The 60,948-nt window shown below is 39.6% G+C and overlaps 7 protein-coding genes across 9 annotated transcripts; 4 read left to right on the top strand and 3 right to left on the bottom strand.

Moving 5' to 3' along the window:
* Positions 1-1,107: 1,107 nt before the first annotated feature.
* Positions 1,108-13,409, top strand: thrap3b (thyroid hormone receptor associated protein 3b). 2 transcript variants are annotated; one of them, XM_056399107.1, is made up of 12 exons: positions 1,108-1,508; positions 4,498-4,658; positions 6,628-7,440; positions 8,359-8,964; positions 9,358-9,524; positions 9,707-9,818; positions 9,916-9,991; positions 10,755-10,936; positions 11,117-11,348; positions 11,702-11,851; positions 12,100-12,370; positions 12,499-13,409. In XM_056399107.1, exons 2-11 carry the CDS (start codon positions 4,531-4,533, stop codon positions 12,328-12,330), a joined length of 2,697 nt encoding a protein of 898 aa, XP_056255082.1. In that variant the 5' UTR covers positions 1,108-1,508; positions 4,498-4,530; the 3' UTR covers positions 12,331-12,370; positions 12,499-13,409. The 2 variants fall into 2 exon arrangements, with proteins under 2 accessions (XP_056255082.1, XP_056255081.1); XM_056399106.1 differs by having other exon boundaries at positions 12,100-13,409.
* An 846-nt stretch (positions 13,410-14,255) lies between these two features.
* On the bottom strand, positions 14,256-19,558 carry eva1bb (eva-1 homolog Bb (C. elegans)). The gene is made up of 3 exons (XM_056399108.1): positions 19,250-19,558; positions 17,162-17,288; positions 14,256-16,460 (listed from the first exon to the last, which is right to left on the bottom strand). The coding sequence occupies exons 2-3, from the start codon at positions 17,226-17,228 to the stop codon at positions 16,042-16,044; spliced, it is 486 nt and encodes a 161-aa protein (XP_056255083.1). The 5' UTR covers positions 17,229-17,288; positions 19,250-19,558; the 3' UTR covers positions 14,256-16,041.
* A 1,749-nt stretch (positions 19,559-21,307) lies between these two features.
* On the bottom strand, positions 21,308-24,200 carry lsm10 (LSM10, U7 small nuclear RNA associated). The gene is made up of 2 exons (XM_056400257.1): positions 24,074-24,200; positions 21,308-23,067 (listed from the first exon to the last, which is right to left on the bottom strand). Exon 2 carries the CDS (start codon positions 23,046-23,048, stop codon positions 22,635-22,637), a length of 414 nt encoding a protein of 137 aa, XP_056256232.1. The 5' UTR covers positions 23,049-23,067; positions 24,074-24,200; the 3' UTR covers positions 21,308-22,634.
* Positions 24,201-24,708: 508 nt separating this feature from the next.
* oscp1a (organic solute carrier partner 1a) lies at positions 24,709-30,677 on the bottom strand. Of its 2 annotated transcripts, XM_056399787.1 has the most exons (11): positions 30,566-30,677; positions 30,377-30,406; positions 29,039-29,193; positions 28,542-28,709; positions 28,314-28,394; positions 28,121-28,224; positions 27,023-27,151; positions 26,887-26,935; positions 25,952-26,112; positions 25,810-25,870; positions 24,709-25,245 (listed from the first exon to the last, which is right to left on the bottom strand). In XM_056399787.1, the coding sequence occupies exons 1-11, from the start codon at positions 30,675-30,677 to the stop codon at positions 25,126-25,128; spliced, it is 1,170 nt and encodes a 389-aa protein (XP_056255762.1). In that variant the 3' UTR covers positions 24,709-25,125. The 2 variants fall into 2 exon arrangements, with proteins under 2 accessions (XP_056255762.1, XP_056255763.1); XM_056399788.1 differs by lacking the exon at positions 30,377-30,406.
* A 2,310-nt stretch (positions 30,678-32,987) lies between these two features.
* LOC130184002 (involucrin-like) lies at positions 32,988-35,793 on the top strand. The gene is made up of 3 exons (XM_056399738.1): positions 32,988-33,170; positions 33,387-34,662; positions 34,795-35,793. The coding sequence occupies exons 1-3, from the start codon at positions 33,136-33,138 to the stop codon at positions 35,791-35,793; spliced, it is 2,310 nt and encodes a 769-aa protein (XP_056255713.1). The 5' UTR covers positions 32,988-33,135.
* A 2,632-nt stretch (positions 35,794-38,425) lies between these two features.
* zc3h12ab (zinc finger CCCH-type containing 12Ab) lies at positions 38,426-46,599 on the top strand. The gene is made up of 6 exons (XM_056398462.1): positions 38,426-38,555; positions 39,476-40,008; positions 42,795-42,934; positions 44,234-44,468; positions 44,577-44,677; positions 45,144-46,599. The coding sequence occupies exons 2-6, from the start codon at positions 39,530-39,532 to the stop codon at positions 46,103-46,105; spliced, it is 1,917 nt and encodes a 638-aa protein (XP_056254437.1). The 5' UTR covers positions 38,426-38,555; positions 39,476-39,529; the 3' UTR covers positions 46,106-46,599.
* A 2,914-nt stretch (positions 46,600-49,513) lies between these two features.
* smim13 (small integral membrane protein 13) lies at positions 49,514-53,714 on the top strand. Its single transcript, XM_056400074.1, has 2 exons — positions 49,514-50,004; positions 51,949-53,714. Exons 1-2 carry the CDS (start codon positions 49,929-49,931, stop codon positions 52,140-52,142), a joined length of 270 nt encoding a protein of 89 aa, XP_056256049.1. The 5' UTR covers positions 49,514-49,928; the 3' UTR covers positions 52,143-53,714.
* Positions 53,715-60,948: the final 7,234 nt, after the last annotated feature.

Raw genomic sequence — 60,948 nt, 5'->3', positions numbered from 1 at the left:
TGACTGAACGTCTGTAACTGAGGAAGAAAACAGACGTAAATGTTGATAAAGACACAATGACAATAAATGAATAAAGAGTAAATGTTGTGTGTTCGACAGGAAGATTACGGCTGAACTCCAGTCTAGATGTTCAGGATTACTTTCCTTTCACTAAGGTCAACAGGTGACACCGACGAGGAAGCCAGTGATTCAGTTTGTGCTCTTATTTAAATGATTTGCTTTTCTATATTTTGTTGCATAACATGCCTTGAGAGGCGTCCCTCTAAAATTATTTGAATAGATATTGACATATTATTTATCCTATAGAAATAAATGACTGATCACCTCAAGGTGAAACCATCAGAAGGATTCTTACAACACTCACATGAACAGAGTCTTTGAAATAGATCTGATGTTTATTACTGACTCTCATGCTTCCAATAAAACAGACAGTATGTAACTTTAGTAACTCTCTGTCTCTGTGATAGGAGGCATTATGTGGCTCAGTCTGGTAAAAATAGTCCACAGCTCTACAGTGAAGACTGCTGAAGCTGCTACAAGACAGCGTTCGGGTGAAGTTCAAATAAAGAAACATTTCACAGGCAGCAACAACGGTCAAAGTCCTTTAGTTTCTTTTGTTTGTCAGCAACAGAAGAAACAAGTATTCCTTCCAAATTAAATGCACTGTTACTTTTTACGTCAGGAATCTGAGGTTTTCTGTCATCTGTCATTTATAATAAACTATTGAAGGTCTTAGAACCAGATGTTGACCTTCTACAAGACAAGTGAGCAAGATGGAGGATGGAGGAGGCATTACAGATGATATTCAGTGTTACAAATTTTTATTTCACATCATGTTATAATATGAGGAGTGTGGTGGTAATCCAGCCCTGCTTGGTAAAGTGCTCAAATTATTTTCCCTGCTTTTTAAAATTCTCAAAAAACTCGTTTCAAGACTGTTTGCTGAACGGGTTAAGATTTAATAAAAATGTAACTTGCACACACCTGTGTATTTAACTGTGCCACAGGTGGTACAGAAATGAGACATAGGCTACAGCTCACGTAATGAGCCCTATTACATTTCATCTCTAGTGTAAACAAACCAGCCTTCTCGCCAAGTCACACAAAGTCTCGCGTGATTCGGACGCAGCGATCGACTATAGATAGCATCGTGAGCTAATCGATCGTTAGCTGGTGTCAAATCTCGACGCCCGCCAAAAACAAACATTTAGCACAATTTACAGCCGCAGATAAACAGTCCCTGATATGTTCAGCCGGGCTGACAAAGCAGTCCGAACTCCGGCCTCTTCAGAAGGGCCAGTCCGCTGTGTTTGCCCAGCTCGTTGGTAACCGCGCTGCTGCTAAGAAGCTAGATTGCTAACGTCCGTTGGTTGGTCTCTGCACGGTAAAACCAGGAAGGAGGGACCGGACGACCAGCCAGGCAACCTGGCCTCAAAGGCTGCTCCACTTCTGCAAACATTTACTCGTTAACATCCAGGCTCGTCCGGTCTGCTGAAGACAGTAGAAAGGTAATTGCGACCCGGCGTCATGTCGGAGCTTTGCTCGGTAGTTAAAGTTGGCTGGAGACGGTTAACTATTGAGTAGTTAAGTGTCTTAACGGTTGTGCTTTCAGGAGCAAAGTCAGTGTTGACTTCATTAATGTCACTGCAGCGTGACTTTAAACTAAACTAACTCCAAATATAGTGGACGTTATTTCATCAGTTTATATTTTAACCTGATACTGTGTCTTTACACTCAGCTTCAGATGTCGATCATTAACATTAACTGAAAAACAACAGAAAATGATGAACTGAACGTTGAACCCACTGAGGCTTCTGTTAGTGAACTCTCGTTAGATAAAATTATTTGTGTGGCTTGTATTTTGTTTTGAATACAGTCTAATACATTAGCAACAATTTTGTTAAACAGTTATCTGATATAGAGCTGCAACAATTAATGAAATTGAAATTGATCATGCTGCTATTTTTAAAATCCATCATTTGAAGTTGTTTTTTTTCCCCAGTTTCTTTAGTCTTCCATGATAAACTGAATATCTTTGGACTGTTGATTTGACAAAACAAGAAATCTGAACACATTAGCTTGTGGTTTGTGAAATTACACACTTTACAAAATACAGGACATTTTACATTTTTATTATCTGACATTTCATACAAGATAACTAATCCTTGACTCAGTGGTGCCTGTTGTGCACAGGTCACTTTATATTGTCTATTTGCTTAGAGCTGTAAATGGAAATGATTAACAAAATTAACCAAACAACAGAAAATGACCAAACTGAACATTGGACCCAGTGTGGTTGTGTTCGTGTTCAACCAGGTGAAAATCAATCAATTGAATTTGGGATAATGTGCAATACTTATTCAATGGTTGTATTAATTAGTTATCTGATATTATAGAATTGATTGATGAATATTTGTTTTTTTACCTGCCTCACTTTTTAAATGCCCTTTGGGATTAATAGAGTGAACCTCCTCTCAACCAACCAAACAAATTAAACTTGTCTTCCCTTTAGCAGTTTTAACACTGGAGAATATGATTTGTAGACTTGGGTGTCTCTGTAGCACCACAATGCACAACAATGTTGGGACGTTTTACCTTTTAATAAAGACAATAGCATGTCCTGTAATTTGGATATTTCACTTGGCCACACTGCGATTTTGATTATATTTAGATTAATTGTGCAGCTGTACTAGAGAGTAGAATAGACCTACATAGGCATATTTACATGTCACTGCACGTGGAAGTTCATTAGATGCAGAGCACAGAGACTGTCTTTGCCTCCTTTACAGTCAGAGGCAGCGTTCAGTGATGAAATGGAAAACTTGAAATTATTCACACTCACTTTCACTTCCGTTTTTGGTTTAACGTCACTGAGCTTCAGCAGCGAACAGCAGATACTGTGGTGAGAGTCGACTCACTGTCATTATCACTCAAGTCATGAATAAAGTGCAGGTTCTTTCCCAAACACCAGGGACAATGCTGTGAATACAAACACTTCAAATACCAAACTATTAGTTGGCTTATTATGTATTATAACTATGTGTTTTTAGACTACAAACTATACTGTGCACAGCTCTGAGTATTTAACTCAGTAAAACCTGATGAGAATGCAGTCATGAAACTATTAATGTTGATTTTACATTTAAAATAAAACACATCAATCTCCTGTCTTCATTAGAAACTCACAAAAACTGGTTTTCCCCAACTTTACCTAGGACTGACTGGTCCCTAACAAACAGGTTTTTCTCACCTGAACTGTGTATTGAAGGTCTGATGTTCAGAGGAAGAGCAGTAAGGAGCTTTTGTCCCTTTTGATTGGCTGAAGTGCTTTAGATGTGAACAACCATTGTTTCTCACGTAGAAACTGTTCAAACACCAAATAAATGAGGCATTCCTCAACATTCACTGAAAGACCCTGTTATGCATCTGAATGGGTTCTCAAAGGGAACCTGAAATAAAATTCAAACATGAGACTTTGAACAGTGGGGACAGTAACCTGATGTCATTAGAACCAGAGACGCATTCTCCTTCTCCACGCTGCTGCTGTGTTAGAGATTAGTGCTGCATCTTCACTTCGAAGAGGAAATGGTTTTTTTTTTCAGATATCACTCAAGCATCTCAGCAGAACAGACCAGAAACATTCAGTTTAGTTTGGTAAGATTGTAAAAATAACTGGTTATTTATTTAACATTTTTCCTTATGACAGAAACATGTTGATAAAAGAAAATCACATTTTCTTGACTTCTTTTTTTAAAATTCAAAAGCATGAAATACAATTGTATTGTGATTCATTAATCTTGATTATCTGTCTCAAGGATTTTGGGAACAAGATAGTCATTGGCATTATTTTTAGCTGCAAAAGACTATATGAAATCTTTAATATTAAGGATATTGGAATTTTCTCACTTTGAACAAGACAAACACAATCACACACAGAACTAATGGGGAGCTCTGATCAGACACAACAGAATGACAATGATTATTGAACCTGATTGACTACAATCAGGTTCTTGAACTTGAATACAAAGTTACATAACTTTGTATTGGGGGATGGGGGAGGACTCACGTTGAAGTGTGTCTGATGTTGAGTCTGAACATCATGATGGTCTCCTGTCTGAAATTGCTGTCAGCTCATGTGATTTCATGCTTCTCTAGTTGCTGCAGTTTAATGTTGTGTGTTTGATTCATGTTTCTCTGACAGTTCAAGGTCATGTGAGGCTGTAGGGGCTTTAGGGGCAGTTGATGGCAGGTTTGGTGCAGCTTGGTGCAGAAGTCTTGATGACGGGTAACAAGGTGTCATGTACAGAGTCCAGTCCTGGTCTGTCAGCAGCTCTGTGTAGCTGGACGATCCTGATTAATGTGGAGGATTCGTTTGTTTTTCCTAAACAGTGTGACCTTTGGTTTCTGTTTCAGTCCCTGAACATTGAGTAAATTCATTCTGTGTGCAAGCATCACCAGTATAAGTGCCACTTGTTCACTTGTTTTTCTGTTTTTAAGGAAAAGAACATTGACACTGGCCTGAGTGCAAAGATGTCGAAGGCTCCGGATTCTCATGCTCAGTCCCGCTCTAGATCACGGTCCAGGTCCAGATCCAGATCCTACTCCAGATCTCACTCAAGAAGCCGCTCCCGCTCCAGATCTAGAAAACGTCGCTACAGGTAAATCTGTTGTCAGGTTGCTTTCATCAAACCCTTTTTTATTTACATTATGAACTGAAGAGCAAAGACCTTTATTATAAATGATGTAGTTTATAAACAGTGAGCCTGACTGTATGAAACAAAATCTGCTCTGATATTAGTCCCTGCTTTGAAAAAACATCAGCTAGATAACTTGTTGATATTGTCTGTCTGACTTGAAACTGTACAAAGCAACAAGGAAGGCTTATCTTACCTACACAGTTTCCATCAGGATCCCTTTTAAACCTTTTAGCATATTTGTTTAAGCCAAACTTGAAACATGTCCAACTAGTGCTCCCTGATAATGTCTCACAGTTATTTGTTTTAGTTTAATTATTCATTTGATAGGGACGATGCAATTTAACATAGTTTCAAATGAGGCATGAAACTAATGTGTTGCACAAAGAGTTTATAGCTGTTTCTAATTCTCCACTCCTGTTTCTAGTTCAGCTTTTACATGTATAATGTAATTAAAACGGTCAATAGCAGAAACGACACAATTTATAATATCCTACCATTGGCTAAAAATATACAGATGTTCAATGTAAAACGACAACAACAACAACATCCACAAATAGTCAAGCAAAAACAGTTAACATTAAATCCAATAGATTCAACCTAGAAATGAGTACAGCTCTGTCACCAGGTTTTATTTGGCAAATTAAGGTTTGGAAGAGTCCTATTAAATATTGTAATGTAGTCGTATTCAGAGAGGTGGTTTCTGATGCCCTCCTAATATCTGACATCCAGGTCAGAGTATAATAGCTTTGTTGTGCTTCTATTGCTTGGCTCAGCTCACTCTAGGTTTTCTCTTGATTTGCATAAATGTTTTTCCTTTTGTCCAGTGAAAGGAAAAAGGCTGATGAAAAGCCTCCAGCAATTTGCATCAGCTCACCTTCAGTCTCTTTATTTTAGACTCTCCAGTCATTATTTGTATTTGTGTTAGACTTGTCAACCAATATGGTCAATATAATGTTTAATTTATTTAACGTTATGTGTCTTTCCTTATTTAATCACTGCTGTTGTCGAGGAGGATTGTTTCCCTGAAGTGTTGTTCAATTGCAGGTCATTAAACAGGAAGTCACAATGAGTGTGATGTTTCAATCTCAAAGATTATCACAATAAAAGTTGTTAAAAGTTTCCTTTTCTCCACTGTAGCTGTCAGCAGGGGCCAACGGCTCCATCTGCTGGTCAGATAACAGAATGATCATTCTCTTCACACAGTACAATGTGTAATAATATAATACAATCATTTTGTATAAATAATTTAATATTATTTATAATATTAATATAATAATAATATTATTTTATCTGTTCATTTTCTGGATTAATCAGTTAATTATTTTGACTATAATCTGTGAGAAACTTCAGAACATAAATATTGAATTCACTGTAAAAATGAAAGTAAATAAATAAATTACAATATGTAAAGAAACCACATAATGTGTGTTTTTCTAAATCGTTTCTTTTTGTGAATTTTTGCTTCAATGAATTCTGAGAACTTCTCGTCCTTCAGGAACATGTGATGGTTCAGATGGTTCAGCAGAATTAATGACTGTCAGTGTTTTGTAGAGGAGCTGATCTTCTACTGCAGTTGACTCTGAATCAGTTCATTTTCCTCTTTAATGTAAATTCTGTCTTTGATTCAGTGGAAACTGAAGGAAGGTTCATTCTTTACTTTGGAAAAAGCGACACATCTGGTGTTTCAGTTGTCACATAGATGGTTTTTGTTGTTTATCACATGACCCATGAGTTGAATTTCAGGAGATTTTATGTCAGTTTTGGTCAGGTGTTCACAGACAGGTGATGCTGATTCAGTGTCTTGTCCAGACTCCTTGTGTTTCACTGATGTGAAGTAGAAGTAGGTTTGTACTGTCTGAGCCTGGAGAAAATGAAGAGGCTCGACTAAAAGCTTTGCTAACGTTATTTTCTTATCTTTTTTTCTCTTCAGTTCTCGGTCTCGTTCCCGCTCTCACTCTCCATCCTACAGAAACTATCCCACCAGAGACTACCAGAACAACAGGGGGGGCTTCAGAGGCTACAACCGCGGCTACAGGAGGCCGTACCACTACCGCGGCAGGAACCGGGGTTATTACCAACGTGGTCATTACCAGAACAGAGGAGGAGGCGGTGGCTACAACTATAAAGCCAATTGGCAGGGTGGTGGAGGTGGAGGTGGAGGTGGAGGTGGAGGTGGAGGTGGAGGTTGGCACGATCGCCACTATGACCAGGACCACCACTCACACAGTCCAAGGAGGGGGCGCTCACGCTCCCGCACCCCCAGGAAGCGCTCGGGCAGCCGGAGCCGCTCTCGTTACTCTGATCGCTCGTCATCAGGCAGATCCCGGCGCTCCAGGCGCTCCAGCTACTCCTCTCGATCCCGGTCCTCATCTCCACGCCATCGTAGCAGCAAGGCCAAGCCCGTCTCCAAGGACAAAGACAAGGCGACAGAAAGTCAGGTGGATAAGTCAGGTCAGGCAGCTGAAGGCAGCGCCATCGAAAAGGCATCCGGAGGGAAATGGATCGACTATGACAGCAGCCCCAAACGAGGCAGCCCCAAGAAAGACGACGCTGCCTCCGGCCCTGAGAGCAAAGGGCCGGGAGGAGGCGGTCCTCTGTGGAAAACCATCGGCAGCGCGTCATCCCCTCCGACAAAGAGCCCCACAAAGTCTGGACAAACAGCCTGTTTCAGTGGCTTCGGCTTCTTCTCAAAGGAAGACGCCAAAGCTGGAGATAAGAGTGTGATCTCTGCTGCATTCAAGAAGTATGTCTGTCACTCACTTATTTACATCCAATCACATCGTTTTCATTTTTATTGTCCTAACAAACTATGAACGTTATCTTTCAAACATGTTTAGCCTTTTTCAAAGATCCTTGGAAGAAATCATGTTCAACAGGAATCATAAGACTCCTGAGTTTAAGAGCATTGAACATGTAGCCGGATATTTTCTGTACAGGAAGTTGTATGAAATCCCTCTTACTTAGGACGATGGTGGTTACGTGAGTATAATTACTGCAATGTGAGTCCTGCTGTGTCCTGTTTGCATCAGGGATGGGCTTTTTTCTGATATTTTTAAGTCCAGTCAGTGAAATGAAGGTGGGAATGAAAAGGATAAAGAGGGTAAATCAACATTGTTCAGAACAGTTAGGGTGGTGTGTTTCCATGTCGACTGAAAGGATAATAATTAATGCTGACAATAAATAATCAAGAGCTGGTCAGTCTTTTTTAAAGGGTTAGTTTTTAGAAAGGACAGCGTTTGCTCAATGCCTCTGATTGGTTGACTTTTTATCATGTTTCTGTTAAAAGCTTGTATCGTTTCAGATTTTCAGATACAAACATGTCACTGTTACTGTGTGTAGTGAAAAATGAAAACTCTCAGTACTTGCACTAATGTTTGGAGCAAGGAAAGATGATATTATTATATAATAATATTAATGATTTAGACTTAAAAACATTTCAGTCAGAAGATGTTCCAGTCCAATATAGACAGTAAAGACAGTTGACCAGCCCATCCCTGGTGTGTGTAACACTTCTCACTTTCAGTTTGTCAGTTTATGTTGTACTTGTGTTGTTTCCTCTGTCGTTATTTGTATGAGACTTTAAAGCGTTAATTACTCTAAGTATATTAGTGGTGTTCCTGGCCTGGCAGCTTCTCTAGCTCAGTGTGGTTCTCTGTTCCAGGTTCTTGGCAGAGAATAAAAACAAAAAGCAGGAGAAGGAGAACGGTCGAGATAAGGAGCAGAGCGCTGCAGACAGAGAACCAGACAAAGGAAACAAGTCAGCAGACATGTTCAACATCTCGTCCTCCTCTTTCACGGACTCCAAGGAAGACAAGGCTCATCCCTTCTTTGATGCCGGAGAGGAGGAATTCCTCAAGTCTCACGGGCTGAAAGAACGGGACATCGAGGAGGACGGCGACATCAAACCCACCTTGACAGCTCGGGACCTTTTCGGGAAATGGGGGGACGAGCCGAACTATTCGACGTCCTACCCGTCAGTGAAGGAGAAGAGCCGGAGAGAAGCTGAAGAGGCAGAGCCTGTAGATCACATGGAGGAGGATTTGTACCGAAGCCGCAAGCACAGCTCAAAGAAAGAGGAGAAGTCCAAGAAGAAGGAGAAGAAAGAAAAGTCCAGGAGGAGTCCGACCCCTCCCACCACTTCCAGAGAGAAAGACCGCCCACTGTTTCCTGGAGCTTTCCCTCCTCGTGAAGAGTCGCCCGTACGACGACTGTCGGCTTCAAGGGAAGACTTTGAGCTCAAAATTGGTTCTTTAGATGAAATTCCCAGGTAAGTGTAGAACTGCCATTCATACACTGTACTGACCCCAATACAAGACCACGTCTCCGTCAGCCTCCTCGTTAAACTTCATGTTAATCCTGTATCGGGTAGTCATAAACTTTCTCCTGTCAAACAGCAGATGAACTCATTTTCTCTGGATTCAGACATTTTTCTGTCTCTTTGAGCTTCTCATTGTACCTTTATGTTTCATGACAATTGTTGGTTACTTCGTTGGTCATTGCAGTGAAGACATTGGAATCAGTAACAATAGGAACTGTAGGTTAAACTTCCCTTTTACTAATGATCAGACTTTTGAACCTCAGTCAAGTGTAAAAATGTTTTTTAAATTTTCATGTGCAAATTGAAAATTAACATAAAAGTTCCTCACTGGTGTGTTCTCAGTTCGTCTCTGACTAAAGATCGACTCCTGCCCAGAGATCTGCTGAATACCTCGAAGAAAGATCCAGAGTTTCGTTCCATTTTCCAGCACATTCAGTCTTCACAGCTTCGCCGCAGCCCGTCAGAGCTGTTCGCTCAGCACATAGTCTCAATCGTTCACTACATCAAAGGTACAGTATGATCTGAGCTGGTCCAGACTCCAGGGGACAGACAACAGGACAGTTGTTAATGTTTTATACATATATATATATATATATATATATATATATATATACACACACACATATAAAAGTTAGTCACCATGGTTACCACTCATCTGTGTGAATAAAACTGTTGTGTTGTGACTTTGCAGCTCAACACTTCCGCTCCTCTGACATCACTTTAAGTGAGCGGTTTGCCATGTACCAAAGAAAAGCTGCAGAGGTAGAAATGATGAAGCCAAGGAAGAGCCCAGAAATCCACAGGTACACCAACACCTATCTGATCATGTGTAATTTACTCATCAAAGCATTTTTAATAATAATCAATAAATGACATGAAGTGACGTTTCCCTCCTCTCAGGAGAATCGATGTTTCCCCCAGTGCCTTTAAGAGGCACTCTCACCTGTTTGAGGATGTGGACGAGACGAGCTACAAGGTGACCAGCACTTTTGAAATTTGACGTATTTGGAGCAAATTTGAGTCGATCCAAAGCAGCAGTGTTCAGCTTTGTGCTTTTCTTTCAAAGGATGCATATTTCTAAATCAAAAGAGCCCAATTGTGTTTTGTAAGTGCCAAGCAAGCCCCCCAGCCTATGAGATATGGTTATTGATTGGGTAGATACGAACCCAAGCAAAGGCTAAAAGGAAGTGAATTAAGGTCCTGAGTCCGAGCCTCTCAAGGGACGTTATCAGTGCCTTTACCTTGTAAGTATTTTTCCTAAAAAGACAAAAATCAAGCCACAAAACAGCTGTGAAATTCAGTTACTCTGCTACATGCATGCTGCTGGTTACCACAGATACTGTACAGAAGAGTGTTGTATTTTACTACACATAGTATTTACTGCCAATTAATTACTGATCATAGTAATAGAATATGTAATTCAAGAATTGTCAATATTCACGTTTTATCTTTACTAGAGGGAACACAATACTTTCATATGTTGTACATCTGTGTTTGTTTTGCAGCTTTTTATTATAATTTTTTTATTAGTTGATCAACTATTTAATAACCTCTATGTATATGTATGTGTATATGTATGTCAGTATATATATACATATATATATGTATGTATGACATGTTCAACATAGTATACATGATATATATGAATATGAATCTGTGAGAATGTGTGCACTTGATTTCTTCATTCAGTATTACAGTAGTATTGGTGCTGTGGTAAATAAACACGAATCTCTCTGCAGGATACAAGTAAAAAGTTCAAAGGTGACGTGATGGACCTTCGGCTGGATATTGAAAGACGTAAGAGGTTTGCAGGGAAAGAGCGAGACTACAAGCGTGAAGGCGGCAGGAGCCCAGGAGGCTCCCGAGGGCCGAGCAGGGAGAGGTCCTCTGAGAAATCTGGGAAACACCACAAGAAATCCAAGTACGTCCCATCAGTTCTTCAGTGACTCACCACAGACCTGGAGTCTGTGGGACCTGGACAGAGTCCTGTCTCTTTGAAACCATAGTAACCACTTCCACACGTTGCTCTTCATATCTCTATGTCACTTTCATACCTGTAAAACTCATCTCCATTTTAATGACGGCCATGTTTTTCTCACAGGAAGGGTAAGAAGAAGCGGGATCGCTCCCCATCCTCCTCTTCCTCCTCTTCCTCTCCATCCCCCTATCCACCGCCTTTCAGAGGTAAAGAGTACATGGGGGAGGGGATGGAGCACTCGGAGGAGGGCTACAGTCACTCTCGTTATCCTCCACGGGACTGCAGTGGACCTGGAGACAGAGGCCCTCGAGATTACGAGGGCCATGGCCCGGAGCGAGGCCGAGGACGTGGATTTGTAAGTTCCTGTCTGAGCTTAATTTCTTCTGCTGCTGTTTGCGTTTCTTCTTGTAATTCTCTGTCCTAATGACATCACAGTACACTGAATTCTCTGCTCTGTTCCCTCCTCCTAATGCTAAGGATCATAATGTGGATGATGATAATGATGATGACACTCTCATACATAATCCATGCACTACCTGGTTTTTACTAAGGTAATGTAGTGAAACCAGTGAAACCTCATCACTGAACTAAACCCTGATCCATCAGTTGTGTCGTGGCTCTGGGTTTGTTTGAGTCTGACTTAAACCAGGTTTATCAACATATTCCTCCATCTTATTCTACATCATGTGACTGTTGTTTTGATTTCAGTTCCCCAGAGTCAGAGGAAGAGGCTGGAACAGGGGAAATTATCCAGGCAACAACAGCAATGGAAACCCTGCCAATATGAACCCTCCAGTGCGCCCCCCAGAGGAGGAGTGGGACCCTGAGTACACGCCCAAGAGCAGGAAGTATTACCTGGTGAGACTCTGCAGCTGCTGATTCATTTAATTCATATATAAATGTTTAATGATAACGAAGATGGATCATTTGTTGAAACCCTTTTTCTGAACCAGTTTAGAACATCATATTTATTCAAACATTTTCAAGTTCTTATGTATTATTTATTTAAACACTGTAAATGAGCTTAAAATAATCATCAAGAAGATTCCAACCTTCACTGGGTTTTTCTTCATCTTGACCTTTAACCTTTCTTGTTTCTCTTCCAGCACGACGATCGTGACGGAGAGAAAACCTGGGTCGACAACCGTGGAAGAGGCCGCGGTTCGTTCCCGGCTCGTAGAGGACGCTTCGTTTACAGGAAGGGGGGCAGCAGCCCGAAGTGGACCCATGACATGTTCCAGGGGGGGGAGGAAGGGGAGCTGGGAGATGACCACATAGAAGTCGACCATAAAGACGCCAAGATGGCCGGAGATTCCGCCGCTGGCTTGAAGCAGTAAACTGCTACATCATCCATCAGCATCACATGATGATGAAGAGGTTCTTAATTTTTCTCCATTTCATGTCATTAACGGTTAAAGTGAAGAAAGAACTGCAAGTGACTCAGTTCCTTCTGTCTGTGACAAGTTTAATTTCAGTGTTCTTTATGTGTTGGATTTGTTTTGCAGCTGATGACTCACATGTGGAGAGAGAGATTACTGAGGCATCAAAGTTCTCTGAAAACAAAATAAAAGCGTTTGTGCCTTAGAAAATAAAACTATAGTAGTGTGTACTTGTGTAGCCTGTTTGAAGGTACAGCCCAGCTGGGAGAGGTAGAACTGTTCTTCTGTTTGTTTCTTTGTTTGGGGCTGTGATTAATCTTTGATGTGACTGCATGAAACGTTTGATTCATACCTCGCTCCATGGGACCAATCAGTTGTTGTCAAACGATCAAACATAACAGTTATTATCTGTTGAACCCCTGGACGCTTGATATTTGTCACTTATATTATCCAAGCCTTTTCACTTCACCTGTCTGTCTCATTAGGAAGTGAAGACATTGTGTGTGCTACAGTATATTCTCATTGATTGTGGCTGTTTTCAGTTAAAAACAATTGGCACCAGAATCCCCTGATTTGCTTTAGACAGATAAACGGCTTTTCCTGCCTCTGATCTCAGTGGAGATAAGTGGTTTCCTTTGTTTAGATTTTTAATAAAAAAGACATAATACATGTATAGAATTATACAACCTAAATTATTGTAATCTTAATGTCAGGAGGAGGGAAAATAGAAACTGAATGTGGTTCTTTTTGGACCTGCAGCTTAACCCTGTCATTGAACCTGAACATGAAAAATTTGTGACAAAACAATTTGTCAAGAGGCAAAAGATGTGTATTTTTGAGGAGTTGACACAAACTAGTTTTGTGAATCTCTCTGTGCTGCTTTGTCCCACATTGACTGTACATTCTGCATGTACTAAACACAACTGTAGGACTTCATTTTTTTTTTTTTGATTAATCAGAAGCTGAAAACTTTTTTACTGTTCAAGAGCTTTGAATTACTTGTCTTTTAATTTTCAATAAAATTTTCTTTGATTCAGGGCAATTCTGTAAGTGTGATTTTTGAGATTTATACTTTTTCCATGAGATAAACAAAAAGGAAAAATAAACAGCCAAATGTAGTTTGTGATAATGAGTTTTGTTGTAGCTTTATGTCCCTATTGTTTTCCACATACAGACCTCACTTCTTAATCTGTTGAAGGTTCAGTAAATGAGATTTGCGGTATTTTAACTTTGTGTATTTCTATGTATCTGACGTCATTGTAAATTAAGGAGACAACAGTCAATAATAAATGAGAAAACAGTCCAAACTGTCCTCCATAGAAGAAACCACGTCTTTCTCTGAAAGGCCCCTACAAAGGAAGATCAGATCAGAGAGGGGACATGAGGACCACCGGGTCAAATCTCGATCGGCTGTGGACCGGCTCCCTCAGTGTTATCTGACCTGGACTCAGTACTGGTCTGGATTTACTGAGAGGAGAGACCTACGAGCTGCTGAAGATCAAGGTGGACAGCTGGACTCAACTGTTTCTTCTCCTCCATGTGTAGGTAACTTGATGGTTCATAATGTTACATGTCTGTTTTTGTTAGTGACGGCTACAGTAGCATGCTAACATTAGCTAACTTGCCATATTTTGAATGGATTGGCAAATGTTGCTATTTCTAGCTGGCTAGCTGTTAGCATTGCTTTGGAGCGTATCAGGCAGTGCTAATGTGGACTAATGGCTGTGTCTTGAGTGTGGTTGGCAGTGACATTAATCTACAAAACCTTTAACAAGTTTTTTTCCCTCAGACATGTTTAAACCTTTTCATGTAAAGCTGAACTGAAGTAGCTTTTAGTTTTTAGCCAAAAACCAAACCCTTTACATTTGATGAAGGAGACAAAATACAAAAACGACAATATTGTATTTGTTATTACAGCCAGTAAGTAAATAATGTTTTAAATGTTATACAAGCTACACATGAAGAACATTAATATCTTAATCTTAATATCTTAGCTTAACTTAGCATAAAGACTGGAAACGGGGAAACAGCTAGCCTGGCTCTGCCTGAGGGTTATCTTGTTCATATAATCTGTACAAAACCATGATGCAGTGATACTGCAGAGAAGAATCTGCCATGGAAACTTTGTGGTAAGATTTTTTAAATCATGGAGATTTAATGTTTGTCAAACTTTCCCAGATGCTAGAGAAGTGACTTTTATAAGCATGATGTCACACCAATGTAAAGTCAGTGGAGACACAAGGGGGGGTCAAGTGACTGGATGGTAGAGATGGTTCTGACAGCCTGTTACAACATTTACAACATACCTCATTAGTTCAGCTCCAACACTAACAAATCTCTTATCAAATATTTTATCTCTCCTCTTCTCTCAATCTTTGAACATTGACAATGCTGCCACTAAAACTAGTATTTCTGCTTTCTGGTGGTTAGACATGTTTATGTTAGAGTTAATTCACAGGTAAACCTAATAAGATTTGGTAAGGGAGTAAGGATTCAGATTCAGTAACTTACAGTCAACCCCCCTCCTGGCTCCACACATCCACCTTTGAATTGTTTTTATACTTTGGACAGAGCTGAACTAGCGGTTTCCTCCTGTTTCCAGTCTTTATGCTATGCTAAGCTAACCATTTGCTTCATATTTACCTACAGACATGAGATTGATATTAATATGCTCCTCTAATGTTCTGTAAGAAAGTGAAGGAACGTATATGTCAGCCTATAGAAGTGTATGTATTATTTTCTGTAGCAGACACAAAATATGTTTCTGAAACATGTAATCAACCGAGAATCATATTTACAGGACAAACAGACAAGTCTTTACCAGAGAGTGGGCAGTGTTGTAGCTGGACTGAGAGGGAGCTACTGGGATTTGTGGAAACAGACACAAGCTGATGTAAAGGCTGGAAAAAGACTGGAGGGTTTCTGTGGGAAAGACTAGCCCAGTGATAACAACATTAACTGCTAATTCTGACCATCACTAGTTTAATATTGTTATGAAATGAATCAGTAACAGTTACTTTAACTATGAAAAATTAAACAATTGACAACATAATGATTCTTAGGTGAATGCAACATGATAAATGTCAGTAACCTTAGCTGCTAAATTGTAGATTTGCAGCCGTATTGTAATTGGTAAATTTGTAGCTGTATTCTGATTGCTTTGTTTGAAGCTGTATTCAACTTCTTACATTAAATCACAGGTGATCTGAGGTCATTGAACTTGATCTTCCTGCAAAAAGAATGGTATGTGATCTTTGATTGTGTTTTGAACCTCAGATGAAGAAAGTTGTTCAGTCGTGTTTTTATCACTTGAGAAATATGACTTAGATGAAGTCTTTTATTTCAGCCACAGATCTGGAGAAACACCTGTACACCTCTCTCAGTCAGGAATCAATCCACGGCCTACAGTTAGTTCATTGACTGTTGACTGGTAAATGTAAATGTATTTCAAACCCCATCGGTTTGAAGCCCCATATCTGAGCTGAGATAACCTTTGATGTTAAAAAGCTCCATCCCTCCCACACAAGACATTAAACATTAAACATGAGACATTATGAAACCTTTTTCACATGTGGAGTGTTTCTCCTCATGATGAGTGAACTGATATTCATGTGTTCATCAGTGAACTCTCTCTGTCCTTCAGTCATGAAGAGTCTTTCTCAGTGTCTGTCAGTGGTAATGGACTCGTCCTATTGTCCCCGTCCCTGTGACCAGGATGTCCGGCTGCCCGTTCCTCCAGATCTCCCTGACGATTCGCTCTCTCTCCTCCAGACGTCTCGCCTTCTCCAGCTCGTCAGCTGAAGCGAACACATCAACACTCATCAGAGAACTATTAGACGTCATCGGCCCGACAGTCACTCTGGGGATCTCTGCCTCCTCCCCATCCTCGTCTGCGATGCTCTCCTCCTCCTCCTCCTCCTCTTCCTCTTCCTCGCTGGACTCCTTCAGCTGCCTCCTCTCGGGGGAGGGAGGCAGTCTGCGGTGGCGGTGAGTCCTGCAGGCGATGGCAGCCACCAGGAGGCAGAGTGCCATGAGCAGCCCGAAACAGACGCCCATCATGAAGTAGAGGGCGAAGCTCTCTGGATTGGCTGCATGGACAGAAGACAGTCAACAACAACAACTGGTAGACAACAACAGGTAAACAATAATAGGTAAACAATGACAGGTGAACAATAATATGTAAAAAAAAACAAAAAAAAACAACAGGTAATCAACAACAGGTAAACAACAACAGGTAAACAATAACAGCTGAACAATAATATGTAAAAAACAACAACAGGTAAACAATAACAGGTAAACAACAACAGGTAAACTCACTCAGGTACTGGACTGAAGTACAGTTAAAGGTACTTTTTGCCACTTCCTGTTCTGCTTTGATCACAGTCATAACCCTGATGTCCTCTGAGAATGTCAAATTGTGTTTTCAGTTTTGGACTTTGCATCTATTCTTTAACTTCAGTAAGTGATGTGAATTCTTCTACCACTGGAAGTAAATGACGTTTGATGGGTTTGGCTGAACTCTGTTTATTTTTCTTCTACTGTTTCTGAGCAGCAGATCCTGTTTCCAGTTTATATGCTAAGCTAAATGGTTGCTGCCTTTAGCTTTATAGAGTGGTGTTAGTCTTCTCATCTTTTAACAGTTTTACAGCCTTCAGAGGTAAAACTGTTCACTATTTGGTATTTGAGAAAGAATAATTGATGATTGATAATTTGGTGTATAATAATTTGACCCCATACATTCATCTCACGACTCCTTTAAAGACTCCTGAGCCCCAGGTTGAACCTTTACCTTTGATGTGAGCGTAGGTGGCCATGCTGTTACTGAGCAGCTCCATGTCTTTCTTCACAGGCTCCATCAGGGTCACTGTGGTTCGGATATCGACCAGGAGGTTTTACTCTCTGAGCTCCTGAAGATCCTGTCAATAAAAAAAACACAAGTTTAGTTTAGTTAAGTTCAGACAGTTTAGTTTAGTTTAGTAAATCCACTGTGGAAATCTGAGCTCATCCAAAAACCTGAGCTCCACCCATCATTCCTGTGATTTAAACCAGTGTCAGAGGTCAGAGGTCAACAGAGAGGGACATTGTGGTGAGGACAGCAGTGTGAGGCTCTATGTCTGATAGGATGTTTATGTTTATGACATCATGGCTCTTTTCCGCTCTCAAGGAAATCAGAATATTTTTCCCACAGAAAAAGTGAAATGACAGATTTCACATAGTAAAAGTCATGTGATCAGAAAAATCATAAGGGTTCATCCTCTGGAACAATGAGCATCTGTTCAATACATCATGATCCAACAGTTTGAGATCTCTCAGTCACAACCGATGGAGAATCTCAGACCTGAACCAGGACTGAGAGACTGAGACCTGGACTGGGCTGAGGTCTGGGATCTGGTCTGAAACCCTGTTGGTCACAGATGGTCGCACGGTTACAGTAAAGCCCCCCCCCCCCCCATTACAACAACAATGTGCATGGGAGCCGAATGTTTTTCTTTCTGCTGCTTCTCTCTGGGGAGAATGAACCCTCACTGCTGGGGGGGGGGGGGGGGGGGTCGCTCGGCCCCCCGCCCTGATCTTTATCCTGCTGACTCTTGGCAGACCCCGTTCACTCTTTTTCTTTTTTAAAGGACAGTTACGCTGGTAGTTTCTCTGGTGTCGGACTCCTGGTCCATGGACTTCTGGGAACCGGTCGTTTAACTCACAGAGAAGAAGCATGACTCCATCTGCACCCTCAATTTACTGCCCCCAGACCTGAACCACATAAGTGGGTAATTAAGTTTTCAGTTCAGCTTGTGTAAAGTCAAACAAGTCAACAGACTGTTTTAATTAAAGACTGTTGGTTTTACATGTCCACACATCAGACTGGTTATCAGACTTCATCACCTTCTTATCACGTCTTTTTGTTTGTAATTTATGTTTATAGGAGAAATTAGACGTTATTATTTCTAGGTCAATTACATTTTTTCAGGTATTTTTTATAATGACGTTTATTTTTCTCTTAATTCCAGTCTAATCACCTACATCACTTTCATTCACAGACACTAATTTCTTGAAGTGTCTTGAAGCAGGTTGATTTTTTAAATATCCTCCGTCCTCAGCAGATTCGTCATTTGTTTTAAATAAAACTCTTCAGACTTCATTACAGACAGAACTTGATAACTAGGAGATTTTTTACAGTAGATATAATGTGCAGATGAATATTTATGCAGACACCAATATGTTTTTTAAAAGTCCTCATAGAAACACAGTCACACTACTGTTTTCTTACTTACACAATAACACATATTTATTCATGACACACAGTTTGCACTGACGTTTACTCATAAATACCAGAGGGAGACAAATGTCTGTTTTATGATTTAACGGATTTAACACCAACATTTCCAGACACATCCAATAACTTTTCTAACTACGCATGTGAAGCCCGGCGGCTGAAGCTGTTTATGTGACCCCATAAAACTCAGTCCAGTTCAACCCCCCACACTTCCTGCTCAGATCAGCCTGTTTAAGTCAAAAGATGAAACCTGACACCGGTGAAATAAGACATGTTGTTTTACAGTAGTCGACCCTGCTGACAATGTCTGTCAGTACGACATGAATCTGCAGAGAGAATCAAACATGTGACAGTTTCCTCTGTGGATTGATATTCACAGTTAATGACTCTGAGCTTGTTGTATCTACTGCTGCTATAATCGGGTTTAGAACAAGCTCCACTAATGAGCCAGTTCATTAACTCGCAGTAACTGAAGTAATGTGGTAAAATCTGAATTAGTGAAAATGTCTGAGAGACAGGAAGTCTGCCCTGTGCAATAAAAGCTTGATTTACTTGAGAATTAAACATATTTAACATGAGATCATTTTAAGTCAGAACATCACTCACCTCGGTCCTGGAGCTTCACTAACTCAAACAGAGAACTTAGATCCAGATCTGGACCTGGTCTGTCAGATCCATCTCAGACAGAAAGAGGTTTTGGGTCTCTCAGAGTCTGGAAAAGAGGAGCAGCTCCTCACTATGATCCTCTCATCCTCCACAGGGAGGACGACCAGCCAGAGTCCAGACTGTTGTAAAGGAGGCGTCTCCTTCGCCTCAGAGATAAAGTGAAACTGCCACCAGACTCCAAAATAAAAGTCCCCACTGTTACTGGACTGATTCTGCCCCAGTGCAGGTCTGAGCCTCTGTGACCGGAGGGAGGTGACTCTCCCTGCTGGACTCACCACACTGAGCTCTGTTCACTGTTCAGCAGGAGGGTGGGACAGGAAATAGCTCGTCGGCTGCCATGGGCAGAGGGCCGTGGTGCTTCGGGGGCTTGACGGTTAATTAGACTCTTTGTATTTTAATCTGAGGCGGAGATCAGCAGTAACAGTTAGTGTTAATGACAGTTCGTTAATTAGACAGAGCAGCAGGTGCTGTTGTTCAGTTAAGTCATTAAGAACATTTACTACAGAACTGAACTGCTACAGGTCTCAGGCAAATACTGAACTTTGACTTCATTCACTTTATCTTCAGAAAACTGAAAGTACATTTATTCAACTATTGTACTAAAATTTCCATTTTATCCCACTTAATACCGTTACTCATTCAATATAATGCAATTTTAAAGCTACCACAGTAAATAATACTTCACTTATTAATGATATAATATCTAATAGTAAAACTGGCTCAATTTTCCTGCATTAAGTACTTTTAGTATTTAGCTGCTTTTACTTGAGTAACATTTTCACTGTCGTTGTAATTGAGTATTTTTACAGTGTACTGTTCTGGCTTTTACTTGTTCCACCATCATTTATCTGACAGATATAACTACTATAGATGATAGATTAAGATCACAATGTTAAAGATTAAACAGTTATTTCTTGGACAGTCACGGCAGCAGCCATTTTCTTTTCAGGTTGTCCGTCCATCTCATTCTCTTGGACACGATATCTCAGTAACACCTTGACTGAACTTCTTCAGATTTGGCACAAACATTCACCTGGACTCAGGGATGAACTGATTAGATTTTGGTGGTCAAAGTTCAAGGTCACAATAACCTCACAAAACACTTTTTAGTCATTACTGAAGACACAGCAATTATGACAAAATGTCACACAAGTGGTTCATATTTTCTGACTCTGGATAACCTGGGATGTAACCTGAAACTAGTTTGAGTGGAGGAGGAGGTGATTGTAGTTCACAAGTAAAAGAACAGAAGTAAGTAGATACACGTTATTCAGTAGTTTAAAAGAGGATCTCAGTGTTTGTCTGACTGAGTGTGTGGGACTGACCCAGGCTGTTGTGTATTGTAGAATGGTTTCTGTGGTCCGGCCTCTGTAAAGTGTTATTCTGAGTTGACTGAGTGTTGATGTGGCACTGGCTGGTGTTTTCAGCAGAGCAGTAAACAGTCATTATGTGGGTGGCTGTCAGTCAGTGTCCCTAAAAACAATGATCCAACTGCCAGGAGACATTCCTGTATGAATACTCCTCTTAATTTAATGTAGTTTCACAGTGTAAATGATCCAGCTACTGAGTGCACACCCATCCATCCACAGTGAGGGTCTATCTGCTCCAGCTGCCTGTGTTGTGTCAGGCCTGTCCTCTTCCTGACTCTCTGTAGGAATAACAGATTCCTCACATTCCCAGTCGTATTTGTGTATGAGGAGAACACTGGGGTGAAACACTCTCTTCCCTTCAGTGACGGCTGACTGAAGCTTGCAGCAGGAACGTTTGCGAGGTGGAAGCTGTGGAAACATGACGGCTTGTTTTGATCTGATCATGACTTATGTTTTCCTGCTTATGGACAGTTATTATCTCTGGTTTCACACACACACACACACACACACACACACACACACACACACACACACACACACACACACACACACACACACACACACACACACACAGGCTTTGTGGTGCATGTCAGGATTATTCAACAGGAAAAACACACTGACTGCTAACTGTGACATGTTCCATTTTATTTAAATAAACCAGTTCTGTGATGTAACGGAATTAATGTGATGGAGTCATAAAGTTGTTATAATGGAGTTGTTATAACAGAGTTGTTATAATGGCGTCATTAAAAAGTTATGACGACGGAGCCTTATAATGGAGTCAATATGAAGCTGTTGAAATGGAGTGATTATAAAGTTGTTATAACTGAGTTGTTGTAAAGTTGTTATAATGGAACCTCATGATGTTATAAAGGAGTTGTACAGTAACAGGTTTTTGGCAGGAGAATGAATTTATTTCATTTTTCATCAGCTTTTCTTTGGGCCACATTTTCTTGCAGAAAAACTTTCTTTCTCGGCAAAGTCTGTATGACTTTATTAAATTTGCTGAAGACACAGTCACTGTCAGCTTATGTTGAATGATGCCTCCATCACTACATGACTCAGCCCAAAATCCCTCTGGTAGATAATTACAGAAATTTTAGGTGCTGACAGAAAACTTCTTTTCATTTGAATCTAACATTTATGTTATTTTTAAGAAAGCTCATCAGCATCTCTATGTATTAAGAAAATGTTCTTTTAATGTTTGTGCTCAGCAACTATTGTAACAGTGTTCGCATCTTTTTGAGGAAACTGAATTCATTGTTTTTTAACTCCCAGAAACAGTGTCGTCATCAGTGTGTCCACCAGATGGCGCTGACCAGATTATTTCTCCACTGTGGAACATCTGACTTACTATTCTTCATCAAAAAAGGTTTGTTATTTCTAAAGCTGCAACAATTAGCTGATAAATTGATTAACAGAAAAGTAATCAGCAACTATTTCAATAATCAATTGATAGTTTCTGGTCAAAATGACAAATGGCTTCACAAACATCAGTATCTTTGTGTTTTCCACTGTTAGTTTAGATTAAACAAAATGTTTCTTAAGATCTGCATTTTTCATATTTTCTAGACAAAATATTAATAAATGAATCAAGAAAATAATGTGTAGATTAATTAATAAGGAAAATAACTGTCATATCTTTATTTATTTTTTTAAGAGTATCAGTCCATTTAACGTGTTTGATACTTTAACTCAAACATAAGTTGGGAGCAGTTCAACCAAACTTCTCAGATTGTTTCATTTTAAGGATTTAAGAAACCTGGAGTGAAACTTTCCAATATTTCACAATGAAAAAAGAGACAAAAGTCGGATTGTGTGTTTTTCTGTCCTCAACTCACTTTGTGACCCTCAGACCTTAAAGTGCTGATCTACAGATCTAAGTGGTTTGTCTCTGAGTATTTTTGGACTTAAACAAGCAGCAGAGTTTCGTGTCCTTGAATGAAAGAGAAAAGTCATTTATTTTTCTTGGCAAACTCTTTTCTGCCTCCTCCTTCTCTGGCGAAGTGTCGGGCTCTGTGGATCTTGGCCAGCTGGCTCTCGATGGTCTTCATTATGTCCATGTGGTCTGGGATGTGAACGTAGCGGATGTTCCTGCCGGTGATGAACAGGTCCTGTAGCCGGGTGAGCTGACCCCGCTGGTCCGTGTACAGCACCTCCTGCATCCGTATGTTCATGAAGGCGTCCACGTTGATGACACGTCCCTGTGCCGTGCTCTCATTCCTCAGGTCCACCGTGGTCACCTGTCCCTGCAGACCCTGCAGCAGGACTACCATGCTGTTCTCTGCGATCGTACGCTCACGAAGAGAGTGGAAACCTTCAATTGGCCCTGGGCCTGACGACCGGGACTCAGCTCCCTCTGACTCCATGGATGAAGATTAAGATGACCTCAGGGACACCCGCAGGGAGACAGAAAGTTAGTTTCCACGATAGGATTGACCAGCAAAGAGAACCAGGAACAATAATTATCAAAACACTGAAGTTTTAAAAAATCTTAAATATTTGACACTTTCTAAGTGATATTTCATGCTGCATCTCAGTCTTACAACTGACATCGTACTTTTTTGTAACATAAACTCATCAGGTAAACCGGGCTAAAACTAGAGCAGTCTAATGCTGCAGCTAAAACTGAAACAGTTTCATGCTGAAGCTCTGCAGTGTATCTTGTGTTAAAATTGCTTTATAATGAGATCTGTCTCTAATATTTATTCTGCCTTTGTTGATTTACTGTAAACAGGGTGGACACAATATTAGGCACTTCTGAGTATCAGCAATACAGTAAAACAACAACACAGCACCACATTCTGCCTCCATCACAAAGTCAAACTGATCATCACAACCTTCATGACCTCTGGACTGTTGTATTAGACAGCATTAGCTTTAGCCTGGTGTTCCTAATAAACTGATATGAGTGTGAAGCCTTATGCTAAAGTGCATCTGCATTTATTGTCATCAATCATTAGTCATTATGTCACCACAGAGGTAAGTTCAGGACAGAAAGTTTAGATATAATAATAATAATATTAATGATGATACACATGGACAAACACTGGCTTTAAAATACAGCGGCAGAATCAGTCCTACACGTTTATTACTGATATTTATTATCGATCACTTTGAGGCCTGACGGCCCTGTAACTTCAAACGTGTCTATTTCTTATAAACTGTATTAAAGTCACCGTGTTTGTGACAGAATCAAATCCCTGTTTAAGCCTCATGATAGGAACATCATTTTATTTACGCGGCTTCACCTAAAAATCACGGTTTAATTAAGAGACAGGGGTAGAAGCTGAGTTAGCTTCGCTGTTAGCTTTAGCATCAGGCTAAAGAACTACGTCAGAGCTGCGTTAGAAATAACATTAACCCGTTAAACTCAAGTGTGTGGAACATTTACCTGCGACACTTCAATCTCTGTGTAACGAGTCCCCGCCACGAGGAGATAAACCGTCCGAGGTTTGTCAACAAGTTGGCTTTCCCGCACCAATAGCGTCACCGAGAAAACGGCAGCGTGATGACGCCTGACTGTGCGTCCCACATTACGTCAACACACGGCAAGCAGCGCCCTCTGCAGGCAGGAAACAAACATAGCGTTTACATTTTGTAAGGCTCTATCTATTCTATTCTATTCTATTCTTTATCTTTAAAAAAAAAAATCTTCTTTTTTTGAAATATGTGAATGTAGATGTCAAATATTTGTGTGGATGTTTATATACACACATATATATATATATATATATATATATATATATATATATATATATATATACACACATATGCTGCATATGTCCATTGCACATACAAATAACATATAAAGGCCTAACCCTGTAGTAAAAGTAAAGTAATTTAAAATATATGCTCACTACATTAAAATTCTTAAGAAAAGAAAAATACAACGGATTAATAAAATCATGTTTGTCATACAATATATTTATCACACAGCATCTATATAAATACTATTTACTTTATATTTAATGCATTAAACATGTATTTCAGGAGCTTTTGAGAAAGACACATAAGAAAATAAATAATTGCGGACTCTCGTTTAACCCCACATTGTGTGGGAAAAAAGCAACCATGAAAATATGAATACATGCTTTATTGGAAACATAAAATTAGAATACATGAATGAATATAGTCTGTGTTACGATCTGTAATCAATTCATGAGGTATTTTTGAAGTACTAGTAATTATTTAAAATACAATAGAATAAAATGTTTTTTGTTATAAGACGTTGGATATTTAATTTCCACTGTTAGTTTCCATCAGTGTGAAACAAAACAGTTGGAGAATAAACTGACATACAGATTAAACACAAACTCACAGTGAGGGCTTATGTGAAGTTTCATTTAGGCCATAAAGTTAAAACAATAAATGAAAGCGTCTTAAAGTTCATCACAGACTTCAGTGACCATGATCAACCAATAAAAATGAAGAGACCGAACAGGGTCAGAGATCGTCCATCATGGCCAGCAGGTCGTCTCCTTTGTTCCCGCCTGGACTTTCAGGCTGTTCCTGTTCTGTGAACTCTCCAGCGATTCGAGCCAGTTCAGTTGCAGCCTGTTGATCCTGAACCAAACAGAACCAGATGCTCATAATAAACCCGTTAGTGTGGTGACAGTTATTTAATGATGGCTGATGGCTGGTTAATTGCAGGTGATAAAAATGTAACAGAAAAGTATGAAATATTACAAGATAAGATCAGATATTCCTTCATTAATCTCACACTGGGGAAATTTGCAGTGTCACAGCAGCAAAGTGACAGTACAAGAAAGAAAAACTGCAAAATGTCAGTAACAAATACTTAAAGAAGAAAGATAAATGATAGATAATACTATTATATGTACAATTCAATATTTACAACAAAAAGCGTTGAGTTAATATAACAATGAGTTATATTGCACAGATGGTGTGTGTTACTTATTGCACATTATTGCACATGGTGAGTCTGTCAGTTCCCAGTGTGTGATCTACTGAGTGCAGTGTTTGTCGTACAGTCAAGTATCACATTTGATCTAATGATGTTGATACAAATTCATATAAATGATATCTGTCAGTCTGATAAGGCTTTTGACCTGTCTCCTCTATCAGCTCACACACAGTAGAGAACTAAAGACTGTTGCATCATCCTACCTGCATCGCTTGAATGTTTATCACTCCGAACAAGGACTCATCAGCTCCACAGGAAGTTCCCCTGTTAACCAAAATAAAAGCCACATTTCGGGACATTAATGTTAATTTGAGTGCATGAAAAAGAGCAATGAGAAGCACTCACGCCTCCTCCTCCTCCTGGTCTGTAGTGAACAGGTTGACCCTGAAGCCAATCTCAGCTGTGGGCTGCTTGTCAGCCTTCATGCTCCCCATCAGACGAGCCAGCAGGTTCAGCTCCTCCTTGGCCAGAAGGTTTGGAGAGTCGTCTGTCTGCAGCACAACGGACTGAAAGTTAGGAGGTCTCGACCTAAAATATACTGTTTTATATGAAGCACGATCAAAGGAAAATGTAAGATGCTGCGAAGGTATTGCAAGTGGGCTGTCAAATAATTTGAAAAACATTATCATTTGTGTGAAAAGATGTAATTATAAATTTTATATTATATATATATTTAAATAATGATTTTAAACATTTTACAACTAAATGATCTTTAAAAAAACATTACAATTAAAAAAAAAAAAAAAAAAAAAATGTCATCGTTTATTTTTTTCTCGCATTAAGGCCTGTAACTGTGATAGTGATAGTTTATGTTGTCGCTGGCCAGACCACATCGTATACTTGCTTGCTTTCTCATCTGATCACATCCAGGCAAAAACCGGAGAATCAAAGTGGAGAACTGGTTCGCAACAGGAAGAGTTAAAAGGAAAGAGTCAGAGACAGAGACAGATGGTGAAGTGAAGAGTGATCTCTTCTCTGTCAAACAAAAAAGAAAAGTTTCTCCTGTTTTCAGTTCAGTCCTGAATGTTTGATATTTACCATTAAAATGAAAAGTGCTCTGAGAACATTATTTGGCCTCCGTATTGTTACGGGGTCGGATGTGGGCTTCCAGTATTGTTGAGATTTTCAAGTGGCCATGAGTTGGAAAAGGTTAGAACCATTGGTGTGTACCAATAAGTGACAGCAGCGGCCAACAGCATGACCCTGGGACTCGATAAAATAAATGGAAATCAATGTTTTTCTTAATAATGTGATTGATTGCATCACTTCAGTACCTTGACAGAAGGAGCCCTGGATGTGCGAGTCTCCTCTGGATGGTTCACAGTGTACCTTTAAATTCACGAAACACAACACATGATCTGAATGTACAGAGTTGGTCCATATGTGCCAATGCATGTGTTAAATGGCAGCACACACATGTTCAGGCCCAGTCTGATGACTCTGTCTCCGTGCAGGTCGAAACATCCCTCTCTGATGGGGCTGCTGTAACTTCCTCCAGGGGGAAACTCACTTCGTCTCACTTCTCTGCCTTTACTGTCAAACGTCCTGTGGAAACAGGAAGAAGACGATGATGATGATGATGACACTCTGGAATATAAAGATGTCAGTCAGAGGAAATCTTTCAAATTAAGATGTTAGCTCGTCAGTGGAGCCTTCACAGTTGCATCAGTCCTGTATGGTTAAACTAGTGTGCTACTGATTGTCATGGGACTGAAACTTTCACTTTGTATTCACATTTTTGTCACTTTTTACACACAAGGTAGATTTCCTCTTTTAGGAGCTTTAACCTCTTTTACTTTTTGTCAGCATGGACAGTTTCTCTGTGAATGAGACCAATCAGACCCTAAAGCATGATTGTATAAAAGTAATGTAGATTTATATATAGTTGTGAAACAGTAAAACCCTCTGTCCACACACTTCAATCACCCTGAGGAAATACATAGCCTGCTAGCTAGCTAATATATTAGGTAGTATGCTAATCAAGTTGGCCAATAATAAATATCTATTTATTATCTTATAATAAATAGATATAAATAAATATCTATTTATTATTGGATAAACTGAAGCTTTGACCTGTAGATTGTTCTAGACGAAGAATCAGGAGACCAGTAAAGTTATTACTTTTCACCATCCAGGAATCATCAATGTCTGGACCAAATGTAGTTTGAAAACATCCTGTACATGTCAAATTGGTAAACAGCCGGGTGATCACTGAAGTCATCAAGATTTATTCTCAGGGAAACTTTGAATTAAAATATTAAATTTATATATATATGGCCGAATTGATGACCTGCCAACATTTTCATCCCTCATTAAAACTGAACACTCTTCTTCATATTTTTAGTGTTCAACTACAACATCATGCTCGATTGTTAGCTAGTGAGATTTTGTCAAAGCTTCATGGGAGTTGTAGTTGTTGAAAAGTACTGGTACTTGATGCTAGCTAGAGAATGGGAGATCAAATTACACTCCACACCACACTGAACATCAATATTCACATGTAAAAGAGTCTACCGGATTAACCCTGGAACATCTATCCCACGAGGCACTGGGCCTGAGGTCGACAGGGCGAAACGTCCATTTGGATTCTGGACTTGATTCTTGAGGAAAAGTGACACCTGAAAAGCAAAGATAAAAAAAGTGCTGACTAAAACAAAAGTTCTTCATGAAGTTGTATTGGCTGATGAAAGAATAAGAGATAACTCACCCGAACATGCATGTCCTGGAAAAATATGAGCAGTGTTTGTCTGAGAAGCTGAAATTCACCGTCTGATAACGACGAGTAAATCTAAACCAACAAAAACACAGGATGTTAGACAAATACTAACATCACAGCTGGACTCCAGGTAGTAAAACGATTACTGAGTGAGTTGAACATGTCAGATGCTGTAAACAGGAATATGGTTACGTAAGGTTTATTTCATGACAATTGTACCTCGATGATCTTCCTGTGTGTCTCGTCCACTTGGTTCACAACCACAGGAGTGTCTTTTACAAATTCCCTTATGGTGTCTATGTGGTTGTACGAGATGAGCAGCAAGTCTTTTGGCCGTGGACAAAGGAAGACTTGATATTTGAACGCCATGACCATCAGCTCGTAAAGCTACAGGAGGGAAAATTACAGTTTTTCTTTTGGACCATCCCATTTCCTACCATACCATCACATTAATTTAGCTCCACAAGGATTTTAAAGAGCTGGACTAGATTCAGGTTGAAGTTATAGAAAAAAAGACTTAAGACATAGTTTATTTTAGGTCTTGGCTTCCTGATTAAAATCTCATGATTTGACTTGGTAAAACCTTGGAAAATAAAAAATAAATTAAATGAAATAAGGCAGTGCCAGGCAGGCCTTGTCTGGATATAGACAATGAATATCGAACTATTAGGCCTAAAAAAATAGAGGTTTGTATCCATGTCCATGCTGCTACATACCCTGTCCATGCTGGCGGGGTTCAACCTCATGATGGAGGCGTGTGCTAAGCGTGTTAGCACTGTTTTCAGTGTTCTGTGCGAATACAGCTGCTGAGGTTTGAGAAGTTCATCCATAAAGGTTTTACTAAACATGGTCCCAACGATGTCATTCATGACTATGAATAATAGAGACAGAAACAGAAGGTGGTTAATTCTGACAAGAGTTTACTATTGGAATTGTTAGTCTACTGTATGTGTAATTAAACAACACAGAAGACCTTGTTTTGATGTTAATGCAACTGAAATGCTTTGTCTTTACAGCTAATGGTTTTCATTGGATTCAGCTGCTGTACAGAGACACAGAGCTGAAACTACAGACTGTAACAAATAGATTGCAAAACCTTCATTTTATGATTTTTGATGATGCACACTTGGTCAATCTTTATTCTTTTACTCTTCTATTAATATTTACAGTAAATTGAACTTAATACATTAAAATACGAGATTTAAAGATGCTTACAGCTAAGCTAATTACTGTTGACAGGGTTTATGTCTCCATCCCTGATGAATTTAACTACTGCCTCATTTATTTATGTGAAATACGTGACCAACAAACATTCATCAAAATAATGACTTCATACATTAAAACAGTTACAAAAAAATCAGTAAACACATTTAGTTTTAGCTTTGGCTAGCCATGGCTGTCTGTCTAGCTAGCTAACACTTGATGAAGCAATGTTTAGTTTCTGTTACATGCTATTTTTTGAATTATTATTATTTTACAAATGTTATATATGAAAAAATTATTACAAATAAATAAACAAAAACAATGAAAGTTTGATTTTTAGAGTCCCGCCACACAGCAAGAGCCTGAAGATGTTTTAGTTGCAAGTCGATTTTATATTTCAGTGGAGAAAATTTCTAATAAATGTGTAATTAAACATGTAGACCCACATTATGTGGACGGGGCCTTTGACGCCCCTGGACACTTGCCCACTTTGCCCAGGTGCTAATCCAGTCTTGTATTTCCTTGCCTTATTGTGCCACCACAGTTGTTATATTAGTATGACATAACCGTAAAATGTCAGTTTACCAATACTGCACAGTATCTACCCTGTATTTATCAGTATTTATATAGAATATAATTTATGTCTCATTGTTTGTTATTGTTATTCTCCCTTTCCTCATATTGTGTTCTTACACCGTACCATCTAACATGTGTTTTTATAAAACATAATTACACTGTAAATTGTGGGCTATAATATAAAGTGGTGCTGAGACTACTACCACCTCACAACCTATGCTACATTAGTTATGTAACCAGTATGACCAAAATGAATGACACAGATACATGGATACCTCTCTTTCTGTCATTTTCTGACCACACTCCTGCAGGAAAAGAAAGAAGAGAAAGAAAACTGACTTGTCATTTTTGGTGTTGTGCATGAGAAATATGAGATGATCAGTTTATAAACTGACTGACAGCTACTTGTCCAGGGGGGACACATACACGCCTAGCTCGCCCGTCAGTTCTCTAACTACCTCTACCTTTCTCTGAATTGTCCTCAGACGTGTTCTGTGCTCGCAGGCGTTGGTCCAGTATGTAAAGCATCTCTCCACCGAGATTAATGAAAACCAGGGGCAGAGTTCTCACAGACATCTTCCAAAGACAAACTCAGGATTAGGTCCAAGGCAAAGCTGGTGCAGAGGTAGGTGTCAGAAGGATTTAAGTCCCTTGCAGATCAACAGAACTCTTGTAATTTCAAAGGCATTATCTGATTGTTCCTGTTCTGAATCGCCATTGCTCACAGAAGTGCCCATGTTAAAGTCTTATCTGATCATGCTTCTGCAGATAACCTTTTGCACTAAGATGCAACAGGTGGTCAGGAAGAGGATCAGCAGAGGCCCGACACAAGCTCATTGGCCAGGATCAGGATGACGTGACAGCTCAGCACAACCAACCACAGACTGTAAAGTGAGCATGTTCAATATATGGAAGAAGAAAACGCAAAACTAAGTCTATAGAGATTCATAGGTTATGCCTGTTTACAACCACTCACAGCATTGATATATGAATACACTTACACATTACACCCATATGTGATTGTTTTCATTTCAAAACCATGAGAATGACTCTGCTGCTGCCTCCACTCTTCTGTAAAGATTTTCTACCACAACAGCACTATCAGCCTGATGTTGGGTCCTGGTTTTGGGAGATGAGGCCTGGCTCTTTCCGGTTCATCCCAAAGGTGTTAGATGGGATTGAGGTCAGGGCTTGGTGCAGTTACTTTATGGACCTTGACTTATGCATAGGCTGTTGTCATGTTGAATCAGGGCAAACTGTTGCCACACTGTTGCTGTTTGCTGCAGCGTAAAACAACTGTTTGACATTTTGGGAAATATGTTCATTTGTTTTCTAGCTGAGAGTTAGAGGAGAAGATCAAAAGCATTCTCATAGCAACAATTTAAAGTCACAGTATCAATAAAACAAGGAAGTTCAGAATCTTTTTTTCAAAAATGACAAACAACTTCTTTAAGATTTTATCCATTAAAATTAGCCCCACATCAAAATCACACAAAGGTCTGTGGACGAAGGTGTCCACATATTTTTGATCATAAAGTGCCCCCATTCTTAAAGACAAGCTGGAAGGGATGGGGGTGGATCCCTGCTTCACGTCCTGGATTATAGATCACCTGACAAGACGACCACAGTACATCAGGCTGGGTAAGGGACAGTGGTGAGCAGCACTGGGGCTCCACAGGGAACTGTTCTGGCTCTGTTTCTGTTTACCCTGTATACAGCCGACTTTATTACGACTCCTGCCACATCCAGAAATACTCAGGTGACACATCTATTGTGGCGTGTATCAGGGACGGGCAGGAAGAGGAGTACAGAGATCTGAAGATGGCCTTCAGTGAATGGAGCAATAAAAACTGCCTCCTCCTGAACACCTCCAAGACCAAGTAGATGGTCATGGACTTTCAGAGGTCTCAGCCCACACTTCAGCGAGTCAGCATTTGAGGGAAGGACATTGAGGTGGTGCACACTTATAAATACCTAGGTGTGCACCTGGACAGTAAACTGGACTGGTCCCTGAACACAGATGACATCTACCTGAAGGGGCAGAGCCGGCCCTTTTTCCTCAGGAGGCTCAGGTCCTTTGACTTCTGCAGTGAAATGCCTCACATGTTTTATCAGTCAGTGGTGGCCAGTGTACTCTTTAATGCTGCAGTCTGCTGGGGCAGCAGCATGTCAGACATGAGCACAAGGAGACTGGACAAGCTGGTCAAAAAGGCTGGGTCTGTGCTGCAGGAGTCTGGACTCACTCAGGACTGTTGAGGAGAGACGCATGCAATGTAAGATAGAGGCCATCTTGGAAAATACCAACCATCCTCTCCACAATGTTCTGGCAGGACAGAGAAGCAGCTGCAGCTGCAGCAAACGTCTCATCTCACTGCAGAACAGAGAGGTTCAGGAGATCCTTTGTTCCCGCTGCCATCAGGCTGTACAAAACCTCAGCCAAAGGAAGTGGACTAATCTAATTATTACTGTTTATTTATTATTAACTGTTTTTTATTAATATGATCAACAATGAGCTAAGGGAGACATGAATTTCCCCTATGGGATAAATAAAGTATCCATCTATCTAACTGCCAACACGGATGTTGTGATGTCACTGACTGTCATGTAGTGAATGTAGATGAACTGTGAACAACCTGAAGACACATTTGACTAAGTTACGATATCGTCTATTCATCACTCACCTCTTTTACAATGTCCGACCCACCGTCTCTCTCTCTCTCTTTGTCTCTCTCTCTCTCTCTCTCTCTCTCACTCTCTCTGTCTCTCTCTCTCTGTCTCTCTATCTCTCTCTCTCTTTCTCCTCACTCTAAACGCAAGATTAAAAAGTAGAAATATGAAAATGAGGCTCTATCTTTACGCTCACTGTTACAGCAGCTGACTCACAGGGAGACGTCTGTCTATTTGTCTCGTTCACAGTTTGAAGCTTTTAAAGGTGAAACTTTACAAATCGATCATTGAGACTAAGATGTAAATAATCTAAAAGAGAGTTTGATAAATCCTGATTGAATTCACCGGAGCAGCCATCAGCCTGATTATGGAGATCTATCATTACCTCTGGCTTCTCTCTGTGTAAGTTGAACATAATAATGCTGATTATATTATATTTTTCTCACTATGTTTGTTTATTCTGCATCATCACATCACTTATTATTGTTAGTCAACAAATCCAGGAAATATTTCTTTTTACTTGTTGGTGAACAACAACAATATAAAATTTTTTCTGTTGTTGAATTTTTTTGTTAAAAAATATTTGATTTAGAAGGTATCATTTTTTCCCTCCACCAGAATAACCTGCTGTTCAGGTTCAGGTTTCAATGATAACCCAACCATAGATCCAAGGCTCTATAACCCAGGCTGGATGAAGTCTATACCTGATGAGACTCCACTCTCTGCTATCTCCATACCTGGAACACATGGAAGCTTATCATTATATGGAGGACCACTTGCTAAATGTCAAGTTTGGACCTTGGACAAGCAACTTAAAGTGGGACTCAGGTTTTTTGACGTGCATGCTGGTATTTGGTTGCAGACCCAAGAAGATATTTATATCTGGGATAGTCACTGGATTCTTTCACAACACATTCGATTTGATGAAGCCCTCAGGATCATTTTCAACTTCTTAAATGTCCACAGTAGTGAGACTGTGCTGCTTAAAGTAACACTGCATGGGGTTTTCAAGGGGAAAGTTGTAACATTGATGAAGAAAGTGATTGAAAAGAATAGAAATAAAATATGGACTGGGTTGTCAGTACCAAACATGCAGCAGGCAAGAGGAAAGATTGTTCTTCTCCAGAGTGACACTTTCCGTCCTGGAGCAAAAAATTCATTTTCATTGTTTTTTGAAAATCACCGGCTAATCAATGCAGAAGACAAAATCAGGAAACTGAAGCCACACCTCTGTGATCATCACATTGTGCTGACTGACATTGCAGCATCACGTTTTAAAAGTCCGAAATGGTTGGCTCAAACAATTAATAAACAGCTTTATGACTTTGTGGTGCAACATATGAAAAGCTCCTTAAACCAAGGTTGTTTAGGTGTCTTAAGCATGAATTTTCCCAGCGTTGATCTTATTAAAAAAATTATTCAAATAAAACAATGCGATTGTGGAAAGCCAAAATCTCCAACATCAGAGCTGGGCAAACCTGAAACTGATCCAAACAGTACACCTGGAGGAGTGCCTGCACCAGACTTAACAACACCCTGGCAAGATTCGAAAACAACAGCCGCAGCAGCTCCTGCAGAAGACTCAACAACCTCTGGAACAGAGTCAGAAACAACAGTCGAACCAGGTCTTGCAGAAGACTCAACAACCACTGAACCAGCTCCTGCAGAGGACTCAACAACCTCTGGGCCAGAGTCGGAAACGACTGCAGAACCAGCTCCTACAGAAGACTCAACAACCGCTGAACCACCTCCTGCAGAGGACTCAACAACCTCTGGCCAGAGTCGGAAACGACTGCAGAACCAGCTCCTGCAGAAGACTCAACAACCGCTGAACCACCTCCTGCAGAGGACTCAACAACCTCTGGGCCAGAGTCGGAAACGACTGCAGAACCAGGTCCTGCAGAAGACTCAACAACCACTGAACCACCTCCTGCAGAGGACTCAACAACCTCTGGGCCAGAGTCAGAAACAACTGTAGAACCAGTTCCTGCAGAAGACTCAACAACCACTGAACCACCTCCTGCAGAGGACTCAACAACCTCTGGGCCAGAGTCGGAAACGACTGCAGAATCAGCTCCTGCAGAAGACTCGACAACCGCTGAACCACCTCCTGCAGAGGACTCAACAACCTCTAGGCCAGAGTCGGAAACGACTGCAGAACCAGCTCCTGCAGAAGACTCGACAACCGCTGAACCACCTCCTGCAGAGGACTCAACAACCTCTAGGCCAGAGTCGGAAACGACTGCAGAACCAGCTCCTGCAGAAGACTCGACAACCGCTGAACCACCTCCTGCAGAGGACTCAACAACCTCTAGGCCAGAGTCGGAAACGACTGCAGAACCAGCTCCTGCAGAAGACTCGACAACCGCTGAACCACCTCCTGCAGAGGACTCAACAACCTCTAGGCCAGAGTCGGAAACGACTGCAGAACCAGCTCCTGCAGAAGACTCGACAACCGCTGAACCACCTCCTGCAGAGGACTCAACAACCTCTAGGCCAGAGTCGGAAACGACTGCAGAACCAGCTCCTGCAGAAGACTCGACAACCGCTGAACCACCTCCTGCAGAGGACTCAACAACCTCTAGGCCAGAGTCGGAAACGACTGCAGAACCAGCTCCTGCAGAAGACTCGACAACCGCTGAACCACCTCCTGCAGAGGACTCAACAACCTCTGGGCCAGAGTCAGAAACGACTGCAGAACCAGCTCCTGCAGAAGACTCGACAACCGCTGAACCACCTCCTGCAGAGGACTCAACAACCTCTGGGCCAGAGTCGGAAACGACTGCAGAACCAGCTCCTGCAGAAGACTCGACAACCGCTGAACCACCTCCTGCAGAGGACTCAACAACCTCTGGGCCAGAGTCGGAAACGACTGCAGAACCAGCTCCTGCAGAAGACTCAACAACCGCTGAACCACCTCCTGCAGAGGACTCAACAACCTCTGGGCCAGAGTTGGAAACGACTGCAGAACCAGCTCATGCAGAAGACTCAACAACCTCTGGACCAGAGTCAGAAACAACTGTAGAACCAGTTCCTGCAGAATCGGAAACAACTGCTGAACCAGCTCATGTAGAATCAGAAACAACCTCTGGGCCAGAATTGGAAACAACTGCTGAACCAGCTCCTGCAGAATCAGAAACAACCTCTGCGCCAGAGTCGGAAACAACCGCCGTACCAGCTCCTGCAGAATCAGAAACTACCTCTGGGCCAGAGTCGGAAACAACAGCCGAACCAGCTCCTGCAGAATCAGAAACAACTGCTGAACCATCTCCTGCAGAAAACTCAACAACCTCTGGACTAGAGTCAGAAACAACTGTAGAACCAGTTCCTGCAGAATCGGAAACAACTGCTGAACCAGCTCATGCAGAATCAAAAGCAACCTCTGGGCCAGAATCGGAAACAACTGCTGAACCAGCTCCTGCAGAATCAGAAACAACCTCTGCGCCAGAGTCGGAAACAACCGCCGTACCAGCTCCTGCAGAATCACAAACTACCTCTGGGCCAGAATCGGAAACAACCGCTGAATCAGCTCATGCAGAATCAGAAACAACCTCTGGGCCAGAATCGGAAACAACTGCCGAACCAGCTCCTGCAGAATCAGAAACAACCTCTGCGCCAGAGTCGGAAACAACCGCCGTACTAGCTCCTGCAGAATCAGAAACTACCTCTGGGCCAGAGTCGGAAACAACCGCCGTACCAGCTCCTGCAGAATCAGAAACAACTGCTGAACCATCTCCTGCAGAACACTCAACAACCTCTGGGCCAGAGTCGGAAACAACCGCCGTACCAGCTCCTGCAGAATCAGAAACAACTGCTGAACCATCTCCTGCAGAACACTCAACAACCTCTGGGCCAGAGTCGGAAACAACCGCCGTACCAGCTCCTGCAGAATCAGAAACAACTGCTGAACCATCTCCTGCAGAACACTCAACAACCTCTGGGCCAGAGTCGGAAACAACCGCCGTACCAGCTCCTGCAGAATCAGAAACTACCTCTGGGCCAAATTCAGAAACATCAGCCAAACCAGCTCCTGCAGAAGACTCAACAACCTCTGGTTGGTCAGAAGCGACGTCTGAACCAGCCTTAACAATGCCTGTGCTGGATTCTAATACTTCAGCTGAGGCAGTGCCTGGTCCACCTTCTGTTCTTCCACACACAACACCTTATCATACTACAGAATCACATGAGTCACCTACCACAAACAAAGGTGAACCTGAGTCAGCAGAGCATAAACCACACCTGATAAATCCACCAGACACCATGCCTGCAGAAGTGCCTGAGTCTCATCCAGCTGTTCTGCCCAAGATCCCTCTTCAAGTGGAGCGGAAGCCAAAACCACAGTGGAGAAAGCCCAACTGTCACACAGGGTAGAGAGTAAGAAATTTACACTAAATTAAATGTTTTCTGAAATCAAATAAAGGAAACTCGTGGTGTTTTCTTTAGAAAACATAAATAATGTTTGAGACCAGACAGATCCTTCTTTTAATTTTCTAATTTTCTCTAATATTCACATCCATAGTTAGGAGTTCATGTATTCAGACCTCACAAACCCACATAATGGTTTTTTAAAGAGCCATAGTGACGAATGAATCATCACTAAAGACAGCTAAAGACAACAGATCAAACCAGCCACCCTTTTCAAAGCAATACATGAACTCTGACATAGTAGAAATAATTTATCTTACATAAACAATAGTATTAACTTAATATCTGTGGCAGTCTACAGTTAATAGATCCTACTTCATATCTTAACTGTTATTAATTTGATCCTTGATCATCCATGTGACAAAAACAGTCCGCTGCTTATATACAACTATAAAACCAGTAATTTAATCAAACAAATAATAATAATTGGAGCTTTTAGGTTTTAAAAAAATATATATATTTTCAATAAACAAACAAATGAACAAAATACACTATATAAGAGGGGCAGGGCTGTGATAGAAATGCTTTATGAGATTATGAGATTCATAAATCATCAGAGACATGATGTATGTATGTGCTCCAATGAGCGTCATTCTAGTTAATACATAAAGTTAATGTGTGTTAATTAGTAAGACTATCTATAGAAGACCTTTTAACAAGTCTCATTAACTCTTGAGTATAACTAACAAATAACTATATTTCCCAAAATGTCAAATTATTCCTTTGAAATTGAAAATTATGATTTTAGCCCTTATTGTGTTTGCATTGTGTATTTTACTCAGTAAATGTACCTCATCAAGACTCTACACACTTATTACTAATACACACAAACAAGTGACATGAATATGGGACACACAATCTTTTTTGTCTTGGCGCCCCCTGGTGGCCATGAAATAAAGGAAATAATATGGACACTGCAGTACTGCTCAGTGTATTTAACAAAATTGGGTTTACAAAAACTTTATTTATTTACGGTGCAGTTCTTTAGAAGTAATCACGCCTGTAAATCTGTTTTAAATGTATTATTTTATTATATAATCATTTCCCAATAAGCTTCATAAACATTAAATATTAGTATGAAATTTATTGTTTATAATTATTTGATCGATTCTTTGATCGATTCGGACGGACACGGTAATGTGAGGTTCTACTGTGAGGTTCTGCTGTGAGAAGAGTTTTTACCGGAATCACGTGACTCGGACAAACCTCCTCATGCGTCGCTGTCGGTTCGCTGATGTCAGGAAAAGGGAAAAACAACTTCCTTGTCCCGGACCACAGATCTACGAGAAGCTGACGACACGGATCACAGAGCTCAGCAGCGACAGACTGAAACACACAGAGGTTTGACTGACTCAGACTCAGGTGAGTTCATCTCTTCTTCTGTTGAAGCTGAGGCAGAAACAGCAGCAGCGACTTTTTGAACTTAAAGTTTGCTCCCTGTGAACTGATAAAACACAGACTGAGAAACAGTTTCACTATTATTCATTTATACGTCGAAACAATCGATTCTTTCCTCTCTCACTTCTCCCTCTGTATATACTTTTATTTTGTAAAAGAGTTTTCTAAAGTTTAATCACAGTGGTTCATGTTCTGATATTCCTCCAATTAGTTTATTCTAGATTGCACTTTGACCCAGGTAAACCTGCACCTGCTCCAGGTCTTCTCACCAGGTGTTCTCACCTGGCGCAGTTGTAGATTAAATCTGCACGTTTCCAGCAGGTGGATTTAATAACTATATATATCATAGCGGATCAGTTTACAGAGAAGCAAACTGAAACACTTATTTTCACTTTTCATTTCATTTTTCAACTGAAATTCTCTGTTTCCTGTCAAATGTGAAGATTTACTGATTTTCTCAGTTTTGTGTATGAATCTTTTTGAGATGTCGGACTGATAAAAGAAAACATCTTAAGTCAACTTTGGCCTCATAAAAGCCTCCAGTGGTAATAATATATAAGATTGGTAAAAAAAAAAAAAATGGCTCTACTGAACTCTACAATACAAACTATAAATGCTGCTTTAATAATAATGATCCCATACTAAGTAGCTGTGAGTGCTTTTTATTTTTAAACTTTAAATTACGTTCTGCTGATAATAAATCACTGGACTGAAATAAGGTTTTAATGCAAAGTAGTTTTAAATTTTAGTTTTGCTGCTTTTACTGAAGCAAAGTCTCTAAAACTTCTTTCACTTCAGGTTTTCTGTTGATCGATGAATTGATTCAGCGATTGTTTTAGCTGTTATAGAAGTGTTGCATCATTAGAAACTGCTGTGTCTCTCAGGACTGGACTCAGGATCAGTGACGAGGAGCGGAAGATGAAACTGAGGAAGAAGAGATGAAAACTGTTGTTGTTTTTCCTTCTGTTCACCCCTGGAGTAAATTCACCACCTCAACCTGTCTGAACTCTCCTGCATGGATCTTTCATCCCCTTAAAACCTCCCCCTGTCCTTCCTCTGAGAACATGTACCCTGGTGACCCTGAACCCACCCCGGACCCCCAGGACCTGGAGATGGACTTCTTCCACAAGCTGGGTTACTCCACGGCTCAGGTTCAGGCCGTCCAGCAGACGTTCGGCCCCAAAATGGACACAGATAAGGTTCTGGGGGAGCTGGTGAGGATCGGGGCCCGTCGGGATGCCAAGCCGGGGCCGGTGACCACAATGTCAGTGCTGGTTCCCAGAGGGGACGTCCAGGCGGCAGGTCCGACCCTGCAGCTTCCTGTTCCTGCAGCGGCTCCTTCGAGCAGAGAGGACAACAGTGAGGATGAAGACGCCCTGAGACCCGTGGTAATAGACGGCAGCAACGTGGCCATGAGGTGAGAAACTCCTGAGCTCATCGATTAGATGATCGATTTATGGATTGACAGGAATTTTATTGTTTCAAGCAAAATTTCCCAAAATTCACTTCTTCTTTCTTCTTAAATGAGAGGATTTGATGCTTTTTTTCTGTTTCATATCATTTAGAGCTGAATGATTGGTCAATCAATTACGTGATCAATGGAAAATGAATTGGCAACTTTTTTGATATTCAAATAATTGTTTAAGTCATTTTTTGTGTCAAATATGAATATTTACTGCTTTTCTTGATGGTAAACTGCAGATTTCTGACACTTTATAGAAACAATGTTTAAAATATTCAGCAGATTAATTGATAATAAAAATAAGCATTTATTGTTAGGCTTGTTTGGGAAACACTCATCAATAATAAAGAAATAACTGACAGATTAATCTATAATGAAAACAATCAGTTGCCATAGTAACAGCGTTTCTCCTGCTTTAACTCTTTAACAGTTGCTCATAGTTTTAGAAATACTGTTTTTTCTTTTTTTTTTTCTTTTCCCAGCTGTTTTTTTTTCTTTCCACAGTTCCACAGTTTCACCTTTTAGTTGTTTGATTCAAAGTCTCTTAAACAGACAAGAACTTTTCTCATGTTTAATCTGTCAGCCAGTGATTCACTCTGAGTTTGTTCAGTTTAATCAGTTTCCTTTTTGTTGAGGTGAAATGTTGCTGAAAACAGAGAAGAGCTTTATCTTCACTGACTCTGATCCATCTGATAGTTTGTGTGTGAAGATCCAGTTTCTGTGATTGTGGTTTTTAAATGTGACATGAAGCTTTCAGCTGTCTCATTCATATCAGTAAAACATTAACTTGGCCTTTATTTTCTTCATTTAACTTAAATAAAACAGGATTTTAACATGAATAACTAATTAAGTCATACATGTTATAAGCAATATCCACAACTACAGCTAATAATAATAATGATGATGATGATGATAATGATAATAATAATACTAATTATAACAGTAAAAACAAGATCAGCAACTCTGTGACACTGCACTTTGTCACAGCCGTACTTTGAGCTAAATGCTAATGTTGGCGTTAACATGCTGCTGTTTTACTTATTACTATATATGTGTTTTATATACAACAAACAAATACAGTATGACCCCCAATTTTTCTAAAACATATATGGTGTTATATTTGGCCCAATAGAGTCGGCTACTTAAATGCTAACGTTAGCTTTCTAACGTTCTCACAAGGACATCGCTCACATGCTAATGTTTAGCTTTTTAGTGTATGTGTTCAAAAAAATCTGTTTTCTTCATTTTAAAGCATCATATTATTTATCATTATAAGTCACATGATTCAGCTCATCAACTCACATATGTTACATTTACCATCATACTTTAAATTACATTAACGTTCTGCCAAACATGTAGCTGTGTTTTAACAGTCAGTGCCAGCAGCTGGAGACTGTATTCATGCTAACATTAGCAAGGTTGCAATAAATATGCTAACATGTTGATCTTCAGAAGGTGAACAGTGTGTTAGAATTAACATTTGCTAATTGGCACTAAACTCAAACGAAAAATGAGTTCTTTGTTCTTAGCTCTGTGTTTAAGAATGAATTTACGTCACCGACTTTAACTCAGAGGACAAACGCTAAAGACAGTGACAGCTTCACTGTGTCTGGGATGGTGTGATCTGGAGTCAGTCAGAGGTCCTGTCCAGACCTCTTCAGACCTCTTCAGACCTGGTATTAACCTCCGTCTCAGGTGATCCAATCACAAGTGGTCAGCCCTAAGTTCACTTAGACCACATTCAGGGGTCTGGACCACATGTGTCCACATTCTTTTAACAGTGTGAACGTGAACGCTTCCTGGGCCACATTGAGGGACCGCCTCCTCTTCTGACGTCCTCTGAAGGATAAGGATTCATCCCAACATAGTTTATAATGAACAGAAAATATTTTGCTGTTTCAAATGTATCAAACTTCATTTCTCTGTAGAGCTGTGAGCAGCTCATTAATTCACTCAACCCCTCTCTCTCTCTCTCTCTCTCTCTCTCTCTCTCTTTCTCACCCACAAACAAAGACAAGCACATTGACAACAGACCCGTCTGTTGATTGGCTAAAAACAACACATACCTGTTTATTTTCATATTAAGCAGGAAGTGAGATCCGATCACAAGTGGTCAATCGAGATGCATCAGGTTGGAACTGACACATTCAGAGCTGATCACTGTGATCTGATCAATGCAGACTACGTTAACACCATGTCGAACGGGGCCAGACTCTGCTGAGAGCTGGAGGCTGATCTCATTCACCTGCTCACATTGAGACATGCTCACACAGCTGGAGGAGGAGAGATGTGACAGAATGATGTGTGAGAAACATTCAGAGTGTGTACACCCCCCTGTGTCCTCTGCAGACGGGCACGCCCGTACAGGCATGTTGTGAACTCGCTGCTCCAGTATGCAAATCAGAGCACATGTGTTTCCTTGAAGACCGGCACAGAAAGATTGTTTCAAAAGGGTTTCAAAGGGATCAAGCCTGTTGGCTTTTGTCCTTTCTCTGAATTTAGAAAATAATCATCTATAATGATTATAATCTTTATCTATAATCATAGTTTCCTTGAGGAAACGAAGCTCAGCTTGTTTCAGACTCTTGTCATTTCCATGATAAATGTAGAGATGAGGTGAACTGATAGGAGCTGTGACACTTCAGTCGTTGTCGTGAACTGGTTCAGTGAAGATCTCAGTCACTTTTTAATCGTTAATGTTTTAGTTTCTGACTTTCACTCGTTTCCATGTTTTCTTTCAGCCACGGGAACAAGGAAGTGTTCTCGTGTCTGGGAATCCAGCTGAGTGTGAACTTCTTCCTGGACCGAGGCCACACTGACGTCACTGTGTTTGTTCCCTCGTGGAGGAAGGAGCAGCCTCGGCCGGATGCTCCCATCACAGGTACGACACACACTTCCTGTTTCACCTGTGCTCATTGTTACATGACATCAAGGTGTGGAGGGACGCTATGAGCTTTTCATTCATTTCTGTGATTTAAAAAAAAAAAAAATCAAAATCATTTTCTTCTTTTTTGTCACGTTTGAAATTAGAGCTAAAATGAATTTTTGATCAGTTGATGAGCTGACTGCTGGACTATTTCATTTCTTGTCATTTTTCAATCAAAATGGTAGAAAAAAAGCAAAAATATAAGTTTTCAGCTTCTCAGACGTGAGAATTCTCTGTTTTCTATCGTGAACTAAATATCTTCAGTGTTGTTGGTTGGACAAAAGGAGTTTCAATATAAACTTGTGTTCCGCTAAAATATTTTTTTAAGAGTGAATGCTGGAATCCCTCACTATAATGTAGAGATATATTATAAGCTGAACAATGAATGGAGAAACTGATGATTAATAATTGATAACAAAAATAATGATTTGCAGCCATGTTGAAAGTGTTATAAAATTCCAGAGCTCATATTCAGACACATGAAAGAGCAGGACGTGTTTACACACTCAGCTGTTTTACCCTCAGTGGGAAAAACCCATGTACTGTTGTTTTTTAATCTTTAGCTACGACTCAAAAGATTAAACTGGGGGGGTTTCCAGTGGTTTGTGAAAAAAACAAACAATATAAGTGTCACTGTTGGTGATTCTAACAGCCGGTTGGTTTTTTAAACAGCCTGTTGGTGGCCTACATTTGGAAGCGGCTGTTTCTGCTGCAGCTTCATGTAGATAAGCAGATTTCTCAGGCTGATAAACGGTTTGAGGACGATGTATATTTAGGTCTCTTAGTAAATAATTAACAGGTTTCCACACAAACTGAAATGCAGCTGAAAAATTATAATTAAGATTGTGTATGAAATGTAATGAGTCTTTATTGGTGGCTATAATCTGTATTTTTATAACAACCATGAGAAAGTATTAATGACGCTACAGAGGATATTCACTGACTCAGCAGCTGCCTTCAGCTTTACTACTTAATAGTGACTCTCAGCTCATTATAGATTCATTATTTGTTATAAAGAGCCACATATTTCCCTCAGGAGTTGGTGGAGACCAAATGCAGAGCTTAAAGAGACTGAATGTTGTACCAGCTTCCAGGAAGATAACTTCAAATGATATTTGCTTCATAATTGTAAATAAACAACTGTTTACTGTTAAATCCACCATATCAACTTAAAAGGTGAAGACATGTCAGTGTAGGTTCACAACCTGTTTCAAGAGTTTAAAAAACCTTATGCTACTTTACGTTTGTTTCCAGATCAGCACATTCTGCGAGACCTGGAGAGGAAGAAGATCCTGGTCTTCACACCGTCACGGCGCTTCGCAGGTAAACGTGTGGTCTGTAATGACGACCTCTTCATTGTGAAACTGGCCTTCGACACTGACGGTATCATCGTGTCCAACGACATGTACCGAGACCTTCAGGGAGAGAAGCCGGAGTGGAAACGCTTCATTGAGGAGAGGCTGCTCATGTACTCCTTTGTTAACAACAAGTGAGTCCTGCCCCCCCGACACCCCCCCACCCCCCCCCAGCTTTATTCACATAACACAGATCAATGATGAGTCAGTCCTACGTTAGACTGATGTTTTCACCTGATCAGGTTTATGCCTCCTGACGATCCTCTGGGTCGACATGGACCGACCTTGGAGAACTTCCTGCGGAGGTTTCCCAAGACTCAGAAGAAACAGCAGTGTCCTTATGGTGAGAGAACGTCAGCAGAGACTGACACCTGGTTCAGGTTTAATGGTCTCAGCCACACTAACAGCAGAGTCCACCACTGCTATAAAATATAGTACAGACATTCATGGTTCCCAGAGGATGAATCCTAATGACTTTAGTGATTCTCTTTTCCTCTGGAACCACGATCAGCAAACTTTAGCATACTAGCACAAAAAACTAAAATGTTGAACATTGTAAACAATATAGCATGTTAGCATGCTGACATTAGCCTTGAGCTAAAAGTTCCAATGTCTTGTTAAAGCACAGCTACATTAGCAGTTAGTTAACTGTGATGATATTTGTAGTGAATCAAACCAAACCAAACAACTGCTGTGATGCTTTAAGATGAGGAATCTGATATTGTAGTAGGGTAAGCTAACAGCTAACAGCTATTATGGTTAGGGTTAGATTACAACTAACAGCCGTAAACTGATTGTTCGTCTTTCAGGAAAGAAATGTACGTACGGAGTCAAATGTAAATTCCACCACCCTGAACGAGCCAAACAGTCGAGTCGCTCAGTAGCTGACGAGCTTCGTGAAAACACCAAACACCCTTCACCTGCTCAGAAACAACCTTCAGCTCGCTCCAGTCTTCAGCCCGGACAGAGCCTCCTGCTGGTGGAGGACATGGCCAAGAAACTGACTCTGGGACATGAGAGCGGCTCTGTGAAGAAGGATCATAAACATGAACAAGTAGCTCAGGTGAAGCCAAGTCAGCGCTCCAGCAGGAGGACCGCATCGAGGAAGGAGAAGCCCAGCCAGCTCTCGTCTTGTGACCACAGCTCCGGGCAGGGCGGCGGCTCTCAGGAGCAGCTGGACTCGGGTCTAGGCTCCATAGACAGTCAGCTAAAGGAGGCTGCGTGGAACCAGTGTGATCATCAGTACAGGCCGACGTTCAGGAGCTGCCAGCGGAACCACAGTGCCCGACCCCAGTACTGCCCCCCAACAAGCGCCCCCTGCAGCTGCTGCTCACATGGTCCTCCTTTACCAGCCTTCCAGCACCACAACCAGCCTCACAGCATCAAGCCGGTCAGCAGCCTCAGCTCTGACATGGCCCCCTACGGCCCCCTTCAGTACCAGGGCTACGGGCTGTACCCGCTCAGTGTGCCTGCCTACAGCCAGCCGACAGACTTCCAGCACAGCAGAGTCCACGAATGCCAGCAGCAGATGTTCTGGTCGGATCCGTTCGGGGGGCGACGTCCAGCGGTCCGCAGCCAGCCGGGGGAGCGCTCACAGTGGGAACCGAGTCCCAGCAGGGAGGAGAGAGAGGTGGTCCGAAAGAAGCTCCTCGCCATCTTCAGTGCACACCTGGTCGACACGGCCATGGACATGTTTCCTCACATGATGGATCCACAGATGCTCGTCGCTGAGATCCTCATGCTGCAGGGTCAGAACCGGTCTCTGAGATGAGACCAGTCCAGACATTAGACCGGTCCAGTCTGAACCCAGTCTTGCAGTAAGAAGACTGAAGAGAAACTGTGATAAACATGAGTTTGTGTGTTTTGTATTGTGGTATCCACCTTGTTATAATTTGTATTTGAATGTTGCTTCAGTGAACTGGGTCAAATAAGAGGCAAAAATCAGTTGATACAAATTGTATCTTTATTAAAAAATGTAAAAAGAAAAGTTGAGTTCACGTCACTTGAGGTTAAAGGGTTAAGTCAGTGTTCACTGAGGTAGGTTCAGTCTAATACAACTAATGATGACGAGTCATAGAGGTGTTACTTAATTACATGTTTAGTATTAATTACAACACCTTTTCTAACTCTGACCTCAGAAATGAATATAATTGAATTTACACAAAAACATTTGAACATTATGAGTTCTGTAGCTGTTATTGTGTTAGATTGTCCAGTTGTACCTATTAAAGTGATCACTGAGTGAATAAAGTGACATGGATCAGATGAATGTATAAATGTCTTTTTGTGTCATATTGGCACTGTCACCATTTACACTCACAGCCAGATACAGCGTCGGTTGGGGTCATAATTAACCTGAACCAGCCATTCAATTAATGTGTCATGATGAAATAATAATAAAGGTTTGTTATTGTAATGCACAATTAATAACATTAAATAAAATGATTAATCTCACAGACGAGATTTGAAACCAAAAACAAGCTCATAATCTTTTATATTCCCAGTTGTGTTTATTTAATTTAATGCTTTTGCATTTGTTATAATAATAATAGTTTGTTCATATTGCTCAGCCCTTCTGACACACACTAAACCCTTTGTATTATTAACCAGACACTTGAAAGTGATTTTCATACCTGAAGCTTGTTTTGTGTCTCTGAGCTGAGATAGATACTAGACATTATTTATTATTTTATAATTTGCCAGTTATTTCTTCATTATTTGATTAATGGTTTGTTTTTTACAAAATGTCAGATAATAGTGAAAAACACAAATGACCATTTCTTAAATTGTTTTTCAACCGACAGTTGAAAACATATATTTAATATGATTTAAGTTTTTTATTTCTGATAAAAACCATTATGTAGCTTATTATATATAAATAGATCATTGTTACTAATGCATTGTTCTTTATTGTGTGGAGCTGGTTCTTTAGTCAGAATATGTAAAATTTATTACAGCATGTGTTTGTAACTATAGTTACATAAATGTAGATGTATAAACACAGTGGAGACACTAAAGTGAAGCACAGGTCATTTAAATGTAAGAACAGTTAGTAAAAGTAGAGTTAATAATTTAATCAGTGACCAGATGCAGACAGGTGGAGTATTTATATATATTTATATATCTGATCACAGTCCACAGGTCACAGCTGGAGCAGATTAAAACAAACATGAGCTGTTACAACTTGTTCTCCACCAAGCCACATTCTTTCTTCTGCAGCAGAACTAAACGTTTCAGTCTCATCTCCATTCATATACACAGAGACAAACCAAAGTCTAAGAGACGAGGAGCACTTCTGTAGTTTCAGGATTGGAAAGCATGGCTAAAAAGGAAAGATTTCAGTTTAGATTTAAATGAGACAGTGTAGCAGCGTTTTTTTAAATGGTTTTAATGAAGAACGTAACACTGACGTCCATCCACAGTGTTTGAGGCACGTGTTGAATTTAAATCAGATAATGTTACACTGAACAAACAGCAACAAGCTGCCGGAGGGAAAAAACCTCTGACTGAAGTGTTTATGACTCATCGATGGAAACAGTTTTCCATTGATCTGCTCTAACTGTACTTTCCCTGCTGACACTGCAGTGTATTGATGTTGAATAAGATAACACACACACACACACACACACACACATAATGTCTTCCTGTTTAATTTCAACACAGTGTAAATAACATCAGATAAAATAAATGTTTAGTGTTTAAAATAACAGAGTCAAACAGGAAATAAAATTATTAATAAATAGTAATAACTGATTGATCAAAAAAGGCAATGAACTTTTAACATGCTACGAACATGTGTTATATGTACGTGTATATGTAAAAATATATTATGATTTCATGTGATTTTATCAGTGGTGGAAACCAAGTACATTTATTCACATATCACTGATGTATCACTATGAGTTACAGTGTGCAATAAATAAATAAAATCCACCTCAACCTGCTGTAACATTAAAATGCTGCTTACATGTTAATATATCAGTAATTATTTTCCAGTAATATAGAATAGGCCTTCTCTGTAAAGGATCATTCAATCAAATTCATATTTTTATACTGACACAGCTGAACTGTAATACTTCTGTACGCTGCAAACACAACTTTGACACTTTTGAAGTTGATGTGTGAACAAACAGTTCCACAGCAACATGATCAGACATGAGAGCAATAAACTAGAAGAGACAACAGAGTCCTAGAGTGTCTCAGTTACATGGCTGGACTCACTCTTCACCTTGCACATGTTTTAAATTCCATCTCGCAGCATGACTCATGTTCTCTCTGCACCTTAATATGCAAATACTGAGGCTGGGACAAATGGGAGGATACATACAACACGCCAGGACCCGCTGTTTCTACAGATACAGACAGTGACAGACAGGTGGAGGTGAACACTGAGTCTACGTCATGTCACAAACTCCTCTGCCTTCCCATTATGCCTCAGCAGCTTTGTTAACATGGAAACTAAGTATAAGGCAGCAAATGTGACATCATGAGCTGCTCTCTGCTGCCATTGGAAAACATGTAACTCAAAGGTTTGATGATGACTCCTCCTGCTGGACTGATGAAGAAATGACATTTTGTTCAAAAACAAAAAAAGATAAAAGAAGAAGAAAACAAATTTAACATGAAAAAAAATGAAATGTGAGAATTTCAATATAAAATAAAGTGGAAAACAGAAACATTATTTCACAGCTAAATATATTGGTATTCCTCATTTATGCACATTTTGCCGATTTGAAATAGAATCATTATCATTTGGTTTTAACAGCTGTTACTTTGAAGGTTTGGTGCAGACCTCATTTCTTTTTCTGAACACATTTTGTTTTTCATAGTAACAACAATGTCTCTGACTTTTATTTATTGATGTGAAATGTGAAATATTTGTTTGCATCAACAAACTATTTCTGTAACAGAGAGGCACCAGGTAAAACTAAATTCAAGATTAAATTTGTCCTTCTGTTGTTTTGAAATACTTTTATTGTTTTTGTTTCATGATCTTTATTTATACCTTTTATTGTGTTTATTTTATTTTTATGTATTGTTCATATTTTACTCCATGTTTTTATTTGTTTTGGTAAGATGGAAAATGTTTTTAAATAATAAAGCATTTGAAAAAAAAGCTGAAATTTGAAATCAACTACATTACCCAGAAGTCAGCTGTACTCTGCGCAGTCGCAGTCTGAGTCGGCTTCATGACGCTGACTTTGTTGTGTTAACCCAGTTCGTGTTGTGCTGTGTCGCCAGTGAGAGCTAACTGTTACATGTCGCAGTGATGTAGCTCGTAGAAGAAGGACTTTAACCTGCTGTGACCGGCTAACGTTAGCTAACGTAAGCTAATGCTACAGGGGACCGTCTGTGAAACTACTGCGGCTCCGGTCGTCAACCCGCTAGCTAACTAACTAGCTAGTTACACGCTAGCAGACACGCTGGTGTGAGTTTGCGATGTGCTGCTGTTTGTTTCTCTCTCCCTGGTCTCGGCTGGTTCTGTAACTCAGCTGCCGGGTGGGAAACTGTTCTCTGTGTGACTGTGGGAAGCAGAAAAACACCGTCCTCCCGCCGTTAATGCTGGTGTCTCTGTCGTCAGAAGTCAAGCTAAGATGTGGCAGAGTGTCGGGCTCACGCTGCTGGTCATTGTGGCCACTCTGGTGTGTGCGCTGCTCTTCATGCTGTTTGGTGAGTTTAGAGACAACACATTTAATCGATGACTCATCTGTCTGTAATCTGTCTGTGACTCATGGATTGCTAATAAGAGGCAGCAGTAACAAAGACATGAACTGAAGGTGGACTCAGAGAGAAACAGTTTCCTCCTAAATGTGGAACTGCTCCTTTAATGTTTCCTCGTGTCAGACTGGACTGACAGTCTGTGACCTGTTTAGATTTCAGTTAAGAGTTTCTATTTTAGTCATGAGAAGTCAGATCATCATGGCTGCTCCTCTGTGCCTCCTCTACAGACAGTCACTAATCTTCAGACCCTGAGGAGAAGGTTTCTGTTAGTCACCATCATGTGTCATGTATCCTCTGTCCAGACAAACTGATGAATCTGCAGGAGCAAAGTGTTTAGGCACTAAAAGTAAAGTGAGGATTTATTTAAAAACAGTGTCATGATAGTTTTTATTTATCCCTTAACTTTGCTCCTTGTTCCTCTCACCTGAGAAGATGCTTCTTCATGTTTGGCTCATTGTTTAATGCTGCAGAGTGAAGGGCATACTGTGATAGATAAGAATCTAAACTGCATTAAGTCTTTATGAGGTGCTGTATCTTCACTTTAAAATGTTATGTCATGAAAAATGTTTTCAGCCTCAGTTCCCCTCCCTCCTCTGTCTACACCTGATCAGCTTTTACCTGGACTCATCTGATCCAGGTGATCAGGTGCAAGTGGAGCAGGGAAATTCTTTTTATTTATTCAGTTAGATCCCCATTAGTTACTGTGCTATAACAATGGCTCCTCTTCCTGGGGTCCCCTTAAATTCATAAACAATACTTCAGTAACAACAGATACATCAATACATATCCATATCATTCATACTCACAAAACACAATACAACCCCTACCATGCACAACAACCAACACAAAACTAATATATACAATAACGCTATTTAATCATTTAATCTTTTCATAAATGAGAAAAAATAAATACTTTACGCAATTTAATCCAATAAGCCACAAAGAGAAAGATAAATAAAAATAAATACGTGGGGCGAAATAGCTCCTGTACCCAGAAAAACAGTTAAATATTAAATGTTGGTGCTAATTGCTTTAAAATTACATTATACACATTACAATTAGTAAAGCAGCTGTTTTCTGTACAATGCTATAAGACTCTTCTGGTTAGGGTTAGGCTGCAACTAATGATTATTCTCATTATCAATCTGCCAGTTATTTTCTTGATTAATCAGTTAATAACTTTGTCTTTAAAATGTCAGAATATAGTGAAACATGTTATAATCTCCCAAATTCCAAGGTAATGTATTCAAATTTAATTTAATTTGATCAAGAAACAAAAATATTCAGTTTACAATCAGATAAGACAAAGAAAAGCAGCTAATCGTCACTTTTGAGAAGCTTTTACCAGCAAATGTTTGGAAAACGATAAATCTGAATAAAAATAGTTGCTGATTTATTTTCTGTCTATTGACTAATCAGTTAATCATTGCAGCTGACATTATGTACAATTACATATCTCCTTGTCTCATTTTGTACGAAAATATAAAAGCAACATTAATATTGACAAATATTGTGTTTTGTTTTAGTTTAAGTTTTACCAGTTGAGTAAGAATGTGTCATTTGTAGCTACTGTCTTAGTTTGGATTAGGAGACAGTTACACTTTGGGATTGGATCAAAAATATGAATTACTGTGCAGTGTAGACCTGCAATGATGAGTTGATTGATCAATTGGTGATTGACAGAAAATGAATCAGTAACTATTTTGGAAATTGTACTGTTTTTGAAATTCCTTGAAATCAGCAGTAAGTGTTTTCTGTGTTTCTCAAAGGTTGGTGGGTTTTATCTCTCAGGTAAACACATGCTCAGCTCTGAATGTCTCTGGATCTAATAAATGAAGCTGGTTTCAACAGTTCCTTTATGAAGCCTGACCGTTTCCCTCCTTTCCCCCTCAGGGTGGTACGTAGTGTGGCAGCTCTTCCTGTCCAAGTTCAAGTTCCTGCGTGAACTTGTTGGGGACACTGGAACCCCCCAGGCCGAAACCCAGCCGTCCGAAACCAAGACTGAACGTACAGCGAACGCCGCAACTCGAAATCGGCCCAAGACCGCCGCACGCCAAAGAGTCGCCCCCCCAGAGAGCTCCTCATAGTTCATCCTGACCTGTCTCACCATGGCTCCTCGTCAGCCCTCTACAAATGTCCTGTGTGACCATCAGAGACATTTCCCACTGACCCTGTGAACTACACTACACAAGGACCCTCCCCAACCCCCCACCCCCACCAGGACACTTTAAACTGACCAGGCAGATCTCCTGGCTTCAAAGGGAAAAGCCATTAATGTTCACTGCTGTCCATTTCTTTATGTTCATATGTTTAATTATGTTTAATTATGTACAGTCACGAGTTCTGAGTCTGAGTCACTCACTGTCCTCTGGTTACCCTGCACCAGGGACGGCCGAGCTGCTTCCTGTCTCCATCTCTGTGGAGCTGTCTCCTCCTCTGTGGAGCTGTCTCCTCCTCTGTGGAGCTGTGTCCTCCTCTGTGGAGCTGTGTCCTTCTCTGTGGAGCTGTCTCCTCCTCTGTGGAGCTGTGTCCTCCTCTGTGGAGCTGTTTCCTCCTCTGTGGAGCTGTGTCCTTCTCTGTGGAGCTGTGTCCTCCTCTGTGGAGCTGTGTCCTCCTCTGTGGAGCTGTTTCCTCCTCTGTGGAGCTGTGTCCTTCTCTGTGGAGCTGTGTCCTCCTCTGTGGAGCTGTTTCCTCCTCTGTGGAGCTGTCTCCTTCTCTGTGGAGCTGTGTCCTTCTCTGTGGAGCTGTGTCCTTCTCTGTGGAGCTGTGTCCTCCTCTGTGGAGCTGTCTCCTCCTCTGTGGAGCTGTCTCCTCCTCTGTGGAGCTGTGTCCTTCTCTGTGGAGCTGTGTCCTCCTCTGTGGAGCTGTGTCCTCCTCTGTGGAGCTGTGTCCTTCTCTGTGGAGCTGTGTCCTCCTCTGTGGAGCTGTGTCCTCCTCTGTGGAGCTGTGTCCTCCTCTGTGGAGCTGTCTCCTTCTCTGTGGAGCTGTGTCCTCCTCTGTGGAGCTGTGACAAACAGATGTTTTGATTCTCCATGTTCACGTCCTTGTGTATTTTTGCAGAGGTTCACAGATAACTATTAAACTCTGAGCTCGTTTGCATCAGTTCAACAACTGAAGATGAACTCAAACCTGAAACTGACAACTTTATTTTCTTTAAAACACAATGAAGTGCAATGAAAGGACGTTTATGCTGTCATTTAGTTTTTTCTTGGAACAGTGAACCTCTCTATGTATTATGGAGATATTATAATAATAATTATTATTATTTTTACCATCTGTGCGCCTCGTAGAAAGAAAATGCCTTCAAGGAAGAAGACGAATAACGAGTGAGATGTGACTTTTTCTGTTTTACCTTTTTATCGACTCGTACTTGAAGAGTCAGAGGAAGTGTTGAGTCAGCTGAGCGACAGAAGCCCCTCCCTCCCCGTGCCTCTGTCTGTACCTGTGCCTGTCTACATGGCGTCCACTGTTCGTGACCCGGCCTCAACAGCAGCTTTGTGTCCGTCACAGGACAAAGCTGACCAGGTTTAACCAATATGTATGTGATATAGTTTCCCTCCAGGTATAACATTTGTGAATCTGGCACCTTTTTATCAGCAGTGATTTGTTTTCTTCAGAGGAGCAGTAGCTTCAAATAAATAATGTCATGAACATGTTGAGCTCTGTCCCGTTCTGTTTGAGGAAAAGTCATTGTAGTGAACGTGTGATTGATTGTTCAGTCTTTTTTGATATACACAAAGTTCCCTTCTTGACCTCATTCTGTATAAACACATGGAAATAACCATATTTTAACTAGCTGATATTTTTATGATCGTTACAGTAAATTAATCTGCATCTATTTTGAGTATTAAGTGTTTGTTGTTTCTCAAATGTGAGAATGAGCAGCTTTTTCTATTTCTTGGAGAAAAACAGATAAATGTGGTTCAGACGTGGTCATGTGGATAATCACGTTGTTGTTGATAATGGATGAAATCCTGCTTTTCACGCTGTAAACCAACATGAAACTGCTCAGCTCTTTAAAGTCATTGTACTTGACAGGTTTCAGCTGCTGACATCCTTCCTCCATTTGACCACCAGGTTTCAGCATCGCACTGATAGAAAAACAGCATCCAGCCTGAAGGTAACAGCTCCTCATGTTTCTGTGTTTGTGAGCAGTAACTAACTACAGTTACTGAAGTAAATGTTTTGTGCATGAGTTCATGTTTTAGGTACTTGTATATTTTGTGGTACTTTATACTTCTACCATCACAATTATACAAGCAACATTAATGAAATATGCTGCATATATTTAGTTCTTATTATTCCACCTCATCCAGCTGAAACGCTACAGTGAGAGTACACGTTAATTAGTAATAATAATATAACTCTGTTACAGGGAACTTTCTGTTGCCTCATTAGAACTTCAAATCATTTTAATTGAATCAGTTTTAATACTATAGAAACATGTTGCTGCTAAAACTTTGGTGTTTATAGTGAAGTGAAATTATGAATGTAGGACTTTGATTTATGGAAGCAATACTTCCTCCACCACAGGTGAGTATAAAGTCTTTGGTTTAAAATGTCTCACAAGGCTAATTTAAAATAAAAGACAGTCTGTTGGTGTTTGATGGTTAATAAGACTCAGATCTGTAGAACAAAACGAGTTAAAATTAGTTTTATTTTGTATAATATTTTTACTGTGGAACAAACTGCAGCTGTTTTGTTTTTGAGTGGAATTCAGAGACAAAAGCAGATGATAAAATACTGAAAATAAAATAAATATTAACACCCACATATCCACATGACTCCAGTCTAATCCCTCTGCAGACCGGCTCTGGTCCTTTAGACTCTGCTGGCTCACTTCAAATGGCTGCCATAAATTACTGTCCCAGACCTGAACGCGGCACATTAATCTACTGTATATATAATCTATACAGAGTCTGTCTGAGTGTAAAAGACCTTTTTAGTCTCTGACAACACTTAATCCATTTCAGCCCCGAGGGTCATTAGCTTATTCCTGAGCTGCTCATATTTAATGCAGAGTGATTGTGACTGAAACATGCAGCCGAGCGAGAGCTAAATGCTAACAATGGAGCTACAAATGAGCTTCTGGAAAAAAAAGATTATATTTTCTCTTAAAGACAGATTATTATAAAACGGTTAAGAGTTAAATATGCGAGCGACTCTTTTTAAAGGTCAAATGTTCTGAATTTCCCCAGAGTTTGTGGTTTTTAGATCTATTTCTCTTGTGTCAGTCATGAATCATTTTTGTCTCTTTGTGGATGTTTTGTGTTTCTTACTGCTTGTTTTTCATCTCCATTTTGTGTCTCTTTATTTTATGTTTTATGACTTTCAAATAAGAAACAATCATTTCATACTGAGGCTGTGGCTCAGGAGCCCCTGACCCCTGACACTCCCATGAGGTAACCATTCATTTTTCTACACTGTGGTTTTTCTACTTTAACCAACCACAGCAGGAACAGGAAGTAGATCTGTGTTATTTTGAGTTTCAATGGGGTTTTACTCAGACGTTGAGAATCTACTTGTCCAGAATCCTTCAGTGGAAACAGATGAAGAAAATGAAGAAACCACCCGAACAGTTAATGAACCATGAGGCAAAGCTCGGCTGCTCCTCTCCCTAAGATCTATTCAGAGGAGGAGGAGGTTCTGTTCAGAGGAGGAGGAGGTTCTGTTCAGAGGAGGAGGAGGTTCTGTTCAGAGGAGGAGGAGGTTCTGTTCAGAGGAGGAGGAGGTTCTGTTCAGAGGAGAAGACCCCACCGAGCTACAAAGCTGTAATTTCAGAGCCTGCAAATACTTTAGAGGAAATGATTGTGGTAAATCAAGGAACTGACATAGACTCCCCAACTCTCTCTCTTTCTCTCTCTCTCTCGCTCCCTCTCCCTCCCCCTATATATATGTATATATATATATACACATATATATATACACATATATATACATATATACATATATATACATATATATATATATATACATATAGATATATATATATATACATATAGATATATATATATATACATATATATATATATAATATATATACATATAGATATATATATATATATACATATATATATATATATATATACATATATATATATACATATACATATATATATATATATATATATATGTGTATATATATGCTTGGCTCTGTGCTCCTGTTGCGGGTTGTTTTTGCACATTCTCTCTGTGACGACCTTTCCCTGTTAATTCCCTGACAGACAGGTGAACAGCTGACTCAGTCCAACACCTGTTTGCTGTTTCTGGACCAGACAGTTTCTCATCGAGGAGCGAGGAGACGACAGCTCCAGGGGATTGAACAAAGTGCAGCCTCAGCTCCATCTCTGCAGCTTGTGCAGCTGTGGACTGTGGTGAACCAGAGACAGTTGTTAATGAGACGTTTGGCCCGATGCCCCTGGAGACAGACACTCTGAAGCTGCTGAGTCCAGGACAGAGAGTTCTGGACCTGGTGGATGTTCGAGCTGCCAGGACTGAAATAACTTATTGATTCACCACAAGTCTCTCCAGGTCTGAACCATGAACTTCAGCCAAAAGTTTCTTTTCACTAGTTTAGAGCCACAACATGTCCTGAAATACTTAATTACTGCCCTACAACAGCTAAACCAAGACACACATATCAGGTGAGAGCTAGGTGCTGAGCTAGTGATGGATAGCTTTGGCTAAAGCTAACACAAAATATTGTTTTTTCCTGGCTGTCATTTGTAATTAAAAAAAAAAATTTAGATGTACTGACATCTTGGTATAGTTAGTATCTAAATGGATAAGTTTTCATCGATGTGATCAATCAATCTATAATCTTCAACTATAATATAATGAAATATAATATAAATACCAATCCATTAACTGTGGTGATCCTCTGATATTTCCTCCAGCATAGTGACGTTCAAGAGGGTAATGTCTCAACAACTATTGGATGGACTACCATGCAATTTGGAACAGACAATCATGTCCCCTCAGAGTGATCACAATGGTGATCCCTTAACTTCATTGTGCCACCAACAGGTCAAAGTTTAGGAACAAATATGTGTAAATCTAGAAGCATTACACCTCTCTCTCTCTTACAGTTTTCAGCCTGAAACCTTTAAACATTTGTGCAGATGAACAGAGAAAATGTCTCAGACAGACTTTTAAGGTGGACCTGACATCTCCTGATTTACTGTGTCTGTCTGCAGAATGGAAACCCTTTTTAAAAGTCTTTCCATTGCAGATTCCTTTCTTTCCCATCTCCTTGGAGAGCGCTAAGAGGAATGCAGTGAATAATGAAAACAGCTCGATTGGCTGTAAGTGCCAGCCCGTGTGAGCTTGCAGGGTTTTTAATGAGATTTTCTGATTGGGAGCTGGGGGGGGGGTCTCAGTGTTTTCGTGGGCATCTCCTCTTCACACAGTCCCATCTATCTAGGTGGAGCAGCGTCTCCATGGAAGGGGGGGGGGCATACTTCACTCAGATTATAATGAAAGAGAGGAAAGAGGCGAGAGGTGAAGAAGAGGAGTTGTGTTTCCTACAGACTGTTGTTCAGACGTTCAGTCATGTGATCAGTTCACTGTGAACCACACAAACATGGTGCAGCTGAGGAACATGTTTCTCACGGTCCAGAGAACGTGTGTGTGAGCAGCCCTCATTATTCTCTGTGTGTCATGTCTAATGTTCTACAGCAAAGTGAAGAATTATTTGGCTCAGACTCTTTATCCAGCAGCTCTGTGTGAAACCCTCTGGTCTTTAACTGAGGCCCTTTAAGATCAGAAGGACAAATAATCTGATCAGATCTGACCTGAAATCAGAAACATCCTGCAGGGGTCCACTAGGATGTGACTGAGTGAGACAAGGCTTAGTGTTGCCACGGTGACAACATAGGCGGAGCTCTTTACTAACTGCTGTGTCAGGCTTCGATAAACTCAACTCTTAACTCAAGGTTCATTACCTAGCTTGTTTTTTTTTTCTGTTGGAGCTTGATGACATTGTGTATAAAGATCATGAGACATGTTTGATCTAGTTCACATGTGGATGATTTTATTATGGTTCATTCATGATTTCATCGTCTCTTGTTTTAAGTGTCATATGTCCCGGAAAAGTTGATACATCTGTATTTCTATCACTTGCTCTAATCATGTGTGTTAAGATCAAATTGAAGCGTTTAAAGATGGGTGTGGTCAGACCCGCAATGAACAGAACTGATGTAATAATGAAGTAATGACTAGTAAACACTGATATAAGAATGTATTAAGGACTACTGAGTACTGATGTAATAATGGTGTAATGACTAGTAAAAACGGATGTAATAATGTAGTACTGACTACTGAGTACTGACGTAATTATGTATTAATGGCTACTGAGTACGGATGTAATAATATAGTAATGACTACTGAGTACTGATGTAATAATGTAATGTAATGTCTTCCTATTGAAAGGGAGTTTTTCCTCCCCCTGTCACCAAATGCTTGCTCTTGCTCTTTGTGGGAACTGTTTTTATCTCTATATTAAAGCAATGTCCTGACCTTACCCTGTAGAGTGCCTTGAGATGATGTATATTATTATTTGGTGCTATACAGATAAAATTGAATTGAAATAAATAAAAATGTCATAAAAATGTTATAGTATAGTATGTCTTAAAAATACCAAATAATGACATTCTGGAATTTTTATGACGTACTATACTAAGATATTTTTCGACATTTTTATGACATACTATATGATGATATTTCTACGACTTTTTTATGACATGATATACTATATTTTTATGACATTTTTATGGCATACTATACTATGATCTTTTTTTTTACATAATATAATATGAAATTATTTTGACATACTATACTATGACTTTTTATAATATACTATACTATGAGATTTTTACGACATTTCATGGCATACTATATGAAGTTTTTATGACATTTTTTTGACATAACTATACTATGATATTTTTATGACAATTTATGACTTACTATACTTAACATTTTTATGGCATACTATATTATGACTTTGTTTGACATACTACACTATATTTTTATGACATGCTATACTATGACATTTATTTGACATAGTATACTACGATATTCTTATGACATTTTTATGACATGCTTTATGATGATAGTTTTTCAACATTTTTGTGACATTTTTATGGCATACTATACTATAACATTTTTTTTATACATAATATAATATGACATTTTTTTGACATATTATACTGTGACATTTTTATGACATGCTATATTATGATATTTTTACAACATTTATATATCATACTATAATATGATCTTTTTATGACATTTTTTGACATACTATACTGTGATATTTTAACATTTTTATAACATGCTATACTATGATGATTCTACATTTTTATGGCATACGATACTATTACCTTTTTTTGACATACTATACTATGACCTTTTTTTGACATACTATACTATGATACTTTTACGACTATTTATGACATACTGTACTATGATAGTTTTAAGACATTTTTATGACCTGCTATTTTATGACATTTTGTGACTTACTATACTTGACATTTTTGTGACATTTTTATGGCATACTATACTATGACCTTTTTTTTTTTTACATAATATAATATGAACATTTTTTGATATACTATAGTAAGATTTTTTTTACATAATATAATATGCAATTTTGTTGACATACTATACTATGACTTTTTATAACATACTATATTATGAGGTTTTTACCACATTTTCATGGCATACTATAATATGATCTTTTTACAACATTTTTTTGACATACTATACTGTGATATTTTAATGACATTTTTATGACATATTATACTGTGACATTTTTTTGATATACTATACTATGATATTTTAATGACATAGTATACTATGATATTTTTATGACACTTTATGACTTACTATACTTAACATTTTTATGGCATACTATATTATGATATTTTTATGACATGCTATACTAATGATATTTTTACAACATTTTTATGTCATGCTATACTATGACCTTTATTTGACATACAATACTATATTGTTATGACATTTTTATGGCATACTATACTATGATAGTTTTATGACATTTTTATGACATGCTTTATGATGATAGTTTTCCAACCTTTTTTTGACATTTTCATGGCATATCATAATATGACATTTTTTTGACATATTATACTCTGACATTTTTATGTCATGCTATACTATGATATTTTTACAACATTTATATAGCATACTATACTATGATCTTTTTACGAAATTTTTTTGACATATTATACTGTGATATTTTAACATTTTTATAACATGCTATACCATGATGTTTCTACATTTTTATGGCATATGATACTATGACTTTTTTTTAACATGCTATACTGTGATATTTTTATGACATGCTATACTATGACATTTATTTGACATAGTATACTACGATATTTTCATGACATTTTTATGACATGCTTTATGATGATAGTTTTTCAACATTTTTATGACATTTTCATGGCAAATTATAATATGACATTTTTTGACATATTATACTGTGACATTTTTATGACATGCTATACTATGATATTTTTACAACATTTATATATCATACTATAATATGATGTTTTTATGACATTTTTTGACATACTATACTGTGATATTTTAACAACATTTATATTACATGCTATACTATGATGTTTCTACATTTTTATGGCATATGATACTATGACTTTTTTTTCACATACTATGATACTTTTATGACTTTTTATGACATACTATACTATGATAGTTTTAAGACATTTTTATGACATGCTATATTATGACCTTTTTTTTTTACATAATATGATATTAAATTTTTTTGATATACTATAGTAAGATTTTTTTTTTTTACATAATATAATATGAAATTTGGTTGACATACTATACTATGACTTTTTATAA

The sequence above is a fragment of the Seriola aureovittata genome, chromosome 16, assembly GCF_021018895.1.
Source record: "Seriola aureovittata isolate HTS-2021-v1 ecotype China chromosome 16, ASM2101889v1, whole genome shotgun sequence".
Lineage (NCBI taxonomy): Eukaryota > Metazoa > Chordata > Actinopteri > Carangiformes > Carangidae > Seriola > Seriola aureovittata.
The sequence above is the reverse complement of the archived record's forward strand: the minus strand, read 5'-3'. Positions and strand labels throughout refer to the sequence as shown.

What these genes read in the sequence shown, in the direction of transcription:
- thrap3b (XM_056399107.1), top strand. Translation starts at nt 4,531, where the DNA reads ATGTCGAAGGCTCCGGATTCTCATGCTCAGTCCCGCTCTAGATCACGG. An exon ending in AATCGTTCACTACATCAAAG is followed by an intron (nt 9,525 to 9,706) that starts GTACAGTATGAT and finishes GTGACTTTGCAG; the next exon opens with CTCAACACTTCCGCTCCTCT. An exon ending in AAACACCACAAGAAATCCAA is followed by an intron (nt 10,937 to 11,116) that starts GTACGTCCCATC and finishes TTTTTCTCACAG; the next exon opens with GAAGGGTAAGAAGAAGCGGG.
- eva1bb (XM_056399108.1), bottom strand. Translation starts at nt 17,228, where the DNA reads ATGGAGCCTGTGAAGAAAGACATGGAGCTGCTCAGTAACAGCATGGCC. An exon ending in CACCTACGCTCACATCAAAG is followed by an intron (nt 16,461 to 17,161) that starts GTAAAGGTTCAA and finishes CTGTCCATGCAG; the next exon opens with CCAATCCAGAGAGCTTCGCC.
- lsm10 (XM_056400257.1), bottom strand. Translation starts at nt 23,048, where the DNA reads ATGGAGTCAGAGGGAGCTGAGTCCCGGTCGTCAGGCCCAGGGCCAATT.
- oscp1a (XM_056399787.1), bottom strand. Translation starts at nt 30,677, where the DNA reads ATGTCTGTGAGAACTCTGCCCCTGGTTTTCATTAATCTCGGTGGAGAG. An exon ending in TCCAGGACATGCATGTTCGG is followed by an intron (nt 28,225 to 28,313) that starts GTGAGTTATCTC and finishes TTTGCTTTTCAG; the next exon opens with GTGTCACTTTTCCTCAAGAA. An exon ending in GACCAGGAGGAGGAGGAGGC is followed by an intron (nt 25,871 to 25,951) that starts GTGAGTGCTTCT and finishes TTTGGTTAACAG; the next exon opens with GGGAACTTCCTGTGGAGCTG.
- LOC130184002 (XM_056399738.1), top strand. Translation starts at nt 33,136, where the DNA reads ATGGAGATCTATCATTACCTCTGGCTTCTCTCTGT. An exon ending in TACCTCTGGCTTCTCTCTGT is followed by an intron (nt 33,171 to 33,386) that starts GTAAGTTGAACA and finishes TCCCTCCACCAG; the next exon opens with AATAACCTGCTGTTCAGGTT. An exon ending in GGAAACGACTGCAGAACCAG is followed by an intron (nt 34,663 to 34,794) that starts GTCCTGCAGAAG and finishes CACCTCCTGCAG; the next exon opens with AGGACTCAACAACCTCTGGG.
- zc3h12ab (XM_056398462.1), top strand. Translation starts at nt 39,530, where the DNA reads ATGAAAACTGTTGTTGTTTTTCCTTCTGTTCACCCCTGGAGTAAATTC. An exon ending in GGCAGCAACGTGGCCATGAG is followed by an intron (nt 40,009 to 42,794) that starts GTGAGAAACTCC and finishes GTTTTCTTTCAG; the next exon opens with CCACGGGAACAAGGAAGTGT. An exon ending in GCCGGATGCTCCCATCACAG is followed by an intron (nt 42,935 to 44,233) that starts GTACGACACACA and finishes GTTTGTTTCCAG; the next exon opens with ATCAGCACATTCTGCGAGAC.
- smim13 (XM_056400074.1), top strand. Translation starts at nt 49,929, where the DNA reads ATGTGGCAGAGTGTCGGGCTCACGCTGCTGGTCATTGTGGCCACTCTG. An exon ending in GCTGCTCTTCATGCTGTTTG is followed by an intron (nt 50,005 to 51,948) that starts GTGAGTTTAGAG and finishes TTTCCCCCTCAG; the next exon opens with GGTGGTACGTAGTGTGGCAG.